The following is a 70034-nucleotide window of genomic DNA, read 5'->3' as shown; positions in this document are numbered from 1 at the left end:
CTTGATAAAGCTGCTAATGAGAACAATGTCGATGATGACGGATAATGGCTATCGGTGAAGTTGACTTAATGGTCGTCCAATGCCCAGCAAGCCTGACTTTTAAATTGGAATGCACCCCTTGAGCCGCGTGCTTTCTCCCCCTCGCCTTTATGACCTGTGGGGTGAGGGTGGGAGGAGGCCTCCCGTCTAGCAGAGGCCCCTTTAAAGCTGTACACGGGCTCCCCCTCTGCCAGCCAAGTTGCTAAAAATACTACTACAGCAAAAGCTGGAATATTTGCCGAGAAAACTGAATTTCCTGCCACCCTCACCCCCTCTGCTCAAATGAGTAAAATCCTGACCTAAGAAGCCCCCAGATCAGCTCCACCAAAGGCACAGCCTCCTACTTCCCACCCTCGCCTTATCATGGAGTCCCTCTGTGGGCTTGAGCTGGGATGTTATGTTCAGAAAGTGCCCACTCCCAGGAGGGGAAGCCGCAAGTATTGGCAGATAGCTTGCCATGTGCCTTGGCTTTTCTCTCTGCTCACAAGGACCAACTCTCTCCAAATCCCCCTCCATCTGTCCCAAGAAGGATCTGTATCGGACCCCAGAAGCTTCCCACTAATCCATCTTTTATCCTCTCTTTTTTTGAACCATCTCCTCCTCTGCCAGCCTTGCCTTCTATTCTGTGCCCTCCTCCTCCATGCTCCATGCTGGGTCCAGACCCTGCACCCACAGGTCCCAGCTCCCTCTCTAACCGGGCCCTTCCGGAGTTGGAGTTCCTCTCCTGTCCAGGCCTGCAGTCCTTCTCCTTCAATAGCTGGGCGGGGGCGGGGGTGGGGCTGGGGGTGGGGTGGGGGTGGGGGTGGGGGCGGGCAAAGATAGAGGAGAGTTTTTGAAATCTCAAGATTTCAAGAGTCAAGGAGGATAACTGTAGGGCCCAAGCCCAGCAGGTTACTGGGTAACACTCCAAAGGCTGACCTTGGCCCCAGGCGAGACGCAGGGTGAGGCAGCCTGCTCCTTAAACCGTCCAGACCCGGCATTCCACACTGCTCCTGTCCCCTTTCCTTCTCATTGTTTCGAGAATCAGAGGCTCAGAGCTCCACCCAGCCGGACTTGCTGACAAACTCTGGCCACTTAGTCCAGATGAGGAACCCCTTACCAGGGAAAGTGCATGCCCTTGATGTGTGCTGGTGAAGGGGTCCACTTCTGTGCGTGTCTTTGGATGTGAGTGTGTGGCAAAGTGCCCACAGTATGTGTCTCTGTGGATGTGTGGACATTGTGTGTGTCTGCGTGTAGGTGTCATTAAATGGGGCCATCTGTGTTGCTGCTCCTGCCTCTGGATATTTGAGTCTGTGGGTGTCTGTCTTCCTATTCCAGTCTCTGCCTTCCTGTCTGTCTACCTTTTCCTCACCTCGGGGCCTGCCCATCCCCCAGGACAAGCACTGCGGCCAGTTCTGCGTAGGCGCCTCAAGCGGGCTGTCGCTGAAATGGTTGTTTTGCCGATGGAACCGATAAGCGCGCGTACCTGTTCTCCCTTGGGCCCACTGGTGTTCAGAGACACCCTCACCCCCACACAAAGGTGTCTTTTAGGAAGACGAAAGGGCTGTGCTGCCTGTGAGGGGGTTTGATGGGGGGGGGGGCACATTTTAAAGATAGCCCCTCTTCAGCTCTGACCAGCAGGAAGAAGGGCCTAGAGGCAGCGCAGCCTGCAGAGGGATGTTGCCTAGCAACTTGGGAGACTTTACTGCAAACTCACTAAATCCTGAATTCCTCAGCTCTAATTTGGGAAGAGAAAAGCACGGAGTCCAAGCCTGATATCCAGTCTGCCCCCAGTGTCCTCCTTCCCTCTCTCTGGAATCTGGAGTTGAAATCCAACGGGGAACTGGCACAAACCGAGGCCCTAGACACGCGCATCATTTAGGCAAGGGCTCGAGTTCCCAGGACATCCTGTCATCTGGTGGAGGTGGGGGGATGGAGGATGTGCCAGAGACAGATTGGGGAACAGATTTTCAGTTACAAGGGTGGGTGGGTCCCAAACCTGCTGGGAGAGACACCCCTACACCCCAAGCTCTGGAATCCCAGCCAGCATCCAGCTCAGCTTGGGGCCCCAAGCTGACTAACTCTGTCCCCAGCCAGAGTGGCCACTGGAATTTCCCTCCTGCTCATCTTCCCTTTGGCAAGCAAAGCCCAGGGCCCAAATATTCAGGTAAGAAGGAAGCGTGTGACAGCCATGCTAGGACTGGCCAGGGGCTGTTGGTTCACAGCAGTGCTGTTGCAGGATCCCCCGTCCCGACCAGAGCCACAGGGCATTTTTCCCCTCCTCCCTCTGCTTCAGTCAACGGGCCTGAAGGGCAGCCTTCCTTTCTTCCTTCCCTCCTCTGGGACCTCAGCTGAGAAAGACTTTCTAGTTTTCTCAGAGATGGCCCACTCTCTTCACTTACATGCCACACTGCCAGCTCTCGAACCCTGACTGGTTTGGGGAGGCTGGCGACCACAAAAGTGGCAGGCTGCTCCTCCACGAGGCTCCTCCCCTGTCTCCCCTTCCCAGGCCTCTCACAAAGCCCACATCCTTCCTGCATCATGGACCTAAAGAACGGATGACTTCTGATATTTCCCTATACTGGGTTGAGAGTATTTTTTTTCCTCCCAGGGGCAAGGGTGAGAGTGGTCAGTTTTTGTCGTATTCAGAAACAGTAGATTAAGAGGTTAGGGAGAGTGTGGTTCAGTGAGTGGGAAGGAAGAGTGTCCATATCCATATATAAATACATACAATGGGTGTTGTGCATGTATGATTTTGTCTGTTTAGTGCAGGGCATTTAGATAGATGGATGGATGGATAGATATGTAATGCAGACATTTCAGGTAGTGTGATTGCCTGCGGATGTGTGTACGTGTGTGTGCACATAACGGAGTCTGCATGTATCTGCTCAGTGTGTGTACAAGGTCTGTGTAGTTATTTTTGCAGGCTGTGTCTGTAGTGTCTGCATGTTGAAGAAGTGCACGTTTTAGTGAGCCTGGGGAGCATCATATATGGGCATGTGGGGCTCAGGCGTGAGCTTCTGTGTTTATGTGTGCCCACCTTCTCCATTCCACAGCAGATTGATGACGATACGACTTAGGGGGCATTTCTTTGAGGACTGAGGGGGAGGGAAGGTAGAGAGAGCCATATTTGGGACTCTATAGCTAGGTTGTGGAAGTGTGGGGAGGTGGGTGAGGGGTGCATGCTTTCCTCTATGTGGGTGGGAGGGGTGCTGTGCACAGATGCGGGTGTATTTGTGCCCGGGATGTCGGGGTCCTCCTTCTGCCTGCGCCAGCATACATCTGCCTGGCAGTCTGCCGCCTCGGCAGCAGGGGCGGTGAGTTTGGGAGGATGGGGTGTGTAGGAGGAATGGATGGAAGTGTGTAGGCAGAGGGGTTGGGGCAGGAGGGGGAGCGAGCCGGAGGGAGCCGAGAGGGGGCGTGGTCCCCCTCCAATCTCCCCGCCCACCCTGCCGAAGGCTTCTCCTGATTGGCTTCTCGACCGCAGGGCTCAGGTTACTTTCTCCCGCAGGGCCGAGCGCGGGAGAGAGGACCCAAGAGCTGAGCGGCTGATTTGGCCCCGGTCGGCTGCCTCCCCACTGCCCCAGAGTCCCCACCCGGCACCGCACCGACCCCCTGCGCCAGCCTCCGTCCCAGCCAAGAGCCCCCAACACCAGCATGGACTGCTGCACCGTAAGTTAGAGGGTCTGGGGGACGGGCACTCAGCTTGGCCTGGGGGAAGGGGCACCCGAGAAGCCCCTGGAGGGCGAGTGAGGGATGGAAGTGGGTGCAGAAGACCTAGCAGCAATAAGGGTGCCTGCTGAGACGTGGGTGGTGGGTGGTGGAAGGCGCCCGCCTGACTTGAAAGCCCTAGGAAGAATGTCCCCCAACTCGTGGGGGCGTCTGGGCGCCCATCCGCCAGGCAGTCTAGGTTGGTCTGGGAGCTCTGCAAGGCTCTGCAACAGGGAAGATGCAGGTTAGACGAGAAGAGGAACTTCCCCCAGAGAGACGCTGGAAACCGTCGCCTAGCGAAGCTCCCGCGACTCCTTTCCCCTGGCTTTCGTCCCCCACCCCATTCCCCATCCCACTGCCGCCGCCGTCGGTGGGCTGACAGGTTGACTCTCCTGACCCTCGCGCCCTGTACGGCGCCGGGTGAGATAGTCAATTATTATTGGTTAGCTTAGTAGCGAAGAGCCTAGTCCGTGTGGTTCTGGGGAGGGATTGGCCAGACCTCCAACGCCTTCTAGCCCTGGAGGGGGCTGGGTGAAGTGACCGCGAGAGAGCCCTGCTGGCGAGGGAAGGAAGCGTCTGCAATTTGTCAGCGCCCACACAGAGACCTAATGCCAAAGCGGGTTGCTGTTAAAGTACTCTGGTATGAAAGCGCCTGGTACAGGACCAGGCTGCTGGCACAGTCGAGGAGTGCAGTGATCATGCATGTATACAATTTATTTGTTCATTTATTTGATATTTTTATTTATTTTTTTTTTAGCCCCTACATATGGAGAAAGTCCTACTCCAAAGTCTTGTATTCTCAGCCGTTTGGTCAACCCAGCTAATGATACAAGAGGTTATGACTTTGCCTGCTTAGAAAAGGAAAAAAAGTGAGGTTTGGAAGGAAAGAATAGACCAGTTTAGAAGAGGTGAGACTTCCCTATGTCTGGGTACCAAGAGGCAGAAAGAACTTAGGGACAAGTGGTTGTGGTTGTTGTTATGATGTTTAACTCTTATTAATACAAATAATAGTTGTCAATTTGTGAATGCTTACCATGTTTAGTCATCACAACAACCCCGTGAAGTAGATATTTTTCCCATTTTACAGATGTGCAAACTGAGGTTTAGAAAGATTAAATGATTTGCCCAGGGAGGCACTGCTTCTAAGTGTGGAGGTGGGACACTAGCCTTGTCTGATTCCAATAGCTGTAATTTAACCTCTCCTATAAATATTTACTATATTTCCTCATTATAAAGGTAATATGGTCATAACAGAAAAATTTAAAAACTAAAGAAAAGTATAAAAAAGAAACATCAATCATCTACAATCCCACCCCCTGGAGAAAGCTCTAATAACATATTTTCTTCCAGGCTTTCTCCTCTGTTTGTTATTCCCCAGGAAGCAGTTTTTGGTTGTGAAAGGAGGAATGGGCTCTTAATGGAGGTTCCTGGGCTCCTCACTCCCAACAGTATTTTACAAAACAGAGAAAATAAATGGATGGTGGGTTCTGGATACACATGTAAGGGAGAGGAAATACTGCCAAGATGGTAAGAATGATGGGGAAGGGAAGGTAGGAAGAATGGTCAGTGGAAAGAGGTGAGAGAGCAAAGACTCCAAGAAGCCAGGGAAGGAATGTAACTTGTCTCCCCTGGTACCTGCAGGACTAATTAGAGTAGGATGTCGGGTCCCTGCATGTAGGCTCTGGTCTGCCCTGGACCATGCTCCTGGGTGCCCACAAGGCCCTACTGAGGGATTGGGAGACATGGTTGGAATAAGTGTCCCCTAAAAAAAGGAGAAGCTGCCCACCCAAACAGTACAGAAGAGGCAAATGCACAGTTATCCCAGTGGTCCAGCACCCTGGGTCACCTCCTCCAGCACATTCTCTACACAGGAGCCTTCCCCTTTCAGGCCCTGTCCTGGGTCTGCAGGGCTAAAGAACTGAGCAAGAGACAGCCCGGGGGAGGGGAGGAGTGGCGTGGCGGCCAAGAAGAGGTAACGGGGCAGAGCGTAGGGGCAGGGCTGGCACTGAGCATCCTCCTACCCAACCCCATTCTGTGGGGGGCTGGGCTCAGTGCTGGGAAGCAGCTGGGATGTGCATAGAGAGCAGAGCACATCTGGGGGGTGGGGACCGGTCCCTCTTCACCTTCCATTCTGGGGCTCTCCTTGCTGACCATCCAACCTGGTGTTTGGGCAACACTTAGTCCTGCTTTATTTTCTTCTTTCTCCTTTAGTAAGGAGGCTCAAACAGAAATGAGAAGAAGAAAACAGATCCGCTTTTTTTTTTTTTTTTAAGAGCAAGAGCTGTTGATTCAGATGTACCAGTTGCCAATCTACATAGTCTGACTTTATATCTGACTTTCCTGAATTCACTTAATATAAAAAGGCAAAGAAACATTTTTTGGACCCATTTTTGGCGTAGTCTAGTTGACTTGGTCCAGCTGAACTCATAGAAATAATTACCTGCCCTGAGGTAGTGGTTAACAGCACAGGTTTCTGAATCCCATCACTATTTGTCAGCTCTGTGACCTTGGGTAAGTTACAAAATGTCTCTGAGGATGTGTCTTTACCTGTAAAATGGGAATTAAATGAGGTAATGTGTGCAAAGCGCTTAACACAGGGCCCAGCATATAACAAGCGGTAGGCAGGGATCATTTTTAAAGCTTTTAGGATTTGGGAGCCGAAGGAGACTTTATTCATCTAGGCCAAGTTCTAGTGGTGCCTGAAGATATTGAGACCCTCAGAGGTGAAGTGATGGGACCATTTGGGACCAGAAGCCATGGCTCGTGTTTTGCCCACCACTGTCCACCTCCCCCTCCCCCACCTACAAACCCCCCAGTTCATGCAGAGCTCTCAGGCACACACCATCAGATCCTGGCTTTGGAAGGCACCGACCCAGGCACCATGACCCTTCCTGGATTCCTTTCACTGTCCCTCCAGCTCTGCCCTGAGAATTCAGCTGGAGGGAGAGGGGGCTGATCCCGGGGAGGAGCAGCGTGCTGGGGGTGGCTCTGCCTGTTGTTCCATCCTGGATCCAGCTGGGGTGGGTGGTGACCGCAGATGGGCCTTAGCATGTTTGGGGGAAGGTACCCCTTCCTCCGCTGAACCTCTACAGCTGCTGGCCCAGGAGAGGGGCTCAGGAATGTTTTCTTGATCATTGTCCTCTTTTGAGAAGCAGCATCCCTATTCCCTGAGACATCCCAAGAAAGTCTTGAGCTCTGAGAATCAAGGATCCAGAAAGGGTTGTTTCTGTTTCTAAATGGGGAATGAGATGTCAGGGGGCGAGCACTAGACCCAGGAAAGACAAAAAGAGTGTGTCAGACCCCTGCACAACCACACCGGCCCTTGATAACTCCTTTTAACCGAAGTTAGATCAATTGTGGACACCTTGAGCACAAACTGAGGAACTCTGAAGCCCAGGAAATGAAGACAGCCTTGGGAAACATGATGAGAGGAAGCCATTTGTAAACCTGGCCTTAGGGCATTTGGGATGCAAATCTGTGCCTCCTAGGACAGGACCGGGCTGGGGCAGTGATCACTGAGGCCCCACGCACACCCATGCCAATTCTGTGAACCGGACGGGGGATGGAGGGAGGGGAAAGGAATAGAACTGAATTACTACTATTGCGTGAGACCTCTGTGGAGAAGCAAAGCACAGGGAAAGTAGTGGAAGTCCTCAGGCCAAAAAAAAAGCAAATTCCTAGAAGTCAGAGGGTCAGTTCAAAGAAGAAATGCCCTTCTAAGTCCACAGTACCCTCTGCTTCCTGTACCCCACGTCATCACTGTGAGTGACGCTAAGCAAGAAGCAGGCTGGGGGCGGGGGCGCTGAGGCCCTCTCCGTTCCAGGGCCTCGCCTCTGAAATCAGTCCCATCAATTCACTAACCCTTTCTATTCTCAGCTAGGGCAGGCTGCTGGAGAAACAGAAACCTGGAGCCTGTGGGTGGGTCTCATTATTTTTAGGTTGATCCCTATGAAATTGTTTTTATATGACCACTTTAGCCTACAAAAACAGCTCTTTCACATCAACTCACTGTCATTTAAAGGAATCATAATAGCTACCATTAATCGACCAACTAGATCGTGCCAGAAGCTTTCTGCATATCACATTGTTTATTCTTCCCCACAACCCAGAGGTAGATATTATTATCTGATTTCAGGTGAAGGAACTGAGTTAGGAAAAGATTAGAAAAATTGCCCAAGACCACTCAGTCAGCAAGTGGTAGAGCTTGGTTCCTTTTCTTGACTGCCTTTGCTTACCTGCAGAGTAGGGGTTAAAAATATACTCTGGACTCTGACATACAAAGGATTGACTCTTTGGTCCACTGATAACTACCTGTATGACCTCAGGTATGGTTTCAACGCTCTAATCAGTTTTATCAGGGGTAAACTGGGATAACAATAAAAGGTACGTCATAGAGTTGTTGCCAAGACTAAATAAAATAACATCTGTAAAACTCTGTGATGCTGTGCCGGGAACAAGGGCAGTGCTTAAATGGTAGCTATTGTCATAATTCTTTTCTTTCTCTTGAGCACATCAGGAAAGGGCTTCTTGCTCCTGCTGTTTTCCTTTTGTCCTTTTTTGGAGTGAAGCCTTTTCCCTGTAGCTTCTTCCAGACCATCTCCTCTCTTCTGTGTTTGAGTACATCCTGAGGAGCAGTGCAAAATGGAGAGGCAATGGGAAAACAGTCTCTGGCCTCTAGCCCGGGGTGGAGGGAGGCTGCGTCGCTGAGGGGTAAGCCCCATCTTCACCCTAATTCCAGCTTTGAGCTCTGGTGTGATTTTACTCAGCGAAGGGACTGGCCTGCTGATTCTTCTGAACCCTCTCCCAGGGAATCCTGGACTCAGAAGGGACCCTTCTGAGCTGAAGGCACCCTCTGAGGACAGGGGGAAAGGCAGCCACATCCAGGAGTCCCTGCTGTGGTTTACTTTGCTCCTCCAAACCCACCCTCCAGTCAGCTGGGCAGCTCCCCTAACTCAGCTGCTGGCAAGGGGCCTTCGCTCACTCAGGGCTACCCGGCTGTCTTTGTATCCCATCTACCGTGCACTTCTCTTTCCTGAGTTGGGAACACAACTGTGTCCACCTGACCCTGAACCTTCCTTTTTGCCTGCCGCTGCCCAGGAGAGACACACACACACACACACACACACACACACACACAGGCCCTGCCTTAGCCCTTCTCTGCACTTCCCACTCCCGCGTCACCCTCGTCTCAATCCCCCAACACTCTCCTCCTACCCCACCCTCGGGGGGCCTCGGCCCGGTCACCCCACAAGGACCCCCCGCCCCCCAGGAGAGCGCCTGCTCCAAGCCGGACGACGACATTCTAGACATCCCGCTGGACGATCCGGGTGCCAACGCGGCTGCTGCCAAAATCCAGGCGAGTTTCCGGGGCCACATGGCGCGGAAGAAGATAAAGAGCGGAGAGCGCGGCCGGAAGGGCCCGGGCCCCGGGGGTCCTGGCGGAGCTGGGGGCGCCCGGGGAGGCGCGGGCGGCGGCCCCAGCGGAGACTAGGCCAGGTGAGGCGGGCCGCAGGCTCTCCTTCCCGACCCCGGACCCCCTCCTCCGAAGGAGCAAGGAAGACTAAGGGCGGCTGGGGGGTGGAGAGGGGTGTGGCAGGAGTCAAGGATGGGGAGTCAAGGTGGGTGGGAGGAGGCTGAGGATGCCGCGGGTTGGAGCGCTCACCTGTTTCTCTCTCTCCACCCGGCCTGCTGCCCCGCCCCGGACCGAAGAACTGAGCATTTTCGAAGGTAATGAATACGACCTCGAAGCAGCGGGCTGGGACCCCTGAGCGGGAGGAAAGGCCCAAACCCCCAGCCCTTCCCTCCGCCCGCCCTCACCTCCTCCCAGCCGGGGAAAATGCACCTGCGCCTGCACGCTTTCTGACACTTGGAGACGCCTGAGACCGCAACGGGGACGCTCCTGGACCGACACAGATACCCAGTCACCCGCGTTTGACCAGCCCGGCCGGGGGCCATAAACACCCAGCGTCTCACACGTACCGGCCGCGGGCTCATTTCAGCTCAGTGACTCCGGGTGGGCAGTTCCGGGTGACCGGGGCTCCCTGGTGCTCCCCGCCCTGGTTCCCGGTTCAGGAAGGAGGGGGGAGAGGAAGTACGGGAAGAGGGCAGGTGCTCAGACCTTCTCTCTCCTCAGTTCCCGAAGAGAGATGGATGCCACGTCCCCTTCGCAGTGACGAGACTTCCCTGCCGTGTTTGTGATCCACTCCTTCCCACCAACCTGCCAGCTTCAGGAGCCCTCTCTGCGTCCTCAGAGACTCCCTCACCGAGGCAGACTCCGTCGAGGACTCACTAAGGCCATGCCCTTTTAGTTAGTTCTCCAGTCTAGTATGGTCCCCGTTCGCCCTTCCTTCCGACCCTAACCTCAGTCTCCGCGCTCCCAAATCTTCCTTCTTTAGCTTCTCGCCCACCTCTCCCCGCACCCAGCATGCTGCTCTGCCTCCGCAGCCTCGGTGCGCTTCCCTTCACGCTCTGCGGAGGGCGCCCTAAGCGTTGCCCAAAAACACTCCAAAAAAAAAGTCCTTTCGATCTCTGCGCAGCTAAAGGGGGCGCCGTGCCTCTCTGCGCTGTTCACGTCCCAGCTTAGTCCCAGAACTTTGGATAGGGGAGGAGGGTTTTTATGGTGTCGGATACCCCTTGCTGTGATCGGAAGTCCCCATTTCACACCCCAACCCCACACCTGCCTGTAATCTGCCCTCCCGTCTCCCCAGCGCACCCCGAGAGCCGCCTCTCCAGCTCTCTGCTTGTTTCTGCAAAGGCCGAGTGCGGGGGAGGCTCGGTAGGAGGAGTCTTCCGCGGCCCCGCCCCTGCTCCTGCTGGCCCCGCCCCCATGGGCTCCTGGGGCTGTGGCCGGGAGGGTTTTTATCTCCGTGTGTGCATGTGACCGTGCTGGGTTGGAATGTGAACAATAAAGAGGAATGTCCAAGTGTTCAGAGGGTGCCAGGGGGGAGGGAGTTTGGGTGCACAAGGCCACCGTTCGAAATTTGAACAATCTCCTTTGACCGAACCAAAAAGTGGAGGTGAAAAGGGGGAAGGGAGGAGAGGAACCTAGGTTAGAACGTACCTTCGGAACCAGCCAGACTTCCCGCCTACAGCGTCCCCTCTGGGACTTCAAGCCCGCTCCTTCCCTTATGGGTAACACTCTTTGGGCCGCCTAGAGGAATTTGTTATACCGGCAGAAAGAAGGAGACAATATGGTACCCAAAGGCTTTAATTCTTGATATTCCCCCTCAGGGATCGGGAGAGAAATCAGATAACCATAGGGAGCTTAGACTTGGTGGTTGTCACAGTGCTGGCAGATGGGGGCCTCTCCAGGAGCCCATTGTTAGAATCGGCCCTCACAGAAGTTTGCTCAGAAATCCCAGGTGCGGTGGCATCCTCCCTGATAAACATAGGCAATTCTTAGTGAAGGCTGGAGGCATCCCTCAGAGCACCATCATCCTCTAACCCAGGGACTTCTAATTTTCACTCTGCATAGGAATCATGGTGGAACTTTGGCTGAAATGAAGATTTCAGGCCCCATCACCCCCAACACACACACACACACACACACACACACAGATTCTGCTTCAGGAGGAATAGGAAGTGGCTTGAATCTGAATGTTTAACAAGCTCCTGGTGACTTCTGTTCGAGTAATCTGAGGACCACACTGGGAGAAATATTGCTCTGATCCCTATTCTGGACCCCAAGACTGACAGCTAAAGTTGATGACAGGCGGCTTTTGCCTCACCTTTCCTTACTGCCCCCCACACAAGAACTAAACTCAGCTGAGTGCTCAGGACAAACAACTCCTGGCCTCCACATCCTGTCGATGTATATAAAAGGCCTTAAAGAGTGAAAAGTAAAAATTCTTCTAAGTGTGAGGAGGGTGAGGGCAGCTCATGAACCAAGCCCTCCACCCTGCACACTTCGCTCACACGCTCAACTACGCGGGCTGTGCTGCTACTCCTACCACAAAAGCCCAGGGCTGAGCGGCACCCCACGCCCTGAAACCCCTGCTAAAGGTGTCAGAGTTTGAGGGCTGAAGTCACCAACTCTTAACCCAAGCCCTTTCCTCCCACTCGGTACCAGCCCTCAGCCCTCCTGCTCACCGTAGGTCACTCCCCCCGTATGTCTCCCTGGGCTTCTTCCTCCTGTCTTTCTGGAACCTTATCAGGCAGAACACAGCAACTGACAGGAAGAGCAGGCCCAGCAGCACCCCGATCACAGCCCCGGCCACTCGGCCTTTGGAAGGCTCTAGGAGACACAGGATCCTCAGAGCTGCAGACCTTCCTTGGTGCCGCAGAGAGCTTCATGCAGACGCCCAACCCAGGCCTGCCAGCCCAGCCTTTGCCCAGCATCCCCTACCAGTCACAGAGAGGGTCAGCTCACAGGATGCACTGCCCATCTGGTTGGTGGCCACACAGCGGTAGGTGCCCGAGGAAGCCAGGGAGAGATTGGTGAGAATGAGCCGGCCGGACACCTCATCTAGAGGGTAAAGAGGAAGTGTTCCATCACTCATTCAACTCACAGTGAGCTATACTATGACAGAAGCATATTTCATTTCATCCTTACAATAATCCTGTCAGGAAGGGACTAACCTCATCCTATTAGTGGGGAAACTGGCTCAGAGAAGGAAAGTAATTGTCCAAGGTGACCCAGAGAGGAAGTGTCAAAACCACTGCAACTTCTGTGCTCTTCCCACACTACACAGCTGCCTTTTCAGGGAAGGGGGAGACAGCACACACATGAAGGGCTCAGAAACCACAATGGAATCGGGGTGGGGTGTCTACTGGCTGATGTCAGGTTCTTGGTTGGGGGAAAAGGGCTTGATTGCTGGAAACTGTGCCCTCTGGGTGGCTCTAAGCTGACCCAAATGCTCTTCTAAGCTGCTTACCTTCCCTTTAGAAGGAAGAGCACACATTGGGAGGTGATCTGGGGGGCTCTATGGATTGATAAAGGGGTTTGCTGGGGCTGGGAGGAGAACCAGGGCACTGGAGCCAGCATGAGGAGGCTGAGAAGCCAAGGCTCTTAGACAGTCACATGGTTCCTTGAAGAAACTGGCTAAATGATTCAAGCCAGTCCATGCTAGTCTGCCTCGGCTTCCTCTCTAGGAAGTCTGGAAATGATTCATGACCCTCAAGAAATCTAAAAGGAATCCCGACCCCCAAAATAGGCAAGTGGGAATCATAGAATGCCCCTGCCTTCCACTCTCTTCCAGGATATCAGAAGTACGTTTAGATTGAGTAATGCCTCAGGGACCACGCAGCCACAGACTGTACGGGAAGACAGGAGGGAACAATAACGGGAGCCAAGGAGGAAGCAGGGGAAAGGTATAGCAGTGTGTCTCATACCTGCAAGCTTGGAACTTGTACTGTGGGTGTGTGGAATTTAGAGGTCAGATTTGCCCAGACTCTGAGTCCCTTCTTCCTTGATGGCGTGGGCCCTTACCTTGCACCATGCTGCCAGGAGGTGGTGTAGGAGAAGATCCAAGGCGGATCCAGTTGTACACTGGCCTGGGGGCTCCCTCGGAAGAGCTGCATCTCAATGCAGCAGAGCCCCCCACGGAGGTTTGACCACTCTGACTGCACGAGGGGCTATTGGGGGGCACTGCAAAAATCACAGGAAGTACCTTAGCCATCTTCTAACCCCACCCCCATGAAGTGCTAGGTTTCCTGCTTCAATACCTCCTACCTCATAGCGGTCCACCTCTATTCACATACCACCGCATCCCAGGGAAATGATTTCCACTGTTGGAAATTCTGATTGTTAGAAAATTCTTCTTCATGTTGAACCAAAATCTGTGTTAGTATAGTATCCCAACTGGTCCCAATACCAGCCCTCTGGGCCCACAAAGAGAAATGAAAAAAATCTCTCCTCCCCAGGACAGCCCTTCAGATATTTGAATGTAGCTGTCATACACCACCTCCTAAGTCTTCTCTTTTCCATCTAAACATCTCCAGCCCCTTTAATAGTTTCTTCTGTTTGCTCATCTCCAAGCAGGCTCTAGTTTGGGGTGAGATGGGTGCTCTGAACACAAAGTTAGTGCTTAGTGATAGGGGCCCTTTTTCCTTTAATGGGCACTCCCCCTCTCTGCTACTGACCTAGAGAGGGACAGAAACCTAGCTACAAATGGGAGGTTCCCCCAAAGATGGAGCTGTTGGGGGCATGGCTCAGATCCCTATCTGTGGGAAGGGCTTTCTCTCGAGCCCTCACTAGCGACTGAGGGAGGAGGCGTTCTTTGTGGGGGGGTGGAGCAGGGGTGGGATTGGAGGACTTTGGGAAGGGGGCTTTTCCTTCGGGGTCCCCAGTGCAGTTGTGCCCTTGGGCTGGAAATCAGGATAGGGGAGGATTTAGCAGGGCCAGTGCAATCTTTCAGGTTATGTGGGTGGCTGGTGCGTCCCCAGCCTGCCTCACCCAGCACAGTAAGGTTGATTAACCCCAACCCATTGGTGTAGAAATCTGGCGGGTTGTTAACATGGCAGAGGTAGGTTCCAGTGTCCGAGGGGTGGACATCGGTCAGTTTCAGCGTGGCCACTCCTCCTGTGGGGGGGTTCTGAAGCAGGCTGGCCCTCTCTGCCTTAGAACCAGTTGGATACAGCTGGCCATTGGTGAAGTACAGGATCTGGGGGGAAGCAGAAGACACATATGTGCTTTTTGCCACCTGGCGTCAACTCTGTAGTCCTTCCTCAGCGCGGGTATTAGAAGCCCCTCCCTTATAGCAGCCAGGGAAGCTGATACTCTGCAGCCAGAACCGGGAAGGTCTATCTGTCGCCAAATACCATCCCTTCCCAGGTGCTGAATGAACTAGAGTCATTGCTTTCTGCTAAGCATGCTCTCAATCTGGGGGGTGGGGGGCGGGGAGGGGAAGCAAATATTCCCGGAGGGGGCAGCATTTTTATCCTGCTTTTAATCACAACAGCTTAGCCTTGGTGGGTTTATGAACTGACACTGGAGTGGCACTAACGTACGGGGGTTGCATGGAGGAACTCTGGGGGAGACGGTTGGATACACAGGGCTGTATGCGTGATATAGCCTCACGGAGACTGCGTTCCTAAGAAGATCTAGAAAGATCTTTTTCATCCAAGCATACTGATCCACAAATGTGCCCTCTCCGACCCCCTCGCCCTCATCGCTGGGTGGGTCCCCTGTTCCTGCCTCTCCTGGCCAAGCCCGCCAAAGGCAGGAGGGCCCCCGATTCCGCACGGTGCCCTCAGCTCACAGGTTGGGACGAGGAGACGGGCCTCCCAGGCTGCACGAAGCTCCACTCCAGGGCGAAGTTGTCTCCCACCGACGTGCTGTAGCTGCACGTCAGCTCGGCTGTCCTGCCCACCGGCGCGCTCAGGGGCTCGGTGGGCACCTTCACCTCCACGGCCAGCCCGGGGGCTGGAGTGGCCGAGAGGCCGGCGGGAGAAGCGCTCAGATGACCCGGCCGGGGTGCCCTTCTTCCCCTGGGGCTCAACTCCCTCCGCTCCGTCCCTCCCTTCCTGAAACCTGAGGTTTCCAGGAGGGAGGAGCCCACACGCCACCGGCTTTTTGGGTGAAAGGACCTGAAAGGGCCAAGACTGGGCCCGGTCTGAGGGTGTGCTTGTCGGGGAAAGGAAAACAAAAGTCGGGTGGTGGTTACACCCTCCCGAGAGGGCCAACTTGTCTGCTGGCCCAGCGGCCTCCTCTGTCCTCTACCCTCCCAGGGGCCTTCGACGTCTTCTCCCCGGCCTCTGCCCCCGCCCCCTCCCACCGCCGTCCGCTGGCCCCCTCCTCACCGCTCAAGCAGACCCAGCCCAGCAGGGCCCCGCAGAGGAAGGGCCCCTGGAGCCAGGCCATGGCCGCGTCCTGCCGGCTCTTGGTCCGTCTGGGTGTCTGGCTCTGGGAGAAGGTAGCGAGTGCCCACAGGGCAGCCTCCTGGTGCCAGGCCCCAGCGAGACTGGCTATCTCAGAGCAAACAAGGGGAGAGGCCTGGCCCTCAGGCAAGGAAGCGCTCCTCCCTCCTGCAGGCCCCAGTACAAGAATCATTCTAGCCCTCCTCCCTTCTTTTGTCCCCTTCCCCCCAATCTCTGAAGCAGTCAGGCCCTGGGGAAAGGGCTGGGCCTGGGGTGGGCACCTCAGGGCAGGAGAGGGATCAGAACTGGTGCTCTGTAGGGAAAGAGGGACCCAGGAGGGAGAGGGAGGCATTCTGATAACCTGGGAGCTGGCAAATGCCGTCACCACTTTGGGGTCTCACACTGCGAGCTCGAGCCCCAGGCCAAGGCCCTACCACCCCCTTCAGAGTCTGGTTCCTTCTGAGACCCTCAGCCCCTCTTCCAAGTTACTCCTCTGAGATCCCTTCTTGGGCACCTTTATCACCACTTGCTGAGGCAGGAGTCTCCATGGAAACTACAAGCCCTCCCCCCTCCCAGAGCCACCCCATTTCATGGGCAGAGAAACTGAGATCTGGAGGAGCCCCTACCCTTGGTAGGAAAAGGTGTGGCAGGACTGGGGTGGACACACCGCCACCACATCCTGTGCCTGGCTCTCCCCCAGTACGAGGGGGATCACTGCTGGACGGGCAAGAAGACGGGTAAGGATTCCGTGGTCTGGGAGAGGAGCAGGAGTCAGGTTCTTCCCCCTGCTCTTGAGGAGGAAACGGGATTAAGGGCACACACACCTGAGCCGTGAGCGCTCAAGCTCCAGCAGAAAGTCACCAATTTTATCCCCTTGCTGCTCAAAGTGAGTGAGGGTCTCCCAGCCCCAGGCTCTTTGTGCCTCTCCACCACTGCCTGACAGCAAACGACCCTTTTAAAGACTCTAGAAGAGCTATCCCGAGCCAGTAAGCCAAGCTGGAGGCTGTGCGGAGAAGCCCTTCTGGGTCCACCGCCTGGGCAGGTCCTTTTTGCATCATCCTGAGACTCAGCTTCTCCTGGGAATTCCAAGTTTGAAAAGGTGATTTGACTCTCACTTTCCACACAAACACAATGTATCTTTATTGAAGTTTGCAAAATAAAAACAAAACCATGCATTTCAAGTTAGTATAAAAAATATCTTCCTTATCCCCTGCCCCAACAAAACCCAACAAAACCAGCGGGACAGGTTATATTGACACGGGGAGCTGGAGGGGGAGTGAAGGATGAGGTTAGGTGGGACAGGGTACAGACCAAGGGGGCCTGGAGGACTGGTTGACTGGCGGTCCCTACCAGGCCCTGGGGGACGGGGGAGAGAGGCAGAGGTAGCAATCTCAGCAGCATGCCACTGCAGTCTTACAGAGAGCCCAGGGTGGGGCCTTCCTAATCCTAGGTCCACGTCCTCTTCTTCTACCTCCTGGAAGTTTGGGTCTTAACTGAGACTCAGTTTTCCCATAGTAAAGAAAGGTGGGAGCAGAGGACCAGAGGTGTGGAAGGCGGCCACCCTCCCAAGGCTCAGGCCTCTGTGCTAGGGGTGACCCCTGTAGGAAGGAGAGAAGCCAGATGCTCAGCCAGCGAGTGGCTGGGCCATCACACCAGAGACCCAGCCTGACTCTGGGCGGGCACCATCACAGGGACGGCACCCATGCGGCTCAGAGCAGAGGAAGAGACCCCCCCAGGGCTGGGAGATATTGGCTGAGGGTGGGCCCCATCTGTTCTGGGCAGCCTTGGTGAGGGCAGGACCTGACTGGAGAGGCTGGGTGTGGGGCTCAATGCACCAGGCCTGGGAGGGCCTTGGGGTGGCCGAAGGGCTCGTGCCGAGGTAACAGAGGAGAGGGTCCCATTCTTGGAGATTGTGTCTGAGCCCTTGGGCCAGGGCAGGGTCCGGGGAGCGATGGCGTCCTCCCTAGTCATCAAAGAAGCGATAAGAGGTCAGAAGCCGGAAAGGGGAAGGGGGAGAGTTTCCACGTGCTTTGTCTTACTCTCATCTCCCCTCTTCTTCACCTCTCCTCTCACTTAAAATCTGCCCACAGGAAGGATGGTTCAGCCACCGCCCAACCTTCCGTTAGATGAGAGCTGCCCGAATTCCCAAGGAGAGCCCTCATCTTGGCAGAGACCAGGGACACTTACTTGATATCGTTGGCCGGCTCCTCTAGAGCCTTGCCCCGGCGCTGGTACAACAAGACCAGCCCAACCAGGAGCCCCAATCCAACCATGGTGCCCACGACAGCTCCAGCAACCACCGTAGCCTCAGGCCCTGGAAAAACCTTGCCGTCAGAGGGGGACTCTCAGCTTATTCCCTGGCCCTTTCCAACCCCACTGCCCCACTGCCCTACCACCACCCTACACGTTTTCTCTCTTTGTTAAGAAGAAGGTGACTATCAAGAAGAAAGTGGTCACTGACCAAGCACCTGCATGAACATATGACCAAGACAAGCTCCTTTGTCCGGTTATAATGAAAGGCCTCCTCCCCTCTCTTGCAAACCCACCCCACCCCCCATTGACCAATCTTCTCCCTAACCACACTTACCCCTCACTGACCTGTGCTCACTTTCAGGGTCACATTGCACTGGGCACTGCCCACCTCATTGTGGGCCTTGCAGATATACACTCCAGACATGGAAGTGGAAAGGTTTTTGAGGTTTAAAGACCCATGGATGGCATCTGTGGACACAATTTAGCAGTCAGTCCAGGGATCCTCTTTCCCACAAAAAACATCCTGCCCCTCCTCTGGAATGTCCTCTTTGACTCTCTGGGAGAGACTCCCTGGCTATCCGTTCCCTGAGGGAAGGGAAAGGTGTGACAGCCAGTGTGCTGGGTTCTGCTCCCAGTTGCCTAACTGCTAGCTCAATACCCCTCGCCATTTCCACCGCTCAGTGTCCCCAAGTGATATCTGAAAGGAGGCTAAAGAGGAAGTGATGCCCAGAACAGCCAAAATCCAATTTTTACTTTTATTTCTGAATGGCAGAGAGTGAGAGAGAAAGGACATTGAGCGAGGAATTAGAAAACCTAGGATCCAGATTTGACCAGTCTTCTCCTTGGGAAGACTGGTCAATTGACTTTAAGAAAGTTACCTGCTATCTCTGGGTCCCAATTTCTTCATCTGTAAAATGGGGTAATACGACCTACTTGATTGTGTTGAAAGGAATATATGAAATAATCTAATGATTTTAACAGTTAAAGTTTATTGGCTGCTTACTCTGCACCAAAGACTAAGTTCTTTACATGTACTAACTTAGAAAAGTTTCACAACAAACCTATGAGGTAAGCTCTATGTAAAAATAATTTTAAAACTTTTATTATAAAAATGGTCAAATAAAAAGTAGAAAGAGGGACGAAATAAAAATCCATATACCCACAACCTAGATTCAACAGTTGCTAACATTTTGCTATACTTACTTATTTCATTTCTCTTTCTCTTTTTTCTGAGACATTTTAAAGTAAATACTTCAGCATGAAACTCCAAAAATAAGGAAGGACAGTATCCTACACAACCACAATACCATTACCACACCTGATAAATTAAGACTAATTCTCCAAGAGCACCTAGTACTCCATATTACAATTGTTCCATCGATTATCTCAGTCAAATTGAAAAAAAAAACAAAGTTCCAATTGCCCCCAAATGTTTTTTATAGCTGGTGTGTTCAAATCAGGGCTATTGATATCGCCATCTTACAGATGAGGAAACAGAGGCACAAAGTCACATACCTAGTGAACGCAGATCTTCTAGCCCCAGAGCCTCTTGAGTAATGTAAATCTGCAGCACGTGCCTGCACCTGGCAGGGCCTCTTTCTCCAGCCCCTCCCCACACCCTCCTCCTCCCCCGCTGACAGTGCTTTTCAGCATTGCCTCCCCTGGCACCCCAGCCCCTCTGGTACGTCATCTTTCCTCTACCCCAGCCGCACTCTCAGTGTCTCCAGAAGGTCCCTCACCTAAAACAGGTGCAAAGAAGACCTGGGAGGATGGGGGCGACCGCACCCACTGGTATTGGGCAGCGGGCTTACTCCTTGGGGACTGGCAGCTCAGGGTCACGTTGGTCCCCACGTGGGGCACGCCCCGGAGGCGGCAGGATGGAGGAGCTGGAGGAACTGGGGGAGGGGAGACAGGTTAAAAACTCACATCCGGGGGCCAGCGGCTCCCCCTCCCCCGCTCCCACACAGAGTGACAGGATCCCCCGTCACTCTGTTTGCCCCTCCCCCAACCTTCACACTCAGTCGTTTGGGGGAGAGACCTGCCCCGACCTCCCATGGGTGCCTCTCACTTACCCAGCACATTGAGTTCTAAAGTCTTGCTGCTGTGACCTCGAACAGTGCCTTGACTGTCTTGCAAGTTCACAGAACAGAGGTAGGGTCCGGAGTCTTTCTCCTGGAGGCCCTGCAGCCGCAGTGACACATTCCGGGAGGGCATGGGGTAGACCAGAGATGCTCCAGGTTTGCTTGATGTGACCCCACTGATGTGCGCCAACACCTGGTGGGCGGGCGTAACACCTCCCCATTATTACTTGTCTGCTTTGTGCCCAGGGCTCAGCTAGTCCCCCTCCCCCAAACTGGGGGTCTTCAAATGCCCCTCACCTGCACCACCCCCTCTAACCTCTACCAGCTCTCCATTCACCCCTGTGTCTCTAGCTACCGTCTCACCGCCCCGGGTGCTCTGCACCAGAACAGGTCCTGTTCCCCTGGGCGCTGTCTCTTCATCTCCCACTTGGGGTGTTTAGAAAGTGGTAAAATGGTTGAGGGATAATGTAAATAGGGGGAAATGTATGAAAGAAACTTAGACTGCAGGGGTAGAGCCAAGAGAAAAAATAGCTTTTTAAATTTTCTTTTTCTTGAAGATCCCCAGCCCCTACCCCTGCAATCTAAGTTCCTTTCATACATACCCCCTACTTATCAAATGACCACCTGAACACACTTTCTAGGACCTTGCAAGGAGCCCGGCAAATAAGGAGCTCTGAAAATGACGTTTCCTTGGCTTCTGGGTAAATTTGCCTCTGAGTCTTCGTCTGATGTCAGGAAGGAAGATAGGTGAGAGATTGTAGGAGGACATGTACCCTTGCCTCTCAAGGAGGTTATATGGGAGCAGCAGGACAGATAATCATTTGGAAAGAGAAGCGGCCTGTGACAATGTCCAAAGCACAGATGATGTGAAAACAGGAAGATGCTCAACTTTTAAAAGTTGTGTGATACGTGCCCTAACCCTTCCTGTTTCCTGTACCCTCAATCCTCACTTTCCCCCTTGCCCGGCAACGTAAAATGCCTCTCCACTTGTCAGTGGTTGGTGTGCTGGATTTCTAGGGAAACCTGGGAAAAAGAGGATTCTTCGGGGAAGCCTCCAAGATCAAAACAAAAATTGAACCGGTGAGGTGGACCTTGCTTTTCCCTGACACTCCTTTGAGTCAGCCATCCCCTGGCCACCCCTCCCGCCGTTGCCAGCTCTTCCCTGCTCCCCACCCCGCCCGCGGCCCCGCCCCACCTCCGGCGTAGCTAGCCTCTGGCCGAGATTTCCCTCACCTGGCTCATATTCATATTCGTCCCTTCCAGTAAGAACCAGATCACGGTGGGCACCTCCCAAGGCTTGGGCTTGGTCGAAGACACCTCCCCGCGCAGGGTGTACCACGCCGGGAGCACCACTTCAGCCCCCTCTACCGCCCGCAACTTGGTGAGGCCGGCGGGCACGTGCAGCTCCACTTGGGCCCGCGAGGGGGACGCTGGGGATGAGAGCGAGGAGGGTGAGCGCGGAGCCCGAGGACCCAGCTCAACGCGGCGGCAGGAGAGGACGAACCTCGCCCGCCACCGTAGGCCTCGAAGACTGCCCTGGGCCCGCTGGCCTGGGATCCCATTGTCAGTTTCATCAGAGCTTCTTCTCCCCAACCGCAGCCCGCTGGCCTGCAGCGGGGATAGGGACCCGTGTCTACGCATTTATTGGTAACCAGAGACACAGATTTCCGCGCACCAAGAGGAGGAGGGGAGATTTCCAGCGAGAAGGGAAAGACATCCAAGAGGAAGGGAAGAGTTAATACTTTTAATCTACACTCTACGTGGGCCACTTGCTCCCCCAATTTTCCTGGGTGGAAAGACGCTGGTCAGGATCAACAGCGGTCCCATCTCCTGCGTTCTCAGCCAGATGGGCGGAGGGGGGTGGGAGGGTTAATCGGTTACCGATTAACTCCGCGGCTCCTTCTGAACTACTCCGAGCCAGGGAAACCGGAGTGGCCCAGCGCCCAACCCGGCCCAGTGACTGCCCGTGCTGCCCGGCCTCCCACTGGGTTCCCACACGTGGGCTTCCCCAGGAAAGCTCCCAAGGGCCCTTTTGGGGCCCAGGGGATCTGGGCAGGGAATCCTGGCAGAGCTAGAGGAGAATGAAGGTCCCCTGACAATCAAGTACAAAGCAATCGAGTACAGAGCTTGCCTCAGCCTGTGACTGACCTTCAGGAGGTGGCCTGGGGTGTTGGTTTCAAGGAGGGGGCTGTCGAATCAAAGCTTGCATCATGGCGCCCAGCAACACTCACTTATTGCCCTTTGGAGAGGCAACGGAGCAGCCAAAAGCCCTTTGGGGGAATAAGCTTGGGCTTGTCCGTGGCCAGGCCTGAGGATGTTGGCTGCCCTAGTCCTACGCCCTGCTCTCACTGAGGCCCTGAGTCCTCGGCCTCAACACTCTGCCCTGGAGTCTGAGATGCCACCTCCGCGTGGTGATCAGGGGGCCACCGCTAGGACAGCGGCCGCGCACGGGTCTGGCTTTCCACCCTGCTACAGGCCAGCTGAAGGCCTCTAAGGGCCCGGGAGTGGATCCGGCCAGGATGCATACCCGCCCCTCCTCCCCCGCTGACAGTGCTTTTCAGCATTGCCTCCCCTGGCACCCCAGCCCCTCTGGTACGTCATCTTTCCTCTACCCCAGCCGCACTCTCAGTGTCTCCAGAAGGTCCCTCACCTAAAACAGGTGCAAAGAAGACCTGGGAGGATGGGGGCGACCGCACCCACTGGTATTGGGCAGCGGGCTTACTCCTTGGGGACTGGCAGCTCAGGGTCACGTTGGTCCCCACGTGGGGCACGCCCCGGAGGCGGCAGGATGGAGGAGCTGGAGGAACTGGGGGAGGGGAGACAGGTTAAAAACTCACATCCGGGGGCCAGCGGCTCCCCCTCCCCCGCTCCCACACAGAGTGACAGGATCCCCCGTCACTCTGTTTGCCCCTCCCCCAACCTTCACACTCAGTCGTTTGGGGGAGAGACCTGCCCCGACCTCCCATGGGTGCCTCTCACTTACCCAGCACATTGAGTTCTAAAGTCTTGCTGCTGTGACCTCGAACAGTGCCTTGACTGTCTTGCAAGTTCACAGAACAGAGGTAGGGTCCGGAGTCTTTCTCCTGGAGGCCCTGCAGCCGCAGTGACACATTCCGGGAGGGCATGGGGTAGACCAGAGATGCTCCAGGTTTGCTTGATGTGACCCCACTGATGTGCGCCAACACCTGGTGGGCGGGCGTAACACCTCCCCATTATTACTTGTCTGCTTTGTGCCCAGGGCTCAGCTAGTCCCCCTCCCCCAAACTGGGGGTCTTCAAATGCCCCTCACCTGCACCACCCCCTCTAACCTCTACCAGCTCTCCATTCACCCCTGTGTCTCTAGCTACCGTCTCACCGCCCCGGGTGCTCTGCACCAGAACAGGTCCTGTTCCCCTGGGCGCTGTCTCTTCATCTCCCACTTGGGGTGTTTAGAAAGGTGCCCACAACTCATTAAAATTGACTGCCCAACGTACTAATGGGCCAGAACCTGCAGTTAGATAAAAGAGGAATGGAAGAGAATGAGGTGAGATCAAGTTGAGAGATCATTGTGCTACTTTAGACTTAAGGTATCAAAACTCCAGAAACATCATTAATTTGGAACAGGTCATGTCCCAGATATTCTGGTGAAATATTTATACTGTGTAGTTCTACGAGAAGATTTCCCTCACCTGGCTCATATTCATATTCGTCCCTTCCAGTAAGAACCAGATCACGGTGGGCACCTCCCAAGGCTTGGGCTTGGTCGAAGACACCTCCCCGCGCAGGGTGTACCACGCCGGGAGCACCACTTCAGCCGATCACGGTGGGCACCTCCCAAGGCTTGGGCTTGGTCGAAGACACCTCCCCGCGCAGGGTGTACCACGCCGGGAGCACCACTTCAGCCCCCTCTACCGCCCGCAACTTGGTGAGGCCGGCGGGCACGTGCAGCTCCACTTGGGCCCGCGAGGGGGACGCTGGGGATGAGAGCGAGGAGGGTGAGCGCGGAGCCCGAGGACCCAGCTCAACGCGGCGGCAGGAGAGGACGAACCTCGCCCGCCACCGTAGGCCTCGAAGACTGCCCTGGGCCCGCTGGCCTGGGATCCCATTGTCAGTTTCATCAGAGCTTCTTCTCCCCAACCGCAGCCCGCTGGCCTGCAGCGGGGATAGGGACCCGTGTCTACGCATTTATTGGTAACCAGAGACACAGATTTCCGCGCACCAAGAGGAGGAGGGGAGATTTCCAGCGAGAAGGGAAAGACATCCAAGAGGAAGGGAAGAGTTAATACTTTTAATCTACACTCTACGTGGGCCACTTGCTCCCCCAATTTTCCTGGGTGGAAAGACGCTGGTCAGGATCAACAGCGGTCCCATCTCCTGCGTTCTCAGCCAGATGGGCGGAGGGGGGTGGGAGGGTTAATCGGTTACCGATTAACTCCGCGGCTCCTTCTGAACTACTCCGAGCCAGGGAAACCGGAGTGGCCCAGCGCCCAACCCGGCCCAGTGACTGCCCGTGCTGCCCGGCCTCCCACTGGGTTCCCACACGTGGGCTTCCCCAGGAAAGCTCCCAAGGGCCCTTTTGGGGCCCAGGGGATCTGGGCAGGGAATCCTGGCAGAGCTAGAGGAGAATGAAGGTCCCCTGACAATCAAGTACAAAGCAATCGAGTACAGAGCTTGCCTCAGCCTGTGACTGACCTTCAGGAGGTGGCCTGGGGTGTTGGTTTCAAGGAGGGGGCTGTCGAATCAAAGCTTGCATCATGGCGCCCAGCAACACTCACTTATTGCCCTTTGGAGAGGCAACGGAGCAGCCAAAAGCCCTTTGGGGGAATAAGCTTGGGCTTGTCCGTGGCCAGGCCTGAGGATGTTGGCTGCCCTAGTCCTACGCCCTGCTCTCACTGAGGCCCTGAGTCCTCGGCCTCAACACTCTGCCCTGGAGTCTGAGATGCCACCTCCGCGTGGTGATCAGGGGGCCACCGCTAGGACAGCGGCCGCGCACGGGTCTGGCTTTCCACCCTGCTACAGGCCAGCTGAAGGCCTCTAAGGGCCCGGGAGTGGATCCGGCCAGGATGCATACCACCCCCATGGCTTCCTGGCTGCGTGTCTTTACAGAACCCCCAGCCCGATTCCTTGGCCTTCTTAGCACCCCCCTCCCCATTTCCTGGCAGGTCCCTGTGGGCCAAGCAGGAAACTTGTGCCCGGTGATAAGCCAGAAGACAATGAGCAGGGCGCCGCTGGACCGGAGGCTCTGCAGGCAAAAACAACCTCAGCCTCAAGGAGCCTGACACCCACTCAGGACCAGCCCGCCAGCTGGGACGCGGAGAGGCCTACGGGTGGTGCAAGCTCTGGCCCAGCCTTTCTGCAGCTCTCTCCCAGCGGCCAGACACAGTTCCAGCCGGAAAGCGGCCGCGGTCCCGGGAGAGGGGAGAGCCACCTCCTCCCTAGGCCCCCAGCGACCTCCCTCAGGTCCTGCATTTACGAGGTCACTCTGCCAAAGGTAGAGGGGTGGTAAATCAATAGTAATGCGGACACACTGGGGTCTGGGCAAAGGCCAGCTAGGAGCTGGAGAGGGCCCCAGGCTTCGCTGCCCTGGTCCGGGGTGTCCGCTGGAGCAGAAGCCCCTCAACTCTTCGGCCCTTTTTGCTCCCAGGTGCCACAGGGAGAGGCAAAAGGGGTGGTTGGGTCTGAGTGAAGGGAGCAGCCCAGGAAAGGGACCCTTCTGGCCCCCGCCAGACCAGAGTGTGGAGCAGGCTAGAGCGCAGGAGAAGGAAAATGGGCCTGCTCCCCAGGGCTACTATTTTTAGTCTCCCTCTTTCTCTGAGAAACTCCCCCCGCGGGCTTCTCACGCCCCAGGGGCAGCATCGCTGAGCCACCGAGGAGCGAGGGAACAGAAGGGCCTCGGCGGAGAACCCTGTCGGGCAGAGCCCAATAGAGCCTTTGCCACCCAAAGCGCTGACCATCCCGAGGGCCATTTAACCCTCAAGTGGCCCCCCGGGGGTGGCCGGGTAGGGATGCTGAAGCCTAGGTCTTCAGTATGAAATCTGAGGCTCAGAGTTAGGATAGAAAGAGGACGGGTTGCAGGAGAGCTGCCGATGACGTCCTGGACGCTAACTTGAATTTTTCTCCCTTTCTTCAGAGATCCCCAGAAGGAAGGGGGATGGGGAAGCTGGGGGCAGAATGCAGAAGGGAAAGAGGTGTTGATGTTGAAGCTGGGACAGGGGGCCTGAGAAGTCAAGGGATCCTGGAGCAGCCCCACCAAGCCTAGAGGGGCTGGTGGTCTGGTCTTGAGCCCCACTTTGTCTGGGGACCCTAATACTTCCTGCCCCAACACCCTTGCAGCACAGACTGGGCTAAAGGAGACACGGGTAAAAGTTAGGTGGACCCCATCACTGTGGTTGAATTTCACTCTACATCTTTCCAAGCCTTACTTGCCCTGGTGACTTCCAACCTGAGAGAAATGAGGAGTTAAAGCTGACCTGGACAAACCCACCCTTCACCCTCATTTGGGATCCTTGAAGAAAGATGGCAAGAAAGCCTGGGAGGCAGCATGTGAAACAGCTTATAATGAGCTTAGTTCCTGTGGGTCCTTTTCTCCCAGATATTGCACTGGGCCACCCCAGCTCCTGGAGGCCTTCAAACACTCCTCAAGCACTTGCTCCAAGGAGGGGCCCTTCCTCTCTGACTCAAAGGCCCTCTTCTCTATTTCCTTTGTCCCTTTGGCTCTGGGAGCCAATGGGGGTGGTGGACCTCTTGGGGGGGGGTCACAGTTCTGCTCCTCTAGGCATTCAAAGCCCTCCTCCATTTCCTGTGTCCCAGATGACCTCACGGTCGTGCTTTGGGGGCACCTCCCTTGATTCCCAGGGCAGGAAGCAGGAGGAGGGGGCAAGGGGGAGGATCTGGGCTGGGGAATTGAGGTGAAGTGCTTGTGTCAAGCCCGGGAACCAGGGAATTCCCCAGGGGCTCTTGCACATCAGTTTGTGGCGGGGTGGGGGTCGGGAGGGGGGCTGGAGTTAAGTCTTTAAGCTCTTTAGCCAGTGTCTCATCCAGCAGCTCAGCTCATCCGGCTCTGCTTGGGTGGAGGTGGGGAGTGGGGGTGAGGAATGGTTCCAACAACTCACCCCAGGCGGTACCCTAACCCTCTCCCCGACCACAAACACACCGCACCCAAAGTGGGAGCTGTTCCCCGACACAGCGGGGAAACAAGTGATGCCCTTCGTGGGGGGAAGTATAAGGGCGGGGAGGGAAAGAGTCAGAGACGGGAGTCCTGTCCCACCCAGTTCCTCATCAGTGCTCAACACCACCTCCCTCAGGGTCGAATTCACGCCATCTCTCCCATCTCACGTCCCCTCCAGGTCCAGGGTTTCACTCACCGAGAGTAGTCAGCCCCAGGAACAAAAACCGCAGCAAGCTAGTCGCAGGGGACCTGGGCAGGGAAACCATGGCCTTCCCTGGCCCCGACGGAGTCAGGGGCGCCGGCTCCGGGACACGCCAAGCGACAGGTGCTGGGGCCGCACGACAGCCGGAGCGGAGGCGGGAACCGGGCCACCGACACCAAGGGCGGCCCTGGCCAGAGTCTGCGTGCCTGTGCCGGTGGTGGGGTGGGGACCGACGGGGACTGGGGGCGGGGCATTCGAGGGGGCGGAGAGGTCGCCGTCCTCGCGGGCGGGGCTCGAGGGTGACCCGCCGCAGGCGGACGCTCCTCGCGCTCCGACGGCCGGCTCCCGCGGCCTCCACCGGGTCAGGACGCAGGGTGGGGTCGGGTGAGTCGTGGCGCCCGCACAGCCGGCCGGGGGCAAGGGCAGAAGGGAAGAGCCCTAACTCTCAGACTACGCCATAGCCTTCCCCCTCCGCTAAGTGGGGTGGGAAGGAGGGCCAGGAAGGAAGGGAGGGTTGGGGATTATCCGACGTCCAGGGGCCACCCGCACCCGACACCCTAAGCGGCCGGGGCTCCCGCCCGACCAACCGGCTCCGAGCTTGGGGGTAACGCGTCCTCAGCCTAAGCGGGGAGGAGGGGAGCCGCGTTTTCCCGGGGCCACTGGGGCTCCGCAGTGTGGGGCTTGAGGCGGCAGGAAAGGTCCAGAGTGCCGGCCGCGCGGGCCCGGTTCTGCTGCCCGAAACTACCAATTTCCCAGGGCCAGGGGCGGGTTGGGCCGCGGGAGCGGGCAGGGAGAGACGCTCGGGAAGGGAGGCGGCCACGCCCACCCCTGCACGTGCCGCCTGGCCCCGAGGCTGCGGTGGAGGATGCGCCGGCGGTGGACCCGAGGACCGTGTTCACCTGTGGCCGGAGAAGACGGGGCCTCGCAGCAGGTTCTCGGAGACTCCCCAAAACCAAGGCCCGAGGGTCACCCGGAGCTTGCGCCGCAAACCCGAGCAGGGAAGTGACTGGCGCAAGGAAACCCCAGGAGCTGAGCAGGAAACTGAGGAGACAAGATCCCGGTTCCCCGCTTAACTCTGAAAAGCCTTATGCAGACTGGGGAGGAGGGGGCAGCTGCGGGAAGGTAGACTGGCCCAAGTCCCTCCATTTATTTATCCCCATGTCTTCGCTGCCTCCCATCCCTCCTCAGGCCCGCTCTGATCCTTTAATTCCCGGGACTAGATCATGTTCGCTGTGAAATTGAATTTAACCGTCCCTCCCCGCGCCAGCCGGTCACAGGCACCTCTGCGCCCTCTGGCGGCCGCAGCTCTCTTACAGAAGGGCACGCACCCGTTCAGGCTTCTAGGTCGGACCGCCAAAATAAAGATGCTTCAAACATCCGGGCACGGCTCAACCACCGAACAAAGGTCACCGAGGACAGAAAGCATAACAACGAATCCCTGGCGCTGCCTGCTCTAGGTGACAGTTGACTGGGTAGAGAAGCAGCCAGGCCTCCTGGATTCCATTTACTCCACACGGCCCTGCTCTGTTTTAACACTGAATGTGGTCTTTGAGCCTGCGCTGCCCAAGGTCTCTTTCTACACAGGGCCCTGTAGACCCTCTCAGCTGCTTCTTCCCAGTGTGACCTGCCTGGCTGCTCTTTAAATACCTGCCATGCAGTGGCTTTGAGAAATGGCTATGCAAACACTAGACTGCTCATGCAACCCCTGGAATCTAGTACTTGGCGGCTCAGTGACAGCAAAGGCAACAGGAATAGGTAACTGCTAGTCTCATATCCTTATGCAGGGACCTACAAACTTGGAATTGTCAAGTAGATTGTGTGTGTGTGTATATATATATATATGGGGGGGAGGGTGCTGTTGGTTTGGTTTGTCTAGTCTATCACACTTTTTTTTCTTTTTAGTCTTCACTGCAAAGCACCTCTTGTAAACATCCCTCCTTTATTTCCAGGTCAGGCCTAGGTTACCCCAAATAAGTAATTCCTTCCAAAAACAGCAGTACAATGCTCTTGGTTGTATCCCAGGAGCACCAAAGCATCTGATTACAGAGGCTGTGCTCATCCCTATCAAGTGCTACGTAAGGCAGGGAGGGCCTCAACATTCACTCTCAGTAGCTAACTTTTCAGAATTTGCACCCCCAATAATTTACAACATCAGAAGTAAAGATACCAATAAAGATTTGTAGGCAGTGATTCTCTCCATGTGACACTGAAACAGTCCCTTCAGGACTCTTTCACTGCTTTCACCCAATCAAAGAATTTTCTATACTACCTCCTACTCCAGCCACTTCTTTTCTGCTGACCCTGAGGCAGCCAAGTGGTAGAAGTTAGCAGAGCAGTTCTATTACTTTCTGAAAGTTTTTGCTGAGATGCAGTTTAGGGTGAACATTGCTCTCTACCCCTTGTGTAAAATGGGAATGTTAGTGCAGATGATCTGTGAGTGACCTGCATAAACAGGTTGTGTGCAAGAGCTAAGTTCATAGTTTCGTATGTTAAGAGACTTGCAGCTCACTAGTGTTTCTCCCAGTCATACCTCATCTTTTATCTCTACAGTATTTTTTAATGCTGATTCTTACATTTGAATGTAGTGTCTCCATCCTCCTGGAATCAGGTTAAGGCTTCATTAAGGTCTAAATAGTCTACTTTTTGTTTTTAGAAATGCTCATACAGTTATCTGACACCCTGCTGTCCTCTTTTCTAGATTGTTCTGGCCAAAAAGAATGGATATTCAGTTATCAGCAAGGTACTTTCTTTCCAAGTCTCCATTTCCCAGTGCTCAGCTTTGTCCTCTTGCCCCTACCCCTCACCCATCCCAAGCCACATGGTGAAAACACGTATTGGATCCGTCTTTGCCATACACTCTGTGCTGCTCATAGTGGTCTAGCAATGCCCTACTCTCAGTAATGTCAGGTAGATCTCAGACATCCTCACTAAATGTTCCCAAATGTTCTGCCCCTGCTAAGTAACTAACAGCAGTGAAAAGCGGGATGGGGGAAGAAATGAATGAAGCATAATGTTAGTTTTAGGGCTGATCAGTGGCAAAGTTTGGGGGATGCCATGTACTACTACTGGTGATAATGCTTTTTCCTGCAGCACTTGGCACTAATATTATGAGATTATTGCTACAAAATGGTCAATGAAGCCTCGGTCTTTAGGACTATAATTCCAAGTTCCAAAGAAGAGCAAACTCAAGAGAATTTCCTAAAGCCCATACCTACAGCCTGTGCCCAGGGAGAAGAGGTGCTGCACTCAAACATTCCAGAATATTTATTTATACTCTCCCTGAACTAGCACCCACTTTTAGCAACTCACGTCAGGAAACAGCCAACTCCATAAACCTAGACTCAAATGACATTAATAAAAGTCACCCCATTGGTTATAAGCTCTCTAGTCACTAGAAAAATAAATAAGCATCAACCAACCAAGAGGTATCAGAATGAGAAAAACCACTGATTTAAGACAACTCAGGTTGCAGGAAAGAACATTTTTTTTAATCAATATGCAATTTTATCTTCAATAGTACAGAAAAACGGGGAGAATTATAGCTCTTACCTGGATTTGCAGTCCATTTAAAGTAGAGTACCCGAGAGATGCTGGGGGAATCATTAAAGATAAATAACCAATCTAACAAGTCCCTGTCATGAGACCAAAGTGACCCTTGACTACTCTACTAGTAAGGTAGTTCTTAGCCAAGAGTACTAACCTCCAACTGGAGTGCTAGGTGACCCACAGAAATCACTGAAAGATCTAAACGGGATAGTTACCCTCCTAATGGACTGATACCTTACAGTTTCCTATCCTACGGATCACTTAAAATTTTTGTTTGGATGTTTCTATCAGATCTTCTCTCCTTTTTTACAGGCAGTATGATGACATCAATTCTCCACCTGTGCTCCTGAGAGAGCTGCCCCTGATTACTGAGTGTAAAGATGAGCAATGAGAGTCTCTTACAAATTCATGTACTCAGGGCCAAAAGGAATATCCTTTTGTAGCTTTTTAAAAAGTAGCACAAAATGAAATGTCCAATGACCTTTGTTACTCTGACAAGAGATAATGACATTGGTCAGTGGGGTAAAGAGAGTGAAAGGAAGTGAAACTGCCCTACTCTGTTGTGTTCATCCCTAGCAGTAAAGTCAGAGCCCAGTCCCACCGCCAGTGCGACCACACTCTGCTACAAAAAGCTCCACTAGTACGCCAAGAGGCCAGGAATTACTTTAATGATTTTTTTTAAAAAAGTTTAAATGGCAGCACAACCATAAAGTTGGTACATCACAGAAACAAAGGTCTTTGCAGGCAACACTGATTGGGAATAGCAAAACACTTGATTGGTGAAAAAAACGAAACTCTAAATTATATACAATAGTAGCTAAGGGTAATATTGAAAAACAGTCTTATTTACTGTGACTCAAGATTTAACTTGCCATTATCTATTGCTTATTTATTCAAGGTTGTAAATAATACTTATATAGAGACATAGAGATGTGTAAAAATGAAACATCGTGAAAAAAATACAATTTTTCAATTTCATATGAAACTCAAAGTATAAGTTTTGTCCAATATGGAATGTACCTACATTTGTTTACATCAGGGCTCTAAAATCCATTTAAAAATTGTTTTTTGTTTTTAAAAAAGAAACAACTGACCCACCATGCAAGTCCGCTGTATAGCTTGCTGGCTCAAAATGAGCATTTTCAGGTGAGGTCTGTTTTTTCTGCCCAAAGTCTACTATGATTTCTTAGTTATACTGGCCCGATCGTGGAAAGAGTTTCCATGAAGTCTGATGGCAGCATCTGGATGAGGGACAGTCTGGGTAACGGGATGTGAGTAGAGAAGAGAGAGGTAAGAGCCCAAATCCTTATGAAGGATGACATTCAGTTGTTAAATTTTAAGGGGTAGCCAATGGCTTTTTCCAGGCACTCAACTAAAGAGCCAGCGGAAAGAAAATCCCTCTCTACTTCTACAAATTTGATATAGATGGATTTGGGGGAAACTCCAGGATCCACAATACAGTTCTGAGACAAAAACCCATTAATACCGACCCAATCTTTGCTGAAGGTTTTGGTATTTGCTTGGAAATGTAAAAATAAGCATTGCTGCAGAGTCCTGACCTCAGCGATCCCGAGGTAGCAATAGGTAATTCGGGTAGGTTCTATTTCCACCTGTAGTGAGGCTTGTGCAGAAAGGGTTTCCAAGTCAACCCTGCCCTCCTTTCCTGGGTCCAGGGAACGTCGCTCCATGTGGGGTGAGGGGGGCCTCTCAATACACTCTTCGTAGCCAATGGCATAAAGGCCTGGGCTTTTGGGAATGCCTCCTGGCAATAAATACTGAACAACGTTCCCACCAGTTGGTTTGGAGTGGGCAATGGGTATCCAGTCAATTTCCATGTGCAGCTCCAGGCACCGTGCTTCACTAATAGTGATCTCCAAAAATTTGTAGTAAACATTTTTCCAGTTCATTTTCTGCACTCGGGTCATGATGATCCGTCCCTCAGGCTTCTCAGAATTGAAGTACTCCCGGAGTCGCTTGCCAAGGGGCACCTGGGAGCTGATCTCAGCATAATGGTAACGGATATCCTCTTTCCAACGGGTGTTATAACCAATTCCAAAAATGGCCAGTTTATTAGAAAGATGAAGCCTTGAAAAGTCTGTCCAGCTCTGAAACAGTTCCCATTTCAACTGTACTGATTCCAAAATCTGTATGATATTCTGCATGATGTCTCTTTTCCTGGAAAGAGAAATAAAAGTCAGATTCTTCAGGTGTCTAGATAAGCACTGTCCAGTAGAACTTTCTGCAATGGTGGAAATGTCCTGTGTCTGTGCTGTCCAATATGTTAGCCATTGCACTTAAGATGTGGCTAGTGTGAGTGAGGTATTACGTTTTTAATTAATTTTAAATTACATTTAAATAGCCATAGGTGACTAGTGGCTTCCATATTGGACTGTGCAAGTCTAGATAATCATAGTATTAAAATCTGAGACATGCTCACCCTTAGGAAGTTCCTAGGAACTAGTGAAAAACTGCTTTCCTTTACTTCTAAAGTCTGGCTGTAGTCCACTTAGTAACTATTGATACATAAGACCCTAGGATTTCAGAAACCAAGGATCATGTGCTTTTTCAAGTGGCTATTATAGTGCATATGATGACCTTCAGACCTAACTATCTAAAGCAGGTGAAGGATGCTGAATTCAGAAAAGTAACCAGTAGGTATCACTTAAAAGAATGAACACATTAATTTCTAACCTGGAAATTCTGAAAGTTCAATAAGTTTGGCCCATACACGCTGGCCATAGGAAAATATACAACTGATTATGACTATTGATCTGATACAAAAACATGAAAAAAGGACATTTTCTTCTATTTGTCTGAAATACATTACTCCTCCCAAATTTAAAAGAACTGTCAGTTGAGCACAGAATTAAGATCTGAGAATTCAGATGAAAAAGTTCCCTTATTAAGCTTCAGTTTTAAGAGAAAAAAAATTCCAGATAATGAATTGAGATTTTTCTAAACTATATTTTATAAAGGGAAGCAAAAGTATAGAAATTATTTCAATTTTGATTTGGACAGTTAACAGAAGAAGACAAAGTACAGGGAAATTCTTGTTTCACATGCTGCTTAATTCATGTAATTCCAACGGATACTTCATGATGATTCGTACATTTATATGAGGATATTTGTTTATCAGGTAGGGTACAACTTTGATATTGGAAGACTGAAGTTTGTTAAATATCAACTTAGCAACAAACAATTACACTCGACGTCAATCATAGGTTTAAGCTACAAAAATACTCAACTACCACACTCACAATCAAACACAGGCAAGAAAAGAGGGTGTAATGGTGGTTTGCTAACAGCTTCCCGGAAGGAGACAGATCCTGGAAACTTTATTCTTAAATTCTCATACCTTCTGGAAGAGCTTTTGGAACTAACTGGGGAATCTTCCACATAGTCATTCTCTCTTACTTTCCTTGATTTTCTTTTCAAGATGGCAAAGAGCTAATGTTTTGCTATCAGTTGCTTCTTGAACCAAAGACTGCCCTGGACTTATCCTCCACACTTTAGTTTGTCTTGAAAGCTACTGAAGTATCTAAGTGGCCATCAGGACGAAATCACTGCATTTCTGGAGATTGTTTCTCTTCTCAGAGTACACAGAGGCACTCCATCAATTTTCTAATATTTAGATTGTGGTGCTTGTGAGGGTAAGACATAGGACCATGTTTCTGCATGGGTCAATGCTTTAAAGAAAAATTATCTTTCATAGCTACCATTCTTCCTGTCCTCTTTTAAAATATTTTACTGATCTCAAGGAGGACTAGGCTAAGGAGGTGGGATGGAGGGCAGAGCTTCTTGTCTGTTTTGCTCACTGCTGTATTCCTATGCCTGACATACAGTAGGTATTTGATAAATAAGTGGTGACTCTTCTTTGTGGGTGAAGGATGGTGTATTTGACTACAGGCTATATCAGCTACTTCAGGCTAATCCCACCTAAACCCAGAGTGAAAAGATCCAGTGCCCAAATGAAGTTATTTTATTCAGCACTGTCATAGCCCTAAATCATCAATAAGGAACAGTTCTGAGGAAACTGTTGCACTGGGAAATGAATTCCCTCTTAGAAACCTCTCACCCTGTGAGCTGAAACCCGGAGGAGAGGCAGCCACACAGGACTTTTCTGCAGAGTCTGTCAGTTTCCCGCCCCACTGATCTGATCTCGGCCTGAAGCTCCCTGGGCTCAAGCCTCAGATGAGCTTTTCCCAGCTATGGAGCACAGTGAGAACTAGATCCAGTTAATCAATCAGTTCCTGAGAACTGTCTGTTGTATTGCTGAAGTTCCAACCATGGGAAAAGTTCACGGGGTCTGAGATTGGTGACACCAATTCTGTGAAGCTTGAGTTCATTCCTAGTTACGTCAATTGGGCCTCCCCTGTAGTTCCTAAGCACTTGCTTTTTGAGTCCCAAAATGGAATATTATAAGGAATTTAAGTGTCCCTCTGGCCCTCCTATCATTTCACTTAACCCCAGACAAACTCTGGGCCCTGTGACTTAGCTTTGTATCATACTTAAACATCCAAATACCACATCCACACACAGGAAAATACCATAAACACGCTTATTTTCATATAATATATTTATTTCTTCTTGTTATATACAACACTCTCAACATTTTGGATTAACCACTGGAAAACTTAGGCTAAAAAGATGAGGAAGAACAACTAGACATGCTCTCTCAGTGGCATGGCTGTAACTCTCACAGCATGCTTCATTACAGCAAGACTTTTGTCATTAAACTTAGGTAAATATACTTTGTAGAAAGGTGGAACATCTACTTACTGTGCTTCTTCAGAAGACTCTTGTTTTATTTTTAATGTTCTCTTTGTGACAGGTATTTCATCTGAAAAACAGAGGTTTTGAAAGAAGTTATACTTTCCTAAGTGGTGGCATACATTTATGTAGCTAAGTAGCTATATGTCTACTGTTTGTTCCATACTTTCCAATGCGAGAACTTAATTCTAGTGTCAAACACTGTCCAATGCCAGATTTATAAATATAACTCTTACATAATGAGATGCATACATTTATATGCAAGATCAGAAACCAGCTCTACAAGTAAAAAATTCTTCAAGGTCACCAGTGGATTTCTAGCTAGGAGCTTAAAGCTTAATTGCATGGCAAACATGATTTTTAAAGGAACGAGAATGAAAATAATTCTGTTCTACTTAGACTTTCTGTGTAGGTTTTAGAAAGCAATTATTCCCCTAATATCAGGATCAATATATACTATGCATGTTATTTTTTTCCCAAAGGTTTAGGTGACTTAACTCTCTCCAGCAAAACCAGAGTTAGAGGATGACAAAGTAATTTAGACCTTAGTACTGTTTTGAAATTAAGAGGTAGTGATCACTTAGCATCTGCCCTTTTTATTCTTCTAGTCATCAATTTTCTCTCTTACATTGTGTTAGTCTTACAGCTTTATAACCTCTTTCTTTGCTCCCTCTCTCTTCTGATATTTGAGAGATGTTTTTTAGACAGCATTCACAAGAAATTCTTCTAGTCATCAATTTTCTCTCTTACATTGTGTTAGTCTTACAGCTTTATAACCTCTTTGCTCCCTCTCTCTTCTGATATTTGAGAGATGTTTTTTAGACAGCATTCACAAGAAATATTAACATTTAATCCTTTTTCTTTCGAATTAAGCATTTCTCTATCATCAGGAGTTCTGTAAAATCGTGCCCATTGGCTTTTGTCTAAAGCTAGGGAGGCACATTTATAGTACCAATCCTACTTATCCTTCCTTGGGGGCTACCTGAGTATTTCACTGGAGAGTGAGAACACTTACTTATAAGTGAGCACTCATTACACAACTTGCTATGAATGTACAAAGGTTGCAGCAGGAACTTGATTAGTACTTGCAAATTATGAAAACTAAAATTGGAGCATTTACGGAAAAGAAAAAAGAAAAACAACTACATATACCCTCTTAATTAGTCCACACAAGTTTAGATTTGATGGCCAGGAGTTTTGTTTTCCATTTTTAATGTGAAGACTGGGAATAAATCATTCCAACTACTGTTGGGATGGGATCCTTTACAGAGTTTGAAGGAGTATGATCCCTGATAATGTTCAAATATCAGCTCCTTTCAAACCAAGGCTTCCCTTCATTGATTGTTCAGACTGAAGCCTGGAAAGGGAATTTTGCAAATCACAAACAGGAAAAAAAAAAGTATTTGGGATAGAGGAAGGAAAAGACAGTTATATCTATACCAGTCGAGCCAAGAGTCAACACTCTTAGCAGTCACCTTAGAACTAAGAGGTGCAGGATATTTTTAATTGCATAGCCTGTCACTGAGCTTCCTCGTGCAGCTCAGAATTAGGAATTCTTCTGTGTCTTTAGGAATTTTGTGGAACCCAAGTCACTAAGCACTAGGCTGGTAGTTTAAGGATGCCCAAGTTGCCCCAAATAGACTGGCTATATGCCTTGTGCTGTCAGTGGAAATGGTATAAGAAGATATTACAGATATGAAGTACCTGTGCACATACAAAGATATGTATATGCACGTGCACGTGCATGCGCGTGCACACACACACAAGTAACATAGATACTGGCTCTCTTACCCAATTCCTGATCTGTTGGATAGCCGTGGAGATCCTGACTGTGGTTTCCCCAGTCCTCCTGTGAATACTCCTCCATAGTGCTGCCATCTGACTCCAGCTCCTGGTACAAGCCACTACTGTTAATAAGTACAGGCTGGCAGGGCTGAGCATCCCATCCTCCCTGACCAAACACCTGTTCCAACTGTTCAAATGTGTAACTGCTCTTTCTTTTCCCAACACCATGTTCTTTCACCCGACTGTAACACCTGCGAAGGGTCTAAGACACAAAGTCTTTTGTTATTCCTTTAAAGCTGTACTTCCTCTTCCAGGTACGGACCACAGATATTAATTACTATTAGACAGACACAGACAGACAAACACAGACACATTGTTACAGGAATGCTAGATTTTAAATTCATGATTATATTAGAAAAAAATACTAATTTAGCATTTACTCAAACATGTTATAATTCAAACAATTACTTTGCAATTAATTATCCATTAAACAACAAGAAACATTACAACATTATTGCATGTGTCCCATACACGTATTTGTACACCCCCACCCCCATTTTAAAAGAGTAAGAAAAAAAAAAAAAAGGAAAACAAGAAATACCAGCCAGCCAATAGGATGCACACCTGCCACAGAAAAGAAAGAGCTGCTATTTGTGCCCAGGATTTGGAAAAAGTGAGGGGAGGGAGGACAGAAAGAAGAATTTCCCAAAGCAAAGAATATAACCTTCCTTACCATTGATTAAGAAGGAATACAGGGTAAAAACAATTGCCTAAACAAATCAGCTGGTAAAACTTGTTACTTACATAGTCCATAATCTTTACTAACTCACTCTGTCTTTGGGGAAGTTGCTAAAATTTAAAAGAGATCAAATCAATAATGCTACAGATTCCCAGTCTCAAACATCAATTATCAAGAAACAATACACTAATATCTACATCTAAAAATTAGCCAGTGATGATACTAGTCTATTCTACCAACTCAAACTGCCAGCCAAACACACCAACAAATGAAGCCAATAATTTCCTTTTGCGGGGGAAGTGAGGTGGAAGGGTGTTATTTCACTTCTTTTTCGTGGCACACAGCAAGTATCATTATGCAAACCCACAGATAAAACCTGGAGAGTTTTATTATCTTGCACAACCCTTCAACTTGCTTCGGGGTCTTCTAACGCATATTTCTGATGATTTCCTTAGTTTCATGGTACATCTTATGCTATCTTACACGACATTTCAAAAGATGAATCAAGGACTTAGTCCCAGTCCTTGTGCCTTAGTTCCAAACCTAGTTTAGTTACACTCGTCCTCTGCCCCATCGCTGCCCCCTTTTGTTCCTTCCGCTCTCCTCTCTACTTCACTGGGTTTTACTCTGAGGATTTTCGTGACAGACAAGACCCCTTTTCTCTGGTGGCTCCAAATACTTTCTAACTCAGCTGTGCCAAACAAGTTCACCTCAGGCTTACTTTACACACATTAGCCAGACTATAAATTTCTCCTGAATGTGAGATGACTCTCCATAAGCCAATATGTCCTCTATTCTGGCCAAACAAAAACAACTCTGAATAATCTTTATCGGGCCTCCTCGGAAGTTCAGTACCTTTAAATCGCAGTTGATGAACTACAGGAAGACACTCTGTCAAATACTTTGCAGATCTGTCCCTTGAGGCCAGAAATCCAGATGGGCAAAAGGAATAATAAACGTAAGACACGGATGATGATCTCCCTCTGACACAAGCAGAGGAGTGACTAGAGTCACCCCGTCCTAAAACCAGCCAGCCTATCCCCTGCCTCATTCTCCCTTTCTGGAGATTTCTTCTGGTGCCTCAAATGATGCCTTAAAGAAGTTAGGTTTCTGCCACACTTTAATTAGTGTTCCTCCTCTCTCTTTGTAAAGGAGAGTCACAAGTACGTAACACACAACTTTCTGGAACAAATCAGAAATGAACCTGGGAAACGTGTGATGAGCAACCCTTCCAATGGAAGGAGACAAATGCCTGCAGCAGATCTCATCTGACTTCCTACACACTCCCCTTCCCGGAGCCCTCTGCCCTCCCCCCAGGGACTGGAATTTGAACTGCAAACATCTCCTATTTATTTTTATCTCACAATGTCTACTTTCTGCCCTCCAAGAGCACCCCAGCCACTCTTCTCAGCTCCTCCAAGGACCGTAAATGGAGAGTCCCAGCCATGTCCCTGTCACCCTTCCAAGGCCATAAATGGAGATGGAAACCATGCCACTCACTGCTCACTACTTACTGGCCGCCTAGAGAAAGGCATTCAGCACACAAAAGAGCCCAACTGGATCTGTCACGGAGGGTTATTTCAGAAGTCAGGGAATAAAACTAACATTCCTTTGAAGGAAGGGGCCACACTTAGGACGTGACCTAGGCATAAGCAAAGCCACCAATCTTTGACACTAAATATGGTGGGAAACCACAGAAAAGATTTACTTTCTTTGAAACCACCGAATCGAGCTTAAAATTTCACTTGGCTTGTGTAATTATGAATAAGGAAACTAGAAATATCTAAGGGTTCTAGATATGGAAGAATAGTCAGATGATATATTTCATCAAAAAAGCCTAACAGATCTTGCCACCTCTTACTCTGTAGTGTACTTTTGAAATACACTTTAATAGTGCAATATGCTGATATGTAAAATATCTATTAGGGGTCTGAATGCAAAATGTCTGGTAACTCCTAAATCCATATGATAGGTATCTGATGTATTGAAAGATTTCCAAATTGATTTTAACTCTCTCAAGACACAAATATACAAAAGACGTATCTTCTGGATTCAGTAAAGACCAAAGATCCAAGGAGAGGCTGTTTAAATAGCACATATCAACTAAGAAAAAAAAGCAAGAACTTAAACATCAGCTTGACTGCTACTATAAGAAACACTGGGATTTAGGTAAACGAGAGGGACTTTGGAAATGGATAAAAAGGACATATGGAGACCTTCCAATTCTTATCATCCATAATAAATCAGAAAAGGTTACACTTTCTACACTCTACATGATTAACCAAAGCATATAATTAAGTGATTGTGTGTCTCTGTCAACAGTCCTAAATAAACCAACTTAACACCTACTGTAAATCTTAGATTAAGATAATGCTCTGGAATCTAGGAAAAACGAAGTCTTGTCTCCCATTTTGGACAGCTGTACCAAACCCAACAAGAACCTCAATTCAGTTTCCTTGGAGAACCATTTCCTGTTCAACACAAAAACCTTGTTTCTCTTCCTTCTTCCTTTACCTCACTCATCTTAGAAATTTATAGTCACTTAGCTCTAGCATTTTTTTTTAAAAATTAAGATCTCAGAGGGGAAAGAATTTGCTTAAAATTATTAAAGACTATTCTAGTCACAGTGAAGAACACTTTCCTTATTGTTAGGAATGTCCATGGTAAATCAGTATTACTGTCTCCTCCCTGGGACAAGAGCTATGAGATAATACTATATCCTGAGTAAAGTTATAAGGATAGAGGTCAGGAGAAGTCAAAAAAATCTGAACAGAAGAACTAAAGTACAGGAAACAACCTGACCAGGTGGTCAGATCAGAGAAGTCCAAAGGTATTTGATGTGGAAGAAATGCCAAGTGAATGCTTGGTAAATCCACCGTGCCAAGTGTTCAATGACTAGGAAAGGAAAAGTACCACAGGAAAGACGTGAAAGACGTCCCATTACCAAAGCAGGGAGAAAAATCAGATGGCTGACAACTGACAATTTATAGACAGAGGGAAAGTTTTGCCAAAGTTTAAGATTACAGTGAAAGAAAATGAGAGAATAAAGATGACATTCATTGTGGATGAATGTAAGGGGAGTCTGGAGGTAGGGGATGGGGCAGGTAAACAAAGGCAGGAGTTTTAGATTGGCAGGATTGGGGGTTTAACGGCAGCAATGCAGAGAAAGACCCAGGGTTACAGTACACGTAACATTAAATACAGTGCACAATGCAGCTATCTTGCCAAAGTAAGTAAATCCAGTATTGGGTTGTATAAGCAGAGGAATCACATGTAAGCTATGAAGGTGGCTCTTCCTCTCTATTCAGCACCGGTGAGGCCACAGCTGGAGCACAGCATTCAGTTCTGGGCATCGAACCAGCTACAAGAGAGGGAAATTGTAGAGTTCAGAAAAGGGCAAATAAAATAATGAAAGGCTTGGAAAATAAGATCTTTAAGTAGGGTCAGTGGTTTCACCAAAGGCCTTCCTGACATTATATAAGCTACTTTGGGGGTAAAAATAAGGTTTCTTTTGTTTCAGTGTCCTCCAATCCCTCCTTCGACTTTCAAGAAGTGGGAAGAATGGAATTCTTCCCTGGTATGGCAAAGTAGGAAGCAAGCTAAATAAATCATATGAGCATATGCCAACCAATTCTGCTACTGGCTCAATCATTTTCTCAAAATTTGCCCCATTTCATACAATCATAAAATCATCACCATGACAAAACCACTGTTCTAACAGAACTGTCTATCGATGGAACAGGGTATATAACAGGGAGGAACAGAAATAAGGCATAACTGCCATATAAACGTGTTGTTTAGAAAACACTGGCATGATCAGTCTAAGATGTCAGATGAAAATAGTCATACTGCAGGGAGGACAGCTTAGTTATAACAGCAGGAAACAGTGTTATAAGAAAAAACAAGCAGTGAAACAGATTTTCAAATGTAGTTGTCAAACTGGCCATACTAGAAATGGCTTACATATTATAGTTTATCTTAACCCTCTGCCAACTAAATAGATAAATTTAAAATTCTTTAACCCAAATGATTAAATAAATAATACACTTATTTGCAAACAAAATCTTAAAAATCACATATTATATTCCACAAGAGATAGGGGAAATTATACTGGGAGCAAATCTCCAGTGACTGTTTATAAAAGTGTTAAGAACAGTACCTCAGCCTAAGCAGATGTGTACTGCAAAGCAAAAGAAGCCTTTGTGAAATAGATCTAAATAGATCTCTTCCTTTAAACTAAAGCTACTGCTTTACTGTGTTGCAATTAGTTGCTCTTAGTTAACTGAGGCAACAGAACAATATTGAGTTTATTTCAATATCTCTAAGAAAGACTCAAAATTTCTTAAATTAGTTTTATTTTCTGTGAGCACAAAGGCAGGGGAAAAAAAAAAACCTGAAATGGCAGACAACTGTAAAAACATTTCTGCACAGTAAGAGGAATATTAAGGACACAGTATAAATTACTATATATATTTTTGACACAGGCCTGTAACTAATGATGAAGTCACTCAGGGTAAAATCCATCTGGGGCCAGTAGAAGGTTTACTACCTGCTTTCTTAGGTTTTCTGTACATTAAAATTTGGCAAACTGACTTGCCAATCACCTAATCCTTTAAAACCAACCAACCAAAAATCCCAACAGAAGAAAACCAAAACCAAAAACAGAGCACTTGTTTCACACTCCCCGGTTCTTAGTGCTACAGAAGTTCTGGCAAGTGAGAAACCTTTTTATTCTTAAGATTTCCTTTTTCCTTTTCCACTCCAGAGCAGAGGTTCTTAACTTTTTTGAGTCCTGGATTCCCTCCCCAGAAGAACACACATACAAAACTGTTCCACACAATGTCAAGGGGAACATGGACTCTCTGAAGAGCTCATACAAGAACCTTCAGTTAAGAAACTCTGCTCTATGCCATGTGGTTGTTTCTTCCATAAAAAAATATAATAGGTATTAGTCAGAAACCCTAAAATGAGGTAGACTTAGTCTGTGTCATAGGTTTTACAAGAGAGTTTGGAGACTGGGGCCAGTTCAAGAATAACTTCTCCAGTTTCCTCAGTATCCTGCTCATTTAGATAAAGAAGCATTAATATTTCCTTTAAGAGGTAAATTAGCAAAATTCCCATTTCTTGAAAGAAACAATTTCTATCAGTAAAAGCATACAGGATATCAACTTACTCTTCACAAAAATATAGCGCTTTTTTCCTACCTGCTGGGGAAGAAATGTTTTTTCTGAAGTGGCAATTAAACAATAATAAATGATTCATAACATGTTGATCACCTGTTCCAGTTGTATCACATAGTACTTGATCATTCACTATCTGATTAACTTATCAATAGAGATGCTAGATAAATTACCTAAGGTAACAACTTAGGGAAATGCACACACCTAGAAACAAGTATAGGAAAGTAAGTCTTGACTACCTTCCTTAGTGGATAATGGCTAAGCCTTAACATTTCCCCATTTTAACACTGCCTGAAGACTAAAGAGACTCAAAGGAATAGGCAATGTCTACACTAATTCAATCCTTAACTCAGTGGGATCAAAATCTGATCCATTATTCCACTGAAACTGTCATGGTCAGCAATGCCTTCTTAATTACTAAGAACAATGGTCCTCAAACTTTGTCCTTAACTCATTTGACTTTCCTGAAGCACTTAATACTATTCATTACCTATCTGTGTCACCATCCTTGCCAAGTGCCTCTTTTGTAAAACTTTCTGTAATACACTGATTGACAGAGAGTGGGTGGAGCTGCCCAACGCTTTGATAGCAAAACAGGTTCCAACCTCCAAAACATTACAGAAGTTTTGAATGGAAAAGAACTTTAGAGATAATCTAGGTCTAATTAACAAATGAGGAGCCGAGGCCCCAAGACAAGTGAGTTTTCCTTCAAAAGGGATTTGCATAGAAAAATTACCAAATGCCACTCACAAAATGTTACTGTATCCTAAGAAAGCTATTCCACTAGATTGTAAATTCCATGAGGTAGGGGTTATGTCTGCCTAGTTCGCCGTTTCCTGGAGCCCAGTATAGTGCCTATCACATAAGGATTGTTCAATATATATTTATTAAATGAATTGAGGTAATTTTAAAGTAGTAAATCGCTACCAAGAAGATCATAATTTTTTTAGCAAAGAAAATCAGGAAACTCATTGGTTAACCACAACAATGGATTATATTTTTAAAAATCAATAAATCCAAGGTAGGTAGGACTCCTAAAACCTTTTGAAAAAAGCAGGAGCCCTAAAGAGTATAAAACAGATACAGCTATAAATAGCAAAGCAAATTAATTTCTTTGTAACAAAGGAGGACTAACAGCAGAGGGCAAGGCTATTTTTAATATCTACCATGTTACACTTTCTTTGAGGGGGGGCGGGATTATCTGCCAAATGGAGCTCTGTAACCCTGTCCAAATTTTATTATTTCTTATGCCTTACAAATTAAATAAATAAAATATTCAAGAATATAATATTCTTTGACGGTAGTTCTGTCAAAGATAGAAAAGGAAAAAAGATTCAGTTGCTTCCTGGATTTTAACAGGGTCAGACAGAAGAGTGACCACCAGAAACCAAGAGCTCCTGCCTCTCTGGAGCCTTAGCCTTTGTGGGGAACCGTCCAGGATTGAATTCTATCAGCTGCACTTCATCCCGAATCTGCCTATCAACGACTCACTTTTGTGTCTATAACTGGTCAGTATGTCTTCATGAGGGAGAAATACTTGCATAGAACAAATCATTCAGGAAGTTTTGTTCTCAGTGAGTATCAACTCCTAAGCTTTCTAGCTTCCTCCATGCTAGGAGCGGAGGGTCTTAATCCATTCAGAGTATGAAGAAAAAAGTCCTCAAGGAGGACAATACTAATTGTCAGAACCAAATACCTTTCGTTGCTCAAGGAACTATACTCATATGGCCATAAAGCTTTTAACTCTACTCTGTATGTAAATCATACAGATACTCATACAAAATCTCATATTGGCAGCAATACTAGATAAGTTATACCTAGTATGTATGGTCATGTTTAAGGGCTTCTTTGGGATACAAGTACCCTTCTAGACATCTTCAAGGGCGTCTCCATTTAGAACAAGACAGGTAAAAATATTAGGGTTTACTGAACTACTTAACTATTTCAGACAAAAGCAGCAGGTAGTCAGTCATCAAACATAGTCAGACAACACTATGTATCTAGAACTTCCCACCTAAAAGGGAAAAGAAATCAGTTGTTTGGTAAAGCACTGACTTGGATTAGAGGTTATTTTCATCTGACCTCCTGTATTACCTCTGACGTTGCTACATTAGCATCTCTGTTGAATCTTTTCTCAGTACTTCCCATCCCACGGCACCACCTAGAAGTAGTATTTGGATGATATTAAAATGGTAAGTTTTATTAGTATGTGAGAACTAGAAAACACACTCAAGAGAGTTACCTAAAACATACCTAGGATAGCAGTGAGGACCATTCATCTTTAAAGTCCTGCCATACAAACACCCCGCATCACGCACTGACTGTTCTGTAATCAGCAGTGTCTAAAGGTTTAGGCACTACACGTGCACACATGCACACACATTCCAAAAATCCTCACAGACCTTTATCATTACAACATTGTACGGCTTCCCAAACACAAAGGTACCTTCTTATACTCATGAGACCAATGTTTATGCAGAGCAGGCTCACCCCTGAAATAGGTCACTTGATTCCTTTCATGGGGTGACCATGTGATTCTCTGTTTTGTAGTTATTTTGTTACTAGAAACTACCATCTATGATGCAAAGATAACTTACAATACAGATTTTTTTCCCATTAGTAAGTTTTATGTATTTGGTTGTGAAAAAAAGTAATTTGGACATCTAAGATAAAATCATCTAAAAAGTAAGGTTATTAGAAATTCTCCATCAAGATATCTGGGTACAAGCATTAAGTCAAGATTCAGTCGACTGTTCAAACCTGGTAAATATTAAATTACTTCAAAGGGGTTTTAAAAAAAATTTTTTGCATTTACATGGTATAAACTATAGGTCATAAATGCATGAAAAGAATACATCTTCATATCCTGACATATAAACTTTCTATGAAAAATCTGAAAATAAGTCTGTTTTAAGTTTATGCACCTGTCCTTGGGCAACCTGAACTTATTAGGAAGTTGTCAGAAAGAAATTCAGGTAATCATAACACTTTTTATGGCTCATTTGGTAGCATTTTTATATTTTACTCTTACCTTTATGAGGATTGCTAAAAGCAATCACCATATGAAAAAATGTCTGTACCTTCTACAAAAATCAAAACATTTCCACAGGTGGCTCAATGTCCCATGCAATGAAAGTAAACCATAACTACCACTTTCTCAGTGCCTACCATGTGCTGAGATTTGGGGTAAGCAGTTTACACTTATTATTTCTAATTTTTACAATAATGCTAAAAGAGAGGGTCCCAGGAAACAGACGCTGAGGAGACCGTGCAGGAGGCTTACAGCGGAGGGCTCTTCAGAACAGCACTTGTGAGCAAATGAGGAGCAGGGAGGGGCAGAGAGAGGAGTTGAAGTAACTCACAGCTGCAGCAGAGGCCTCGGTTAATCCTAAAGTGAAGTATGCAACCTGGATGACCCTTCAGAGTTGCCCTGAATTGAGGCAAGGAGGCTGTACCTTTGTATTTCAGCACTGACCAATCGCTGGGTCCAGGATGCCACTGGAGAGGGAGCCTAACCTTGGGCATCGGGAAATTCCTGGGAGGAATCCAACCAGCAGCCATCAGCAATCAGTGCTCCAGGCAGCTGGTGGAGATGCACCAGCGTCTCATTCCTGGAGGAGGGGTCCGGGAAGTGTATTACATATCACAGATACATGATGCATCGCTATTTAAAAGAAAAGAGAACTAAGAGAAAGGTAAGAGCTTATCGAAGGTCACTATCAGAGTGTCCTTAATGCAAATTCATCTTAGCTTTCAAAACTAGGACCTGGTATGCTTCTCTCCTGCAGACACTGAAAAGTACAGAAAGTCACTGTATTTACCTTTTTGCCATGGTTGCCGGGAAGTTCATAGCTCGCTTTACTATTTAGCTGAAGTAACCATATTTACCTGGGTTACTGCTATACTCCCTGTACTCTGATTTCTCATTTTCTGATTCTATTTTTAGCTTTCTTCATATGCATATTCCCTTCTTTGTATATCTATATTATACATTACAAGACAGTCCGTCTCATCCTCATCACCTCTAAGAAGAGTATCCAAATCATTTACACATCAGGTGAACAATGGCAGGCATAAAATAATGGACACTCCGTGGACTCCTTTGGTAAGCCACATCCTTACCCACTTTTACTGTCAAAAAGTAATTCTACTTTGTAAATGTTTCTCCTTCTATAATGTCAAACTTACTTCCTTTAAGAGCAGTTGGTAGTCCAATAAATACCATCACGTATATAAAGGCTTGAATGAATGACTGAATGAGCCTTCTACAATAAAAGTCTTATGTTTCAACACTTTTTAAAAATTCTTCCTTGGGACTTCCAAATCAATGTTTCTCACTGTGTTTACAATCTTAGGACACCATGAATTATCTGCAAGAATTTTTTAAATTTGTGTTTTCATTTCTATGACAAACATGTATGAGCACAGTGATGTCCATCTGGGTGTTGCTATGTGATGTTGGTATTTTTGGCATTTATGACTTTATGATTTCATTGTTGCCAAAATATTAGTTCAACTGTCAAATCTTAATAAAGGTGGGCTGATAATTCACAAGGTGACAGTATAATCAAGTGGTTAAGAGCATGGAGTCAGACTCCTTAGTCTGGCTTCACCACCTGCTAGCTTTGTGACATTAGACAAATTAATCTCTCCCTGCCTCAATTTCTCCATCTGTAAAGTGGAGCTAATAACAGTACCTCCATCATAGATTTGTTGTGTTAAATGAAAAAATTCAAGCAGAGCATTTAAAACAGTGTTTGCTTAATAGCTTGTACTCAGTAAATGTTAACTATTTGTTATTATTACAAAAATGATAGTCACACCATTTGGAGACCAAGGTGCCTTATGTAAAGGTCAGTTCAAGTACAGAAAAAGTAGCAGCGAAGTTTTATCACTAAGCACATGGTAAGAATAACAAACTCAAAAGAACCTTACTGTAGCAGTCAGTATCAGAACCTTGTTTGGAAAAGCAAGTTTCAGCTAAACTACACCATCCAATATTAAAAGAATGCTCACTTGATTTTTCTTTTTTTTTAGTTTTATTAGTACTTAAAATATTTTATAAAGTTGTTTTTGTTTCATAACATGTGAAATCTATAAGTAAAAGGAGTTTATACTTAGATTTAGGTTTGTTACATGTTAAGTAACATTGTTATACAAACATGTTTTTGCCACACATTATTCAAGTTTCATAAACACCTGGCTTTGTCATCACAGCTTCAACTTTTCACTCATATTTATTCTTTTACAGTTAAAAGCCAATCATTTAACCATTTTCAAAGGTTTATAGTCTTAGCAAGAACATGGTGACTAACACACTGATATATAAACAAGGGAGAAAAAAGGAATCCTAACTACCCATCCAGACTGAGGACTGGCCTCACTCACTGGGCAACCTGTTTGCAAGAAGCAGGTGGCAGGCATGAATCAAACAAGAAGTAGGAATGACCTTTATATTTTCGTGGAGTTCAACAAAACAAAAAGCATGTAGACCTCTCATTTTTAGTGCATGGAAATTTTACTGGAATTAAAATCAGATTCACCACTTGTTGAAAAATAACATTTCACAGATATGTAGTTATGCTACAGTGGAGAAGGTAAAATACTTCCCTTCCTTTCTTCTCTTAATTTTGTAATGTGGTTTACGTAATTTATATTAAAAATGTTTTATATTGTTCTAAAATTGGCACAACTCTGATTTCTCAAGTCCAACTATTAACCATGTTTCCTAATTTGTACAAAAGAGAAGGAACATTACCTATTTCTGCTGAAAACTGTACCTTCAGGACCAGCACAGACGTGCTTATTATCTAATGACTGCACGAATACCAAATAAATGGCACTTTGCTGCTTAGAGGGGTAAAAGTGACAACTGAACATATCACAATAAGAAGGCGTAATATGAAATCATGTAAATCATTCTTAATAAAGCCAAGGCAAATGAATTTCTATTTCTTATGCATAATGAAAGGTAGAGAGCTCAAACTTTCTAAGGTCAATGAGGCTGATATAAAGGAATATCATATTTGAGCGATTTTCTAATTGTGTTGTTTTGAATTAACATATTTAAAATATACTGTTTTTTACCAGAATATAAGCTCTTTGAAGACAGGTGGGTTTTTTTTTTTCAGTTTTATTCATTGAAGTATTCCCAGTACCTGGCACCCAGAAGTGGCTCAATAGATTTTCGCTAAATGAATGAATAAATGAAAACTCCTTAAGACTGTATGTGGCAGTTGAGAGGTCAAATATAAGGTCAAGGTACTTTTTGACCTATCACACTCTTCTTTCTAAATCATAAACCAGCTCTATCCATTTAGAGAAAAGTATTTGTAAATTTTAAATAATAATGATAAAAGCAGGTTTTGGTAGATATGAACTTTATTCTGGTTTTATTAATATCAAGTACAAACATAATTGACTTTTTGGATAAATGAAGTAATCTGAAGGTAGATAGTAGAGAAACAACATTGTGAGTTTCAAAAATTCAGGCTATTACAACAAAGTCATCTTACACAGGCTGAGAAAATGCAACTAGAAAACATATCTAGGTAAATAACTTCCATTCTATTGTATCACTTTATATTGAATGAAGTATCATTTGGTAGCTCAAAAAATGTAACTTATGAATACAGCCAAGAACACACACATAAAAATAAGATGATGGCTGTTATTCCTAAGATGTCTGAGAATAAACACAGGTCTGTATTTTACTAAGAAATAACACCACATCCCACCCACTATGTGACAAGGTAACACTCACTTGATTGGTGCCAAGAAAAAAAAGTATTTCCATTGGCTCTCAAGGACTCTCTCAACTACGAATAGGTAAGAATTATACAGATTTAAATACATGCCTTATTCCAATATGAAGACATTTTTCAATTATTCAGAACAATAGGGGGGAGACGCCACATAGATTACAAACCCCAGATAATTTGTAACATATGCAGCACACGAGATACAGAGTCATTAAGCATTCATTTTGAACACTGAAGGGAGTTTTTGCAATGGTAAACAGCAGGCAGAAGAACACATTGCATAATCCCCACAACAGAAATAAAACTAAAGACTACCTAATAATCAATGGGCAATCCTAACAATTGTCTAAACTCTAGAACTTTTTATGGTACTGGTCTTTGGTTTTGAAACTCAAGAAGTTTTTTCTCCCATTTTTTTTTTTTTTAACATTTTGTAAACATTACACAGATACAACCATCCAAAGGGTAGGGGACGGGGGACTGCTATTCTACCTCATCCTAGTGATATGAGCAGACTTCAGAGTGCCTGCATGACAGTTAACATTTGAAATTTTAGATCTGAACCAAGAGAGTCTGTATACAGCCTGGATGTAACACAGACAGGACTGCCCTAAAACAGTGTTTTAGTTGGATCTCATTGAGTTCTAGAACCAACTATAAGACTTCCCTGGCGGTCCAGTGGTTAGGACTCCACGCTTCCACTGCAGGGGGCACAGGTTTGATCCCTGGTCGGGGAACTAAGATCCTGCATGCCATGCGGCAAGGCTAAAAAAAAAAAGAACCAACTCTTAAAACTTAGGCTGTGAGGTACTGTGATGATCTCTGAGAATCACAGTAAGAATCCTAAGAATCACTAAGAATCCTCTGGGTAAGTTGGTAGAGAAGCACATAGTGAGCTGTGTGCCAGGTTAAGATCTAATAAATTCGATAAATTAGAATTTTCAGATTCTCCAAAACAGCTCCACTAATTTTGGTATATCTGAAATCTGTTCTATTCTCTCCATTTTCACTGCCACTGCTTTATTTCACCTCCTGTCTAGCTCACTGCAAGGAGCCTCTAAATGGTCTCTGTGCTTCCAGTCTCACCCTTTCCAATTCATTTTCCGCCTTACAGCCAGTTCTGGAACCTAAGATGAACCATGTCACTCCCTAGCTGAAAATTCTTTGATAATTTAGGATAAAGTCCAAACTCCTTAGCCCATCATCTGACCTCGTGTTTATGTCTCCCGTCTCATTTCTTACTGCTTCCCACCTCCTTTCACCCTTTCCCTCAAACCCTAGGCTCCAGCTATCTAGAACTACACAGTATAAATATTTCACCAGAATATCTGGGACATGACCTGTTCCAAATTAATGATGTTTCTGGAGTTTTGATACCTTAAGTCTAAAGTAGCACAATGATCTCTCAACTTGATCTCACCTCATTCTCTTCCATTCCTCTTTTATCTAACTGCAGGTTCTGGCCCATTAGTACGTTGGGCAGTCAATTTTAATGAGTTGTGGGCACCTTTCTAAACACCCCAAGTGGGAGATGAAGAGACAGCGCCCAGGGGAACAGGACCTGTTCTGGTGCAGAGCACCCGGGGCGGTGAGACGGTAGCTAGAGACACAGGGGTGAATGGAGAGCTGGTAGAGGTTAGAGGGGGTGGTGCAGGTGAGGGGCATTTGAAGACCCCCAGTTTGGGGGAGGGGGACTAGCTGAGCCCTGGGCACAAAGCAGACAAGTAATAATGGGGAGGTGTTACGCCCGCCCACCAGGTGTTGGCGCACATCAGTGGGGTCACATCAAGCAAACCTGGAGCATCTCTGGTCTACCCCATGCCCTCCCGGAATGTGTCACTGCGGCTGCAGGGCCTCCAGGAGAAAGACTCCGGACCCTACCTCTGTTCTGTGAACTTGCAAGACAGTCAAGGCACTGTTCGAGGTCACAGCAGCAAGACTTTAGAACTCAATGTGCTGGGTAAGTGAGAGGCACCCATGGGAGGTCGGGGCAGGTCTCTCCCCCAAACGACTGAGTGTGAAGGTTGGGGGAGGGGCAAACAGAGTGACGGGGGATCCTGTCACTCTGTGTGGGAGCGGGGGAGGGGGAGCCGCTGGCCCCCGGATGTGAGTTTTTAACCTGTCTCCCCTCCCCCAGTTCCTCCAGCTCCTCCATCCTGCCGCCTCCGGGGCGTGCCCCACGTGGGGACCAGCGTGACTCAGAGCTGCCAGTCCCCAAGGAGTAAGCCCGCTGCCCAATACCAGTGGGTGCGGTCGCCCCCATCCTCCCAGGTCTTCTTTGCACCTGTTTTAGGTGAGGGACCTTCTGGAGACACTGAGAGTGCGGCTGGGGTAGAGGAAAGATGACGTACCAGAGGGGCTGGGGTGCCAGGGGAGGCAATGCTGAAAAGCACTGGCGGGGAGGAGGAAGAGGGTGTGGGGAGGGGCTGGAGAAAGAGGCCCTGCCAGGTGCAGGCACGTGCTGCAGATTTACATTACTCAAGAGGCTCTGGGGCTAGAAGATCTGCGTTCAAATAGGGTGGAACATACCAGAGTGTACTGCACAATTAAGTATAGTGTCATTATGTGGGTTAAATAAGTTAGTATTTGTAAAGCACAAAGAACAGTGGATGACACATAGTAAATGCTATATAAGCATTATTATTTTGTGAAATTTGTTTCAGTTATACATATACATGTATATATTTATGCACATATATGTATGTTATGTGAGTACTAGGCCACAGGATAAAATATATTTCTTCTTGTTGTATGCTCAAAAAGATGCATTGCTTTGCTTTTTCTCTCTAGTATATAAATTAAGGAATGAGATAGATAATGGATATTTGCATAACTGCAATTCAAACTATAAAAAAGTTATTTATCAAAACATATAAATTTCTAGAATTGGTATGTCCGCGGTTACCCCAAAACTATCGGCTCCACCCTTTGACAAGGTCCTTGATGACACCACCAAACAGTCATTCATGGTGTCTACAGCACACCTTCATGAGCTATGGCAAACTGTTCTTCAACTGAAAGAAGCTGATCACTTAAAATTTTTGGAACTGCATTATTTGGATGCTTCCAACTTTGGATTCTTGGACAAAATAGATTTTACTGTATCTGCAGTTTGCACCATTCTAGGCCATGCTGCCTCTGGGCTTTTACCCCAACTACTGATCCATCTCTATTCCCTTCTGCCCAATTTAGTCCCCCCTTACCTTCGCGATCCACTTCCTGAAAGCCTAAATTGACATGCCCTTCCTGTGTGTGCCTGCAGCACCATGAACCTAATGTCCACGCAACACCTGGGCCGTGGTCACAGTACTGGCGCTTTAGCAGCCTAACTCCTGCCCTGGAAGGCGGACGCCTTGGCAGTAAATGGTACACTGCTGTATTCCCAGGGCCTCCCACAGGAGGCACTCAAGTATCTGCTGGTGAATAATAAAAAAAGAAATGAAGTCCTTATTTCAGACCTTAGTATTTAAAGAAACCCTGTGATGAATCTGTCAGATGAGTCTGATGATAGGGAATGGGTAAGATTTCCAAATCCTCCCCCAGGTGCTTGGACTTCAGCCAAGAGTTAAGCTCCACACCTCTCTCCTGTTTCCTATGGGCAGTGGAATTCAAGGGCCCAGGCCCTCTACATCTGCCAAGAAGGATATCAAAAAGATGCTCAAAGTTCTAAAGCAGTGGTCTTTAACTGTGGTACCTATATGCCTTTTTTAATGACTGATCAAGGCACCTTAAACGTTAGGGATTCCTGTCAATCTCAGTCTTGCATGTATTTTTTAGGCATGAAGCTTGGCTGCTGAATTTAGAATAACCAAAGGAATATAGGTTAGTGATATTGTTTATTTTAAATGTAAGTGGAATACTGTCTGATCATCAACATTTTCAAGGTACATTTGATAAAACCTATAGATAAGAATTGGGATGAATCTTTCAGATTCAGAGTACATTATTCAATAAATTTTACAGCCAATTCTCATCTTACTCATCTTATACTAGATTTACTATGTCCTATATCCTGTTAATTTCCCATAAACTTTCAAACATATGATGAAAAAATTTTAATGTCAGCTTTAAAATGTTCAAGAGTGCACGGATTTCAAAACTCTTTGGGGAGTACATAAGCAAAAAAGTTTGAACACCATTATTCCAAAGCTGTTCTGGCCAATATAATTGCCACTAGCTAGCCACATACGGCTATTTAAATTTAAATTAATTAAAATTGAGATTAAAAATTTGGTTTCACAGTCACATTTCAAGTGTTCCATCACCACCTGTGGCCAGTGGCTACCACACAGTGGCTGCTGGAGAGTGTAGCTATGGAACACTCAAATCACCACAGAAGGTTCTACTGGACAGCACTGTCCTAGAGAACCAAGAATATGACATGGTTTGCCCCAGCCAACTGAGGTTATAATACTTTATTCCTTACAGGAAAAGTTCCTCTTCCTATGATGGTGGACCATATCTCTTGACTTCTATCGAGGTTCCTCCTACTCAGGAGTAAAGAGACAGGGAGGACAAGAAGAAGAAACTTTGAGCTCCTTTTGGAGGGTTGAGTGTGTGGCCAAGTGAATCCTTTCATAAAATAAAGACTTCTTTAATATTCTGAATAATAACTTTTTACCTACATTGTTCAATATGGTAGCCACTAGCAGCCACATGTAGTTACTTATAATTTAAAATTTAATTAATTAAAATGAAATATAATTAAAAATTCAGTTCCTCAAGCACACTAGCCACATTCCAAAAGCTCAACAGCCACATGTGGCTGGTGGCTATCACACCGAACTGCAGCAAATACAGAACATTCCCATCATTACAGAAAGTTTTACTGAACTACACTGTTTTGTACTATGGATTTTCTAATTTTTTTTTCCTTTTATATATCCTCTTAATGAAGGATCCAGAATATTTCACTCCACTCTTCAGTAGACTTCCCAAAACGCCACAAAATAAACTCAGATGCCTGCCTGTTGTTCATGCACAGTTTTAACATGTGCTTACTAGATCCTTTACCTCCAAAACTGAAAGCCTAAATATAAACGTATGGCTAGGAGTCTAGGATGGTCTATTCTTTTAGGATACATATCAAGCCTTTGTCAGATTCACAAGCAGACAAAAACACTGGAACACACAAGCTTTCGGGTGGCAATGGCTTTAGAACAACAGAACTGGAAGGAGACAAATCTCATTAAATCTTACGAACTCTTTGAGTGGTATACCATATTTCTGGAAAATCTTTCAACGATTATGCAGAAGGAAAGTCTTGTCTGCAAACACCAGAGAAGAGTCCTCAGAGATACATAGAGTCTTAAAATGCTTAAACAGGGACAATGGTATCTTTGGGCTCCAAGTTATCCTTGCCCTATTGGTTCTCACAGACAAATAATGACAAGTCTTGATAGCTAAAATGAAGACCACATATACTATACTGTGATTTGTCTGCTAAAGTACAATATTTGTTCCAAAGATTATGATGAATTATGATGAACAGATCTAAGCAAAGTCCCTAAAAGATTAATCATCTTGTTTGCTAGGCAGAAGACTCCCTACCACTTTTAAATCTACCTGATGAGCAACCAGCATTGATCCAGCAAAGACAAGTTTTTCAGGTCATACAATCACCTTGCATTTCATCTTGAGGGAGAGGTAAAAGTACACATCTGTTTCAAAGACATAAAGCCAACCCTCAAGAGGCAAATTTGTGGAGAACACCCAAAAATATGGGACTTGAGAATGGGTTTTGCAGTGCATCAGATTAGCTGACTGAAGTGTGAATACAGCATCTGGCTCAGAAGTGAATGCTTTCATGAATTCCAAGTCTAGATAGGTCTTTCAACTACTACAGTATGGACTGTGCTGAGATCTCTCCCTCCTTTGCAGTTATCACACTTATTGACTGCTTTTGTCATTCAATACTCAATCAAGTACTGCACTGCATACTATCCCCTGTGTTGTCTTGTACAGCTTTTTAACTTTGGATGTGTGTTTACAGACGTCAACTGCACTGTAAGCTCTCAGACTGTACATTACAGTTCTTTTCTTTGTCCTAACACCTAGCAGACAGTAAACACTCAAGTATTTGGCGAATGGAGATATGAAGACAAGGTCTACAGAAAAGAACAGAAAACCACCTATTTGTTTATCTGACTCCAAAATTAGGCTGAAATTGCTAGCAGACTTATTTTCTTCTAGCAAACAAACAAAAAGCAACAAAACTTCAGAACCAACAATAACATGTGTAGCAAGCCAGTCTCAAACACATCCATTTTATCCAAATGGCTGAACAAATACCAATAACAGGACATGTCAGACTTCAAAATGAGTCTTTGCAGCAATAAAAAAATGCTTATATCTGACTTTAAGTTAAAATTCTGTGTGCTTAGAAATATACATATTCGCTTGGAGAGTATTTAAAAATAGTACTTTGGTAGCAAAATCCAAGAGTCACTAATTCAATTTCAATATTTAAAACTTTAATACTTTCACTGTATAGATAAGAGGACTGAGGCACAGTCCAGAGAAGGGAAGTGATGTGCTTTAAGGTTACTCAGGAAGGTGGTCCGCGAAGAGGCTGGGATAGGACTCAGCTTGCTGTTGCCTTCATATGAGGTGAAGGCTGCTACATCAATATATTGAAACTATGATTAAGGGAAAGTTTCAGGGAAAATCTGAAGTTACTATGTATCATGCTTCCTTTCAAATTTAGAAGAAATTATTTACTGGGTCTTCATAATTGAATTTTGATAGCTATTTAAATACATTTGACCAGAAATGTAATTGACGCACATGGTGTTCCTCCCTGGGAGCCTCTGACATGAATTCACACTTAAGTGAGCTACGTTAGCCTATACAAGATGTTTTTCCAGGTCCATATCTTACTGCACTACTTTGTTTCTATTTTGCAAATTCTAAAGCAAAAAGGATTACTTAATTTCTTTATGCAGTTCTCATTAACACGATAAAGTGAAAGACATTTTCTGAATTACTTGTTCTAAATTGGCATTTCTGAAACTAGGATCGAAAGATTTGTTTCAGGGGTTTGGATTCTCTGAGAATTTTCTAAGGTTGTGTTTTTATTTTCATAAATGTAATCTGGAGTACTTGGACATCCACCTCATAATTGTGTAAAGCTATGATTTCAGTGACTATGTGTCCTTCTATGCTTAAGATTACATTCATATTAAGCCTCCTAGAGGGACAGAGGTTCGTTTTTTTGTTTGTTTTTTTAACATCTTTATTGGAGTATAATTGCTTTATAGAGCTTAGTTTTTAATGCAGTTTTTTCAAATTGGGTTTTGAAGTCTATGTTTTGGGGTTAAAGTTTGAGTAACACTGCTCTAGATTTCTATACTTTCCAAAATTCTCCTTCTAGACTTTATTTGGTGAACTTAACAAATATGTATCCAGTGCCTACTATGTGCTAGGCACTGGAAACACTTTTGTGAATAAGAGAGACCAGAACTTGTCCTTACGGAGCTTATAATTCCGGCAGGAAAGACCTACATTGCTAATGAAGAAGTCTGGTTCCTTGGTTGAAATCAGACTTTAGGAGTAGAGCACTTAAAAAAGAAAACAAAAAACAGTTATCTACCCTCCTTGCCAACTGCTGCTGTGGATCAGAGAACCCATCGCCATCATCTATATAGTCTCAAAATAGTCTAAGAGCTTGAGATCAATTTGATCTTATCTGTTTGGAGACAGATAAGACGATCCTCTTTTTAAAATTCTTCAGAGACAATCTCCTTTCCCTGCTTTAGGTTATGTTTCTCATAACTGGACAAAGATGGCAACCCAACTAAAGATTTTCTGGTTATTTGAGAAACAATTTTATAATCAGTGAGATTTATAAGCAGTGAGTTTTGGATAAGACACTTTTTCCTTTTGATTGGGAAATTTCTATGGACAACAATCAATAAAGCTAAAACAATTACAAATACCTAAAGTGCACTTCTAAACTCAAGAAACGTTCATGGATAGATGCTAAACAGTACAATGCAAAAACTCTCCCCCAAATTTAACCTTGAACAGAACAACAAATGAGGTTCATAGAACAGTGGCTACTATTAGCTACTACTTTAATCCTACCTATAAACTATCACTTTAATGACATCCTTGTTCAAAAAAGGCGGGGGGGGGGAGGGGGACGGAACCCAGAGGTACATGTTATCAGGTAAACCAATTTAATTTTGTAATTGAGAAATGGTTGTCAAATTCCCTGAACAATAGTTAATAGGTTTGAAATATCTTGGTTTCTGGACCAAATTTTCTAAGCAACAATGTCCTCAGATGAACACTACTTGAGCCAAGATCTCTGGAACTTTGGAGCAATCTCCTTCTCTAGTGTGAGTATGACAGTTCTTCCTGGGTTTCTACCCCCAAGGACTCCCCAAAAAAGTGTCATCCCTGCCAGAAAAGAAGCACACAGATACTATAACTCTGAACAAGAAGGAGTTCCGTGAAAACTGGGAGAAAGAATCCTACCAGAATCTTTTAGCAGACACTGTGAAGAGGGAACCAGCTTACCTCAAAAACAACTCCGTTATCTGCCAAGACTACAAATCTGAACTCCTAGATTAAAAGTCAGTAGGAAGAGCAAAACGATAACCGGCTGGAGGTGAAATTTCTAGCCCAAATTAAGCCTCTGTATTTAAACATTCAGGTACACAAGGATGGCCAGATGCACAGTGAGAACTTTACTTGTCACCGCAGCCGGCACAACAGCTAAAGCAGGGAAAACGGGCTTTCAAGAAGGAGTTTAGTCAGAAACATAGCAGGGCCTCAAACCAACCTAACTCTGCAGGCATCACACTCCAAATTCCAGACCATCTACCAGCCAGGCTAACTGTGTGCTCCTAACTCCACGAAAGCAATACACTATCTGGCTACAACCGAGCCTTTCCAATTCTCCAAAGCATCTCAAGACTTGGTCGCCCTTCGAGTTAGAAGCAAGCTCAAGTCGGAAGCAAGACGACTGACACAAAGGCCATCGTCCGAAGGCGCCTTTAGTACGGCTCTGCCCCTGCCACTCACTTGAAAATTCCTAAACTGGGGGCTCAGCGGCCCCGCTCTTCTACCCTTGCTCCATCCCGCCCCGGCCGGTAAGCCTCTGCCTAGGAGCCCCCGGCCTGGAACAAAGCGAGGGGCCCCGGCGGTGGGGGCGAGAGGCGCGGTTAGCACGGGGACCGGCGCCCGCCGCACAATGAGAAACTACCAACTTCAGAGCGCAAGCACATCCTCAATTGGCAAGAAAGAGGGGCGGCGGCAGGCACGCCCAACTTCAAACTCAGGAAACCTACGGGCTGGCGGCCATCTGGAAAAAAGCCCCCTTCCCAGGGAGAGAAGAAAAAGGCGGAGGAGATGCGAATCGCCCACCGGGCCCCGGAGGGGAGCCCTGCGCTCAGACCGGCCCCCGCCCCCGAGGCCCGCTTCCCCGCCTTCTCTCTGCCTCTGGTTCGCTGCCCCAGGCCGGGCGGCCGGTTACCTTGATGCGCTCCCGGCACTGGGACGGGGTCCGCTCGTAGCCCAGCTCGGCCAGGGCCCGGGACACGCGCTCGTACATGGCTGGCCCGGGAGCCTTGCTGCCGAACACCGTGCCGGCTCCCTCCAGCTGCTGGTACCGCGCCTCCACCAGCCGCTCGTTGCCCCACACTGCGATGAGCGCGTTCGTCTCGGCCGGCGTCCACGACATGCCCCGGCAGGCGGCGGCGGCGGCTGCCGCAGCCCCGCCACCGCCGCCACCAGGGGAGAAGGAGACCGAGGACGAGGCGGCGCTGCGGCCCCCCAGCCCCAGCCCGAGACCCCCGGACGCCGCTGCCCCCGAGCCCGCCGCACTGCCCGGCCCGAGCGGGGAGGCACCCCGAGGCGTGGAAGGGTCGGACAGCGATGGATTTCCGTCGCTCAGGCCACCAGGAGAAGCCGGGGAGAGCACCTCCATCTTCGGGATTTTTAGCGGCGAGTTGGCGGGCAGCTCCGAGCCACAGGGCGCAGCCATCTTCCAAGCGGCCGCCGCTGCACCGCCCGGAAGTGACGCGCCCGCGCATCCGGCCGCCGCGGACTCCGGGGCTGCCCTCGGGCCTGGCTCTCCAGCGGGCGGACGGCTGCGGGCCCTAGCGGCCCCGCGGAGGCCGCCTGCCGCCCCAGGCCTCTCACCGCGAGCCCGGCCGCGCCGCCCGCTCCTCTCCCGGGGCGAGGGGCGGCGGTGAGGCGCGCCGAAGCCCCGAGCCGAAGAGTAGGGTGGGGGCATGAGGGCGCTGGTGTGAGGAACCGATTGAAGCCTTCCCACTTCCTCTCCAATCTCAGCCCCTGGGAGGAGGGGTGAGGCCCGCGAGGGGGCCCAGAGTTAAGGAGGACTTGACCATTTCGCTCGCTCGCTCGCCTCTCTCCCTCCGCTCTGCCGCTCCCCACTCGGAACGGGCCTCGGGGTGCAGAGGCTGACGTCCAGGGCGGAGGCTGGGGAGCCCTGCGCTGGGCACAGCTAGGAAGGCGCCGAGGCTGCAGGGGGAGGGTTTCTGGGGAAGACTTTAAAAAGCATTTGGGGACCAGGGTTAGAGTTCCTGCGGCATAGCTTTTCAAGAAACCCAAGCGCATTATTTGAAGAGCAACTCTGATTCCAGTTCTGATCTATTTTCTAGTTCATCTGGGTGGGTGTGACGATTTGTAGAATAGTTAGATGTCTTTATTGCGCTTGCACCGTTTGTCTACAACTTAAATAGGTAGGAACTCGCGAACTCAGCAGAAAAGTTACTTTACAATACCATTCTCCATCCGCCCTAATTTGGAAGTTGCATGTTTTTCCCACAGTGTTTCATGCTGTCAAGTGTAAGGAGGCTAAAAAGAAGACTGGCAATTATGACAGCTCTTGTGACTGGTAATTAGTGGTAATCGCGCCTGAACCCTCCATAACATGCTGCAGTTTAATGAACATTAACACCCCAGGTCCAATACATCGCTGTAAGGTATTTCAATATTCTTCAAAGCCAAAAATCTAATTGTTTATCTTGGATCTTTAACCTGAAGGCCCCAGCTGATTTTTTTGTTCAAATATGAATAAGCTATGCAATGTTTTTTTAAATAACAAATATATTTTAGGTTTTTTTTAAAAAAAAATAGAGCTGAGGTCAGCTACATTTTAAACTCAGAATCACTCCAGAGAATGACATGGTTGTCATTGGAAAGCCAAAGGAATAAGCAATAGGGTTGAAATAGAGGAGATAATTGTCTCCGTATGTCATATTAAAATGTCACTGTAGTTTATGTTAGCAATATGAAGAAACATAAAGGAATTCCAACATTTATGCTATCTCTTCTTCTTTTTCTAAGAAAAAGATATATGTATAACTGATTCACTTTGCTGTACACCTAAAACTAACAGCAGTGTAAATCAACTATACTCCAATAAAAATTAAAAACAAAAAATAAATATTTCACATCCTTCCAAAAATAAATAAATAAATAAAAGATATAGTCTAGCACCTCAGTTAAGTGTATGAATTCTAGAGTCAGAATATCTGGCTTCAAATTCCAATTCTGCAACCTCAGCCAACTTATGTATAGTGCCTAGCCTCTCAGGGCCTTGGTTTCTTCATCTATAAAATGAGGATGACCTCACAGTATTGTCATGAGAATAAATGAGTTAATACAGATAAAACCCTTAGAATGGTGCCTGCTTCACATAAACGTATGAGCATTAGCTGTCATCTCACTTTGCCTGTACTCTCGTTAATAGAATCTTCCCTTTGTCGCTTTCTCTCCACTTCTGGTTTTCAGTGTTCTCATTTCCAGTTCTCTTAAGGACGCTAGTGGCAGCTCAAACACCTATCAAAGCAAAATTCACTATCATTCAGCCCAACAGTAAGTTTTTTAATGTCAAGGTGTATGAAAGGGAGTGACATGCCTAGAATCATAATGAAATCAGAAACACCAAAGAGTTTTAAAATCATTGCTTCTCCCGCTCTCATTTTACCACAAGCCTGAAAAAAAAAAATCCTTCCTCCTTCTACTGTTAATTCTGGATGATTCTCAAATCAACTCTGACTCATTCAGGAAGCCTTCCTAGATGAAGTGGGTTGACTGAGAAGTCTCCCTTCCCACAAACTTCTGTTTCTAGACATTATTTCTATATACCCCCCCTTTATTCCCACACCCATCAGTCTATCCAATGAGAAAATCTTGTATCAAAAATAAAATTTCTGGGCTTCCCTGGTGGCGCAGTGGTTGAGAATCCTCCTGCCAGTGCAGGGGACAAGGGTTCGAGCCCTGGTCCGGGAAGATACCACATGCCGCCGAGCAACTAAGCCCGTGGGCCACAACTACTGAGCCTGCACTCCAGAGCCCGTGAGCCACAACTACTGAGCCCGCGTGCCACAACTACTGAGGCCCGCGCGCCTAGAGCCCCTGCTCCGCGACAAGAGAAGCCACCGCAATGAGAAGCCCGTGCACCGCAACGAAGAGTAGCCCCCGCTCGCCGCAACTAGAGAAAGCCCCCGCAGCAACGAAGACCCAACGCAGCCAAAAATAAATAAATAAATCTATTTTTAAAATAAAATAATAAACTTTCCGTTAACACCCTGAAGTTAAAACGAAGCCAATAATGTAAAAGCTATTAATATGTGTTCCATAGTGTAGAGGCACTGCTATATAGTCCACCAGGATCATGTGATCATCCTGTTGGCTTCCTGTGGCCGCTCCCGGGTTCAAGAAGTTGTGCGATATACTTGTTCAAGACTTCATGGTTTAATCAGGACTTATGGAATGGCTACTATGATTGAAGTAATATGCTACACCTTTTATTGTGGATCCAAATGGTAGTCATAAGTAGATAAAATCTTATTTGAGAGTTAATATATGAAACGTCTCAAAAATAAAATAATGGGCAAAAGAGTACACAACAGTACAAATCTTCCACCTGTAAAATATACGCTACTCCCTTTACCCGTATCACCCCTTATCCGTTTCCTGCACAATCTGAGTCAAGTGTTTGTTTTCCCAGCTTTTCTATGAAGCCTTCCCTAATCTGTTGGACAGAAGTCCTCCATCTAATACCCATTCACACAACTTAGCACTTCACATTAATGTTTTCTGTTTCAGAAGCTTAGTTAATTCTGTTGCATACTCTCTTGCTGTGTTTTATGACTGTCAGTGTGTTTGTTGCTTTATCTTTTTGCCCTTCAAATTCCATATCAAGTCTCATTACCTGTACCTCTAAACTATTTCCTAAATCTGACTACTTCTCAACCCTGGTCCAAGCCTCCATCATGTCTTTACTGGACAACTGGACTTCCCACTTGCATACTTGCCTGCTTACACAGTAGCCAGAGTGAACTTGGTATTTTAAAACTTTTTTCTTGTGAAATATAACGTGCATATAGGGGAGTACATGTACAACTACTATATGAATTATGAAACAAATACTATATAATCACCACCCAAGACAGGAAATAGAATATAGCCAGCACGTTAGAAGCCCTACCCTACAATCCCTTCCCAATGTTAACCCCTATCTCCCTCATAAAGTCACTATCCTGACTTGCCTTTCTTTATAGTTTTATCACTTGACTATACATCGCCAAAAGTTTTCCCTGGTTTTGAATTTTTTGGAAATGAAATCACGTGTATTCTGTGTCTGGCTTCTTTCATTCACTATTATGTTTTTAACTAAGATTCATCTATTCTCTATGAGGCTGCAGTTTATTCATTTTTGTTGCTGTAAAATAATCTGTCTTATGAACATATCACATTTTATTTATCCATCCTACTGTTGAATCTTTGGGTTGTCTCTAAATTAGGATGTTATGAATAATGCTGCTACAAACATTCTTGTACATGTCTCCCAGTGCATATGTGCAAGTACTTCTGCAGAGTATATGCCTCCCCCTCCCTTCTTTCCTTCCTCCTTTCCATGTGGATACACAATTACTCCAACTCCATTTACTGAAAAGACCATCCTTTCCTTCCTTTTTTTGCAATGCCAGAAAAAGGCATTTATGTCTCTTTGACATAAATCAAGTGTCCATATGTGCATGGGTCTATTTCTGGGCTCTTCTGTTACATTGGTCCATGTATCCATTTTTCTATTTGTGTTCCTTGTGGCAATATCACACTGCCTTAATAGTGGGTCACACTGGCTTTATGATAAGTCTATATCAAGTGCAGAAAGTCCCTCCTCCTCTTCCTTTCTTCCTCCTCCTTCTTCAAGAGTGGCTTGCTATTCTTAATCCTTCACATTTCCATATACATTTTAGAATTAGCTTGTCAAATTCTACAGAAAAAGCTGTGGGTATTTTGATTGCTATTGCATTGAAACTATGGACCAATTTGAGAAAAACTGACATCTTTATAGTAATTGGTCTTACAATCCTGGAAAATATTATATCCATTTATTTAGTCTTTAGTTTCTCTCAAAAAATGTTTGTAGTTTTCTGCATAAAGGTCTTACACATTTTTTGTTGGATTTATTCCTAGGTAGTTGGTATTTTTAAAACACTCTTGTAAATGGTATCGTGTTTTCATATTTTATTTTCTAATTGTTTTTGCTGGTATATAATAATGCGATTGATGCTTGAATGCTGATTTTGCATCTAAGTAATCCTGACAGATTGGTCTTTTAAAATTGTAAATCATTGCGTATCATTCCCTTGTTAAAAACACACCAATGGCTTCCCACTGTAAAAATATAATCCAAACTCTTTGTCATGAGTGTGGTGATTTAAGAACATATCCACACATTATGTGATGCTCTTCCAATAAGAAGAATTTATGTTCCTTCCCCTTGGACCTGGGTGAATCTTCGTGACTACCTCAACGAACCAAATGTGGTGGGAGTGATATTGTGTGACTTCAAAGCTAGGTTTGGAAATACCCTGAAGCTTCTGCCAGTTTCTGTTGATATACTTGCTCTGAAAACCTTTAGCCACCATGTACAAAATTGGGCTACCCTAAGTCCATGTGGAGATACCAGAGAGAGAGAGAGGGTGCCCAGGAGCCAGCAATGTTCCATCCTCCAGTTATTTGTCTAAACAGCCCAGGCTCTAGACAGGGGGATGAAGAAGCTTTGAGATGACCCCAGCCCGAGCCACAACCTGACTGCAACCACACAAGACCCTTAGCAAGGGCGGCCTAGCTCACCCCAGGCACCCCCAGCTTCATGAGCGTAGTTCACGATTGTTGTTGTTCTGTGCTATGCAGCAGTTGGTAACTGGAGCACTGACCTACAAGACCCTTTTACTCTAAGCTCAGCCTACCTACCACACCAACGTCATCTCCCGTCTCAGATACATTCCAACTGCACTGGCCTTGTATCTGTCCTATCAAGTAAGTCAAGTTTACTTCTGTTTGGGGGCCCTTGGACTTGTCATATATCCTTATCTTGGAGCACTCTTATCTTAGCTCTTCAAGTGACAGCCTCTTTCTCATAAGTCATCTCCTCAAATGTCACCTCCCCAGAGACGCCTTTACTGCATCTCTATCACATTACCATCTTATTTTATTGACACACATTTTCTGAAATCATTTATTTATGCAAATTAAGTTTTTTCATATATTTATTGTCTGCCACCCCCGTCTAGAATGTAGGCTGTTTGAAGCCAAGGATTTTGTCCATTTTGTTCTCTCTACTAGATCCAGCACTTTGAATAGTCCAGGCAGGCTTTCATCATCAACCAAGATGCAGCAGCAGGGACTAGATATACCCTCCTCCCTTGAATAACTAGAAAACCAGACAAAATATATGAAACAGTGGTATTCAAGACAAAGGACATCAGAAAACAAAGGAGAGTGAACCTAAGAGATGGGAAACAAGGTGATTGTGGTGATGGTTTCACAGGTGCATGCATATGTTAGAGATTATCAAATTGTACATTTAACTATGTACAGTTCATTGTATGTTAATTATACCTCAGTAAAGTTGTTATTAAAAAACATAGTTCCAGGCAAATAGTAGACACTCAATAAACATTTGTTGACTAACTTGATTTTCTTGGACTGTGATTCCTTAGCGGTTAGCGATCGACTCTTCTATACATATTTAGGTAATACTCAGCAAAGTACCATGTGAAAACCAAGTATTCAAATGATGTTTTATGAATACTATCATGGCACATTTATTACATATCCATTATATTAATGTTATTTAAGTGGACAAAGTGTTTAACTTCATTAACAATTGAAGAAATACAAATTAAAAGAACGAAATATTGTTTTTAACCTTTCAATTTGAAAATAGCGTTAAATGATAGCATAAGCGTGAGTTATTTTTGTATTCAGAAGAAAAAAGAAAGCTATTTCCATTTCTAAAGCATTTTATAATACCTACTTAAGAGATTGGGGAAATAGATGCTTTCTCTGTACTGCTAATCAGAACGTAAACTGGGAGAAATTTTCTGTAGAACAAGTTTCATAAATAACAAAATCTGCAAAAAACATAAGAACCCCTTGATCCAGCTATTCCACTTCTAGAAATGTATACTGAGAAAATAAGATTGCACACAAAGATTCAGTAACAAGATGGTTCACCTCTGCACTGTGTGCAATACCAACAATTAGAACGGATCTATAAACCCAGCAGTAAGATACCGGTTAAATGAACACTGCTATATTCCTTCCAAGAAATATTATTCTGACAAGAAAAATGATGTAGTAAATGAATTAACTTAGAGAGATGTTTACACTCTTTTTTGTTAATCAACAACAATAGACTGCTCTTTTTCGTGGCACCTTGGAGGCAGTCGGCTGCTTCAGGATGAAGCTGAACATCTCTTTCCCGGCCACTGGCTGCCGGAAACTCATTGAAGTGGATGATGAATGAAAACTTCTTACCTTTTATGAGAAGCATATGGCCACGGAAGTTGCTGCTGACGCTCTGGGTGAAGAATGGAAGGGTTATGTGGTCCGAATCAGTGGTGGGAATGACAAACAAGGTTCCCCCATGAAGCAGCGTGTCTTGACCAATGGCCGAGTCTGCCTGCTACTGAATAAGGGGCATTCTGTTACAGACCGAGGAGGACTGGAGAAAGAAAGCACAAATCTGTACGGGGTTGCATTGTGGATGCCAATCTGAGTGTTCTCAATTTGGTCATCGTAAAAAAAGGGGAGAAGGATATTCTTGGACTCACTGATACTACTGTGCCTCGTCGCCTGGGGCCCAAAAGAACTTGCAGAATCTGCAAACTTTTCAATCTCTCTAAAGAACATGATGTCAACCCGTATGTTTTGAGAAAGCCCCTAAACAAAGAAGGTAAGAAACCTAGGACCAAAGCACCTAAAATTCAGCGTCTTGTTACTCCACGTGTTCTGCAACATAAACATAGGTGTATTGCTCTGAAGAAATAGCATACTAAAGAATAAGGAAGAGGCTACAGAATATGCTAAACTTTTGGCCTAAAGAATGGAGGCCAAAGAAAAACGCCAGGAACAGATTGCCATGAGACAGAGGCTGTCCGCCCTGAGAGCTTCTACTTTTAAGTCTGAGTCCAGTCAAAAATGAGATGCTCTAAGAGTAACAGATAAATAAGATCAGACATTAAAAAAAGAATAATAGACTTAAGAGAATGAAATGACAAGCCACAGACTGGGAGAAAATATTTGCAAAACAAATATTTGATAAAGGACTCATATCTAAAAATATACGATGATCACTTAAAACTCAACAAAAAGAAAACAACCCAATTAAAAAATAGACAAATGATCTGAATGGACACTTCACTACAGAAGATATATGTATGGAAATATGCATATTAAAATATGCTTAATGTCATATGTTATTGAGGAATTGCAAATTGAAACAATGACATACCACCACACAACTATTAAAATGGCTAAAATCTAAAACACTGACAAGGCCAAATGCTGACAAGGCTGTGGGGCAACAGGAACTCTGATTCCTGCTGGTGGGAATGCAAAATGGTTCAACCACTTACAAAACTAAACATAGTCTTTCCACACAATCCAGCAATAGTGCTTATGTCCACACAAAAACCTGCAAATGAATGTTTATAATAGCTTTATTCATAATTGTCAAAAACAGGAAGCACCCAGAAAGTCCTTCAATAGGTTAGTGGAAAAACAAACTATGGTACATCCATTCAATGGAATACTATTCAACGAATAAAGGAAATGAATTATCAAGCCATGAAAAGGCATGGAGGAATGCATATTGCTAAGTGAGAGAAGCCAATCAGAAAGGCTACATACTGTGTGATTCCAACTCTATGATATTTTGGAAAAGGAAAAAATATGGAAGCAGTAAAAAAAAAAAAAAATCAGTGGCAGCCAGAGGTTGGGCAGGAAGGGAAGGAGGAAGAATACGTGGAGCAGGGGGGATTTTTAGGGCAGTGAAACTATTCTGTATGATACTGACATACACACATGGATACATGACATTATACATTTGTCAATGCCCATACAACTCTACAGCACAAAAGTGGAAGGGTTAGGTGGTCCGAATCAGTGGTGGGAATGACAAACAAGGTTCCCCCATGAAGCAGCGTGTCTTGACCAATGGCCGAGTCTGCCTGCTACTGAATAAGGGGCATTCTGTTACAGACCGAGGAGGACTGGAGAAAGAAAGCACAAATCTGTACGGGGTTGCATTGTGGATGCCAATCTGAGTGTTCTCAATTTGGTCATCGTAAAAAAAGGGGAGAAGGATATTCTTGGACTCACTGATACTACTGTGCCTCGTCGCCTGGGGCCCAAAAGAACTTGCAGAATCTGCAAACTTTTCAATCTCTCTAAAGAACATGATGTCAACCCGTATGTTTTGAGAAAGCCCCTAAACAAAGAAGGTAAGAAACCTAGGACCAAAGCACCTAAAATTCAGCGTCTTGTTACTCCACGTGTTCTGCAACATAAACATAGGTGTATTGCTCTGAAGAAATAGCATACTAAAGAATAAGGAAGAGGCTACAGAATATGCTAAACTTTTGGCCTAAAGAATGGAGGCCAAAGAAAAACGCCAGGAACAGATTGCCATGAGACAGAGGCTGTCCGCCCTGAGAGCTTCTACTTTTAAGTCTGAGTCCAGTCAAAAATGAGATGCTCTAAGAGTAACAGATAAATAAGATCAGACATTAAAAAAAGAATAATAGACTTAAGAGAATGAAATGACAAGCCACAGACTGGGAGAAAATATTTGCAAAACAAATATTTGATAAAGGACTCATATCTAAAAATATACGATGATCACTTAAAACTCAACAAAAAGAAAACAACCCAATTAAAAAATAGACAAATGATCTGAATGGACACTTCACTACAGAAGATATATGTATGGAAATATGCATATTAAAATATGCTTAATGTCATATGTTATTGAGGAATTGCAAATTGAAACAATGACATACCACCACACAACTATTAAAACGGCTAAAATCTAAAACACTGACAAGGCCAAATGCTGACAAGGCTGTGGGGCAACAGGAACTCTGATTCCTGCTGGTGGGAATGCAAAATGGTTCAACCACTTACAAAACTAAACATAGTCTTTCCACACAATCCAGCAATAGTGCTTATGTCCACACAAAAACCTGCAAATGAATGTTTATAATAGCTTTATTCATAATTGTCAAAAACAGGAAGCACCCAGAAAGTCCTTCAATAGGTTAGTGGAAAAACAAACTATGGTACATCCATTCAATGGAATACTATTCAACGAATAAAGGAAATGAATTATCAAGCCATGAAAAGGCATGGAGGAATGCATATTGCTAAGTGAGAGAAGCCAATCAGAAAGGCTACATACTGTGTGATTCCAACTCTATGATATTTTGGAAAAGGAAAAAATATGGAAGCAGTAAAAAAAAAAAAAAATCAGTGGCAGCCAGAGGTTGGGCAGGAAGGGAAGGAGGAAGAATACGTGGAGCAGGGGGGATTTTTAGGGCAGTGAAACTATTCTGTATGATACTGACATACACACATGGATACATGACATTATACATTTGTCAATGCCCATACAACTCTACAGCACAAAAGACCAATGCTAATGTAAACTACGGACTGTAGTGAAATAATATATCTGTAGTATTAGTTCCAAGTCACCATTATCTCTTGCT

General features: G+C 46.6%; 4 protein-coding genes and 2 pseudogenes across 10 annotated transcripts; 3 read left to right on the top strand and 3 right to left on the bottom strand.

Moving 5' to 3' along the window:
* Positions 1 to 3533: 3533 nt before the first annotated feature.
* NRGN (neurogranin) lies at positions 3534 to 10651 on the top strand. The gene is made up of 4 exons (XM_007117929.3): positions 3534 to 3690; positions 8999 to 9225; positions 9439 to 9456; positions 9863 to 10651. The coding sequence occupies exons 1-2, from the start codon at positions 3676 to 3678 to the stop codon at positions 9218 to 9220; spliced, it is 237 nt and encodes a 78-aa protein (XP_007117991.1). The 5' UTR covers positions 3534 to 3675; the 3' UTR covers positions 9221 to 9225; positions 9439 to 9456; positions 9863 to 10651.
* A 323-nt stretch (positions 10652 to 10974) lies between these two features.
* Positions 10975 to 15877, bottom strand: VSIG2 (V-set and immunoglobulin domain containing 2). Its single transcript, XM_007117928.3, has 7 exons — positions 15469 to 15877; positions 14928 to 15091; positions 14123 to 14330; positions 13157 to 13315; positions 12074 to 12193; positions 11818 to 11962; positions 10975 to 11107 (listed from the first exon to the last, which is right to left on the bottom strand). The coding sequence occupies exons 1-7, from the start codon at positions 15875 to 15877 to the stop codon at positions 10975 to 10977; spliced, it is 1338 nt and encodes a 445-aa protein (XP_007117990.3).
* A 763-nt stretch (positions 15878 to 16640) lies between these two features.
* Positions 16641 to 27419, bottom strand: ESAM (endothelial cell adhesion molecule). Its single transcript, XM_028477341.1, has 7 exons — positions 27203 to 27419; positions 21093 to 21289; positions 19851 to 20052; positions 19518 to 19673; positions 18124 to 18246; positions 17713 to 17839; positions 16641 to 17488 (listed from the first exon to the last, which is right to left on the bottom strand). The coding sequence occupies exons 1-7, from the start codon at positions 27270 to 27272 to the stop codon at positions 17173 to 17175; spliced, it is 1191 nt and encodes a 396-aa protein (XP_028333142.1). The 5' UTR covers positions 27273 to 27419; the 3' UTR covers positions 16641 to 17172.
* A 3266-nt stretch (positions 27420 to 30685) lies between these two features.
* On the bottom strand, positions 30686 to 60280 carry MSANTD2 (Myb/SANT DNA binding domain containing 2). Of its 7 annotated transcripts, XM_028501235.2 has the most exons (6): positions 45323 to 45379; positions 45169 to 45242; positions 41320 to 41409; positions 37316 to 37415; positions 35534 to 35594; positions 30686 to 32929 (listed from the first exon to the last, which is right to left on the bottom strand). In XM_028501235.2, exons 4-6 carry the CDS (start codon positions 37389 to 37391, stop codon positions 32077 to 32079), a joined length of 990 nt encoding a protein of 329 aa, XP_028357036.1. In that variant the 5' UTR covers positions 37392 to 37415; positions 41320 to 41409; positions 45169 to 45242; positions 45323 to 45379; the 3' UTR covers positions 30686 to 32076. The 7 variants fall into 7 exon arrangements, with proteins under 7 accessions (XP_028357036.1, XP_023987037.1, XP_007117987.2 ...); XM_024131269.3 differs by lacking the exon at positions 45169 to 45242 and having other exon boundaries at positions 45323 to 45756; XM_007117925.4 differs by lacking the exons at positions 41320 to 41409; positions 45169 to 45242; positions 45323 to 45379 and adding an exon at positions 59471 to 60280 and having other exon boundaries at positions 37316 to 37571.
* Positions 60281 to 66724: 6444 nt separating this feature from the next.
* On the top strand, positions 66725 to 67468 carry LOC102978793 (40S ribosomal protein S6-like; annotated as a pseudogene).
* Positions 67469 to 68357: 889 nt separating this feature from the next.
* On the top strand, positions 68358 to 68863 carry LOC112066895 (40S ribosomal protein S6-like; annotated as a pseudogene).
* Positions 68864 to 70034: the final 1171 nt, after the last annotated feature.

This window comes from Physeter macrocephalus, chromosome 16 (genome assembly GCF_002837175.3).
Source record: "Physeter macrocephalus isolate SW-GA chromosome 16, ASM283717v5, whole genome shotgun sequence".
Lineage (NCBI taxonomy): Eukaryota > Metazoa > Chordata > Mammalia > Artiodactyla > Physeteridae > Physeter > Physeter macrocephalus.
This window is presented reverse-complemented; position numbering and strand designations above follow the sequence as displayed.

Bases quoted from the DNA above. Each gene is read 5' to 3' on its own strand.
- VSIG2 (XM_007117928.3), bottom strand. From the start codon at position 15,877: ATGCCTCCCTCTCCCTCCTGGGTCCCTCTTTCCCTACAGAGCACCAGT. The intron at 12,194-13,156 runs GTAAGGGCCCAC...TTTACCCTCTAG, and splicing joins TCCTGGCAGCATGGTGCAAG to ATGAGGTGTCCGGCCGGCTC. The intron at 11,108-11,817 runs GTGAGCAGGAGG...TATGTTTATCAG, and splicing joins TACGGGGGGAGTGACCTACG to GGAGGATGCCACCGCACCTG.
- MSANTD2 (XM_007117925.4), bottom strand. From the start codon at position 60,232: ATGCCCCCACCCTACTCTTCGGCTCGGGGCTTCGGCGCGCCTCACCGC. The intron at 37,572-59,470 runs GTAACCGGCCGC...TTTGTGTCTTAG, and splicing joins AGTGCCGGGAGCGCATCAAG to ACCCTTCGCAGGTGTTACAG. The intron at 35,595-37,315 runs GTAAGAGAGCCA...TCTGTTTTTCAG, and splicing joins TCCAACAGATCAGGAATTGG to ATGAAATACCTGTCACAAAG.
- ESAM (XM_028477341.1), bottom strand. From the start codon at position 27,272: ATGGTTTCCCTGCCCAGGTCCCCTGCGACTAGCTTGCTGCGGTTTTTG. The intron at 20,053-21,092 runs GTGAGGGAAATC...CCCGCCCACCAG, and splicing joins CGAATATGAATATGAGCCAG to GTGTTGGCGCACATCAGTGG. The intron at 17,489-17,712 runs GTAAGTGTCCCT...TTTGATGACTAG, and splicing joins GAGCCGGCCAACGATATCAA to GGAGGACGCCATCGCTCCCC.